This window comes from Chiloscyllium plagiosum, unplaced genomic scaffold (genome assembly GCF_037043375.1).
Source record: "Chiloscyllium plagiosum isolate Xiang-an unplaced genomic scaffold, Cpla_swu_hap1 HiC_scaffold_1, whole genome shotgun sequence".
NCBI classification, from domain to species: Eukaryota; Metazoa; Chordata; class Chondrichthyes; order Orectolobiformes; family Hemiscylliidae; genus Chiloscyllium; species Chiloscyllium plagiosum.
In genome coordinates this window covers 115,246,075-115,318,163 of record NW_028270139.1, presented here as the reverse complement: position 1 = coordinate 115,318,163, position 72,089 = coordinate 115,246,075, and the positions used below count along the sequence as shown (strand labels likewise).

General features: G+C 41.0%; 1 pseudogene; it reads right to left on the bottom strand.

Annotated features, from left to right (window-relative positions):
- Positions 1-46,630: 46,630 nt before the first annotated feature.
- Positions 46,631-53,678, bottom strand: LOC148152194 (uncharacterized; annotated as a pseudogene).
- Positions 53,679-72,089: the final 18,411 nt, after the last annotated feature.

The following is a 72,089-nucleotide window of genomic DNA, read 5'->3' as shown; positions in this document are numbered from 1 at the left end:
GCTCTGTACATCTTTGCTTTCTATGATCTGCTTGTACTGCTCTTAAACAAAGTCTTTCGCTGTACTTCGGTACACCTGACAAGAAATAAATCAATCGATCAGATCACTCACCTGGCTACCTACCCTATCTTCCTCCCACTTACCCACTCACCGAGCTCCCCAACACCACCTTCCTACCCACCCAACCACATACATCCCTACCCGCTCACATACCTACCTTCCACACTCATGTTGTCACTTCAGCCAATGACCCATGTCCCACGCTTACCCATATGCATGTCTGCCACCTCACCCACAACTTCCTGGTTGGCGTTACATGTAGCATTACTCCAAATGTCTTTCTTTTAATACTGTCGCCTTTGCACCAACTCATGGCTCTTTTCTTAAATTGGTCAAATAACTATTAGAACTAAAGATATTTTTTTAAAATGTGAAGATAGGTCAGTACTTCATCGATGTATGTTAGTGTCCATGAATTCACTGGGTCAGGCCTGACAAGCAATTTTCCGCAAATCTTCAAAGAGTAAGCCAGTCAGTGACACTCACCTGAAATTCCAGACTTATCAAGGAGTTCTATTTTTAAATAATAAAATAATCAATTGAAAGGTGAATTACCAATGAAAATGTATTTGTCCTTATAACTTGTGATGTTTACTCATTTAAGTGTAAATTTAATTAACTCTTAAATCCTTTTTCATGTGTAAAAATATAATGTCTATACATCATTGTGCAGTGATGCATTATTTTGTGAGGAAATTGCCTTCACTAATTATATTTAATTGTGTTTGCTGCCTTCATTCTTTAGACAATATAACAAAGCAACATTTATCTTTTGCAGAATAGCTGTAAAAAGTTTTCCAAAAGCTGCAGGGCCAATGAAAAATAAAAGCAAAGTAATGTGAGCTTCCACTTACAGTACTCCGTTGCCTGAATTGTAACTTGTAATTTCCTCTGGAATGTTGAAATTGCATGAAAGCAAAAGAGATAAATCCATGCGACTCATTTTAAACTGGCAGGATGACTGCACCATGTATTACCAATTCATTGAGTAGTGGAAATGAAGTTGCAGAAACAAAAGAATTTCACAGCACAAAACTCATTTAGTTTTTCACCAACTCTAGCTCTCTCAAAGAGATCTGAGCTGAAAATTGCAACTCCACAAGAAAGGAATACTGTGTGTGTTCAATCACAGTTGGTTGCTTCAAAACTAGTGAATTTAGAAAATTTGAAGATATACCTGTTTACTGAGTCTTATCTATGTCCCCCACAAATTTTCTTTAATTTCTCTCCAAACTTAATCTCGCCTAATAAAACAGTCTCTTTTGTACTCCATTCACTTGAAATAAAGGCCAAAATTTCATTTACCTTCCCTTTTACCCAATGAACTTGGATGCTACCTTTTTGTGATTCATACACAAGGACTTCCAAATCCCTCTGTTCTTTATCTTTCTGCAGTCTTCCATCATTTGATTTATATTCAAATTGTGTATTTTTCCAACTGAGAATTGCACTGATGAGATCTGAATTTGATATGATTTATTTATTATTGTCACATTTTCCAAGATACAGTGAAAAATGGTGCCATGTGTGCTCTACAGACAGGTAGTACCAGCTAAAGTGCATCAGGGCAGCAGAACAGAGTGCAGGATGCAGTGTTACAGCCACAGAGATAGAGAGATCAACATTAACATTTGTGAGGTCCATTCAAAGGTCTGACAGCAGCAGGGAAGAAGCTGTTCTTGAATCTGTTCATTCTGGTTACATCTTCTGCCTGACAGAAGAGGTTGGAAGAGAGTATAACCAGGGTGGGAGGGGTCTTTGAATATGTTGGTTGCCATGCCAAGGTAGCGGAAAGTACAGATGAAGTCAATGGATAGAAGGTTAGTTTGTATGATGGACTGGGATTGTGTTCATGACTCTCTTTAGTTTCTTGTAGTCTTGGGAACAGGAGTTGTCATTCTCCTGTTCTGAAGAAGGGTCGTTGGACCAGAAATGTTAACTTTAATTTCTCTGTGTTTTCTAAGTTTTCTCAGCCACTTCTGTTTTTGTTGCTATACTACAATGTAATGCATCCAGATAGGATACTTTCTATGGTGCACCTATAAAAATTGATGAGAGTACTTGTTGACATGTAAAATTTGTTTAGCCTCTTGAGGAAATTGAGGTGTTTTTGTGCTTTCTTGACCATAGTGTCAAAGTACGTGAACCAGGACAGATTGCTGGTGATGTTCAGGCCCAGGAACTTGATGCTCTCGACCATCTCCAGCTCAGTACCATTAATGCAGACAGTGGTGTGCCCTCCACTCCATTTCCTGAAGTCAATGACCAGCTCCTTCATTCTGAAGACATTGGTGGAGAGATGATGGTGAATTTCAGTTTGAGACAGTAGAATAAGCTGTCAATGAGAAAGCTTCAAATATGTGCAAGACTGGGCATCGCTAGTGAGATTAGTTACAGTGGAAATGTTTGGACACAGCAAGGGAAGGAGGAATGCTTAGGATATTGCAGTGATTATATGAGAGAAAAGTGAAGTAGAAGAGATTTGGATTTTCATTGATGCTGTTACAGTAAGATGGTGGAAGATAGTGCTAAAAGTATCAGAGAGATTGATTGGTACCAAACCCAGGAAGCCTGGGTCAATTCATTGAACTTTTTTTCTGCAATGCTTCCAGTTCTGAAGGACTGGTCTTCTGACATTGCCATGCTCAGTTAACTTCATTATTTGAAAGTAAAGCAGGAGACTCTTGCAATTTGATAGAACAACAAACTTTACTCCCTACATAAAAACTTGTGATATATCACTAGAGAATCCTAGTGAGATTCCAGTCTATTGGCCAATTCCAGCACTTTTTATTTGATCTCTGCAATGGACATCTGGCCTTCACATCCTTCTGAAAGTGAGCACAAAAATGTAACCACTGCAGCATAATCAATGATGCATATACTTTTGCGATATCTTATTTTTTAATAGAACTGATTCCTGTTGGGCTGTTTTGGGAATTAGAGCTTGAAATTGTACTGTGTGGCACAACCCCTTTAATTTGTTTTTTGGATTTGCACTAAAATCTTCTCGCTGTTATTTTAGTAAACACATTTACAAGTTAATTTTAAACTGATTAATGCTTCCAGTTGGAGCTCTAACAAAGAAAAGTTGATGGAAATTCATAAGATGATTTTACAAAATGCCATTTTCACATTTTTCAAAATCAAAATAAAGAATTGTGAATGCTGGAAATCTAAAACAAAAGCAAAAATTGCTGGAGAACGTCTGCAGGTCTAGCAGTATCTATAAAAAGTGGAGCTAACATTTCAGGTCCCATGACCTTTCCACAAAAAACCTGCACTCACAATATTAACTCTAGGTTTCTGTCCACAAATGCTGACAGATCTGCTGAGTCTCTCCAGCAATTTCTGTTATTGTTTCAGACTTTTCAACTTGTCCAGAATGGAAGAGACATGCAATTCAATTGCAGCATGTTACTTTATTTGTGATAACATAGTGTGAAACCTGTTGTTTCCTCATAGTTGAATGGTTCTTGCATTGTTTCTACTATTAGGTTCATTTCCTTACTAGGTTGTACATCTTGACACACAAGTAAACAATATATTGTCATTTCGAACCTGACATTTGTAGAACATTTACTTGCTGTTAACAACATGAGCAGATCTCTCAGAGTAGTGAATATCTGTCTGAAATCTGAGGGCAGCTTGCCTGTCAATGAGTGATAAATTTACACCAGCTCCAACCTCAGTCTGCCAACACGTGGGAGACCAGTGGAGGTGGGTATAATGTATTTCTGTTACAAATTGTATCAGGCTTAAAAGTTCTAATCTGAGAGGAAGAAAGCAAACATTGTCTTTGCTTTTTGGTGCATATATTCATGATTTCTGGGAAGAACAAATTGAGATCATAATTTTCCCATATTCAATCTTGCAATGATTGCCAAGTTGTATTTAGATCTGCAGGGTACTTGCCTGAAACAAATCTGGGATACTATGTCCATGACAATAAGATGCAATGGGTTGTAGATTCCCAATTGAAATAGGTGGAAAAATGGACAGCCCTTTGACCATGCCGCTGTCAGTCAATGCCATCTGTTCTTCGGTGATCATACAAGTGCTTCTTAGAGACTAAAGGAAATAACTTAAAGTGCATGACTTAAGAAAACATTTTCATAAATACATTTCTGTGGATGACAAAAGGTGCGATTACTCTTCCTGGTTCCACAAAGGCAGTGTGGATTTACTGTCTACCCAAGTTTGACCACCCTCACTTGGCCTCACAGCATCACCCTGTCTTGGATGGTCTTGGCTAAAATTAGTCATTGATTAACAAGTTGCACTGAGGTCCCTGATTGATATTCATGACCTTTTATTTCTTTTTTTTTAGATTGCTACCTTATTTTTAATTTCTCACAGCAGCCAGTTGCTGAATACTTGCAATTTATAAAGCTTAAAAGTAAATTTATGCTATTTATTATTTCAGTTTCAGCTACTTTGTTTATAATTTGGAGGCTATGTCATAGTTACAGCTTTCTGATTTGTTGTTTTAAGAATGTGACATTTCAGTCAGCCAGCTGAAACAATGAAACAGTGATCTGAATATTTGCATGTCTGATGCTTTAAAGACTGATGCCTTGGCTCTAGTGCTCCAGAAGCATTTGAAACTGCACCTCCTCCACAATGACACTCAACACTCGAGCCCCGTAAAGATGCATCCTCAGCCCCTTACAGTACTCCCTGTACACCCACAGCTGTGTTGCCAAATTCCAAATGAATGCCATTACAAGTTTGCTGACGACACCACCATAGCAAGACGAATATCTAACAGTGACGAGTCAAAATTCAAAGGGAGTTGGAGGATTTGGTGATGAGGTGCAATAAGAACAACCTCTCTCTTTCAACATCGGCAAAACTAAAGAGCTGATCATTGACTTCAGAAAGGAAGGAGGACAACATACCCCCGTCTATATCAGCGGAACTGAGCTGAGAGGGTGGAGAACATCCTGGTCATCCCTCGTAGATGCAATAGTCAAGATGGCACAACAATACCTCTTCTCCCTCAGATTGTTCAGGAAAGTTGGCATGTCCATAAGAACCCTCACTAACTTCTACAGATGCACCATTGAGAGCACACTGTCTGGATGCATAATGGCCTGGTATAGGCCAACTGCTCTGTCCAGGACTGTAAGAAACTACAGAAGGTGGTGTGCACAGACCAGGCCATCATGGAAGCCAACGTTACAACCATGTTCTTCATTTACGTGACTCGCTGCCACGGATAGGCTGCCAACATCTTCAAAGACACTTCGCGCTCTGGTAATGATCTCTGACCACCTCTTCCATCAGGCAGAAGATACAAAAGCCTGGACACACACACCAGCATGCTCAGAAACAGTTTCTCCCCTGCTGGTATTAGACTGATGAATGGATTCTCTAGCCTCAAATGATGTTGATCTTGCTAACACTGATCTCGCCAAGTGCACGCCCTATGCAATGTAACCTGTAAGACTCTGTTTAAGTCTTTTTGCTCTGTGCATCCTTGCTTACTATGATCTGCCTGTACTGCTCGTAAACAAAACTTTTCACTGTACTTGGGTACTCGTGACAATAAATCAATCAAAAGGAAGCATATAATTTCCTGACCGAATCTAAGAAGGCTCTTCAACACCATACCTAAAGGGATAAAAGAAATTAAATTTGTCAAGTTAATGGCATCAGCTCTAGATTGACAGGGGCTTGATATTCTTGGTGTTTTGGAATCATGAAAATGATGATAACTGATCGTGAGAATATTTTTGGTGGTAGCCTTGAAATTAGAAATAACTTGCATTCTACATTAGGCAGTATGGAAGTCAATGATAATAGTGGTGGGTCCTTAGATTCTGCTAACAGTGGCTGAGACAGGCATCAATAGAGTGGAGTGGTCAGCAGTTAGGAGGAGAAGGAATTAGAGGACATGATAGTAGCTCTTTGTGTGACTATAAATAGAGGGGCTATCTTTCTTGGTGCTTGGATTAACGCCAACTAGCAGGGAGTTTCCCCAATTCCCATTGACTCTCATTTTGCTGGGACTCCTAAGTGCCACTCTGAGTCAAATGTTAGGTTAAGGAGGTAAGGATGGTGGGTAGAAATAAGTACTAACTTGGCACAGGGTGATGAGAGGCATGGACAGAGGGCATTTGGATTCATCGATTGCTATGAGTTGAGGGCACGGGAAATGTCTACATGTGAGGAACAGTGAGAGAGGTTCAGAGGTCAAGGTGGAATATTTTATTTTTTTCCCTTTTTGCAGAGGTAAGGTATCCCTTTAAATCAGGTTAAAGACACCTTTGGTGAAGATAAGGTACATTTTGAAATTCTGAAAAGACATGTTTGCACATTTTATAAGTGTATAATCTACTTGGAACTCACAAAGTTATCAAGAAACTAATTCAATAAGTGGGGTTAAAAAATGCTGGCTATTTCAGAGTGCCTTTACACAAGAAGCCATGATAGGATTTGCATTGAAAACAAAAAAAAACTGCTGGACATCACAACAGGTGAGGCAGCATCCGCAGAGAGAGAGAGAGAGAGAGAGAGAGAGAAAGCAAGCGAACGTTTCAAGTCGTGATGACTTTTCATCAAAGCTGAAGTGAAGTGCTGAGGGGGCAGCATTTGGTTTATAGTGAAGGGAGGGGTTGGAGTGCTGGTGGAGAAAGCATGTTGATAGTTCAGGTTAAGTAATCAGAATGTGAGAATGGCAGAACCGTGATGTGTCTGTGCCAGACTGGGAAGAACAGGCAGTCCCACTGGAGTGGGGGTAGGGTAGAGAGGACATGGTGACAGAGAATGTAACAAGTCAAACTAAAAGAAAAGAAATGAATGGGAGTGGGTTCACAGTCTGAGGCTGTTGAACTCAATATTGAGCCCAGAAGGTTGTAAAGTGCCTAGTCTGAAAAGGAGATGTTGTTCCTCCAGTTTATGCTGTGATTCACTGGAACACTGCAACATACTGAGGGACAGACATGTGGGTGTGTGAGCAGGACACTGTGTTAAAATGACCAGCTACAGGAAGGTCAGTTTCCTGCTTGTGCACAGACCGGAGGTGTTCAGCAAAGTGGTCACCCAGTCTGTGTTTGGTTTCTCCAATGTAGAGTAGGCCACATTGGGTGCAGTGAATACAATACACAAGATTGGAAATGATACAGGTGAAATGCTGCTTCACCTGGAAAGACTGTTTAGGCCCTTAGATGGTGGGCAGGGAGGAGGTGAAGGGGGAGGCGTCTGCAGTTACATAGGAAGGTGCTGTGCGAAGCGGGGTTAGTGTTGCTAGTCAAGGAATGGACTGGGTATCCCAGAGGGAACAATCCTTGCAAAATACTGATAGGAGGAGTGAGGAGAAGATGTGTTTGGTGGTGGCATTCTGCTAAAGAATGATTAGGAGCTTGTAGGGTATAAAGGGTGATGGGAAGTGGATAGACTTTCATGGAGTGCAGAGGATATCAAGAAGTCATAGGGGTGGGTCGATGGGCACAATTTGGCACGGGTAGCTTGATGGCCTATAGGAATATGTAGAAGGGATGGGCTACGGAGCATGATTGGACTGCAGGGGTTCAAGCAAAAGGAATATTTTAATGTTTTACTCCTTATTTTACACTTTGAAAGCAATGCCAGAAACCCCAAGCTGGCTTTACAAACAGCTCAAGTCAGAAATGGACTGCCTCTCTCCTGGTTGTCCAACCCAACTCCCAATTTAGCCCACTTCCCGGCCCAAAACTCTGAAATGTGGGGCCGCTATTTTTAAACATTGCATTTGAGGAGATGGCATTGCTCTTGACTCTGCACTCAAGGTACACTTGCCATAAAGGTTCACCAAAATGAACCTGGGCTGCCATTTTTGTCAAATGAGGAAGGATTGGGTAAATCAAGCTTGTATTCGCTGGAGTGCAGTAGGATGACAGAGAATCTCACTGATGAAATTATAAAAGGGCTGAATGCAGGGATAATCTATTCCCTAGCTTGGGGTGCCCAGAACAAGGGATTAGCTTCTCAGCTATGCCAATTTGGGCTCATGTGAGGAAAAATGACTTCACTCAGAGCGTGATGAATCTGTGGAATTCTCTATCATGGAAGGCTGTGGAGACCAAGTCACTCAATATATTAAGGAAGAAATAAATAAATTTCTTGAGGCTTAAGTTGTCAAGAGTCATGGGAGAGAACAGGATTATAGCATTGAGGTAGAGAATTAGCTATGATCGTGTTGCATGGCAGATTGGGCTTGAGGAGCAGAGTGGCCATTTTCTGCTCCTATTTATACATTTCTATCATCATTACTACAAAAATGCAGTCTGATTACCACTGCTTCCACCTGGCCAGCTTAATTTTCTCAAACTCAGTCCAGAACCATACCCTCCCTTGTTGTACTTTCTATATATTGGCCAAAAATATAGAGTCATAGAGATGTACAGCATGGAAACAGACCCTTCGGTCCAACCTGTCCATGCCGATCAGATATACGAACCCAATCTAGTCCCACCTGCCAGCACCCGGCCCATATCCCTCCAAACCCTTCCTATTCATATACCCATCCAAATGCCTCTTAAATGTTGCAAATGTAACAGTCTCCACCACATCCTTTGGCAGCTCATTCCATACACGTACCACCCTCTGCGTGAAAAAGTTGCCCCTTAGGTCTCTTTAATATATTTCCCCTCTCACCCTAAACCTATGCCCTCTTGTTCTGGACTCCATGACCCCATGGAAAAGTCTTTGTTTATTTATCCTATCCATGCCCCTCATTATTTTGTAAACCTCTATAAGGTCAATACTCAGCCTCGGACGCTCCAGGGAAGACAGTCCCAGCCTGTTCAGCCTCTCCCTATAGCTCAGATCCTCCAACCTTGGCAACATCCTTGTAAAACTTTTCTGAACCCTTTCAAGTTTCACAACATCTTTCCGATAGGAAGGAGACCAGAATTGCACGCAATATTCCAACAGTGGCCTAACCAATGTCCTGTACAACTGCAACATGACCTCCCATCTCCTGTACTCAATACTCTGAACAATAAAAGAAAGCATACCAAATGCCTTCTTCACTATCCTATCTACCTGCGATTTCACTTTCAAGGAGCTATGAACCTGCACTCCAAGATCTCTTTGTTCAGCAACACTCCCTGGGACCTTACCATTAAGTGTATAAGTCCTGCTAAGATTTGCTTTCCCAAAATGCAGCACCTCGCATTTATCTGAATTAAACTCCATCTGCCACTTCTCAGCCCATTGGCCCATCTGGTCCAGATCTTGTTGTAATCTGAGGTAACCCTCTTCGCTGTCCACTACACCTCCAATTTTGGTGTCATCTGCAAACTTACTAACAGTACCTCTTATGCTCACGTCCAAATCATTTATGTAAATGGAAAAAAGTAGAGGGCCCAGCACTGATCCTTGTGGCATTCCACTGGTCACAGGCCTCCAGTCTGAAAAACATTCCTCCACCATCACCCTCTGTCTTCTACCTTTTAGCTAGTTCTGTATCCAAACTATATATTCCTGAACACATCAAAATTTCTGCTCCCTCAGTTCATTTCACACTAAATCTTTTCCAGTTCACATTTGGTAGTTAAAAGCCCCGAACATTACTATCCTATTGGTTTTGCACTTTGCAGAGAATCACTGAAGTATTTGCTCATTTATTTCCTTTCAACTACTTGAGGATCGATAGTATATTTCTATACTATAGACGTGTGACTGTCCCTTTTTTGGTTCATCAGCCCAATCCAAATGGACTCATTTACTGATCGTTCTAAGTTATCACGGCTTTAATGTTTCATTGGCCAAACTTGCCTCAATCTGTTTTTGTTTGCATTCCCCCTTTCTATCTCATGTCACATATTTGTATCAACATTGTTAAGACGTGACACCGAGATGTCTGTAATCTCCACAGCGCCCTCCTCAAAATATCCTGATGCTTTGCTGTATATACCTACCCTCAGGAAGAAACTCCTCCAAGTGCCAAACTAATGAAGTTCTCTTCATTGATGATCAGCACTTCTTAGCTAAAAGATTCCTCTTTTCATATTAGTCACACTTTTCCTCTCAAGCTCAACATGAAATTCTGAATCACTGAGCACCGCAACAATTTTGGCACAAGTGGAGGCGATGGTCTGGTGGTATTATCATTGGACTGTTAATCTGAAGACCCAGGTAGTATCCTGGGAACCTGAGTTTGAATCCTGACATGGCAGATGGTGGAAAATGAATACAATAAGAATCTGAAAATAAGAGTCTAAAGATGACCATGAATCCATTGTCAGTTGTCAAAAAAAATCCATCTGGTTTGCTAATGTCCTTTAGGGAAGGAAACTGCCTTGCTTAACGAGTCTGGTTTACATGTGACTCTAGACCACAGCAAAATGGTTAAGACTTAAATCAGCACCCCCTCCCCAATACCACCAATTAGGAATAGGCAATAAATGCTAGCCTAGCTAGTGACACTGTAGATAAAGTGTGGAGCTGGAAAAAGCACACCAGGTCAAGCAGCATCAGAGGAGCAGGAGAGTCGATGTTTCAGGTTGGAACCTTTCAGCAGGACTGGGAGAGGGGATGGAGGCTGAGAAATAAATGGGTGTCTGGAGCTAAGGGAAACGTAGGTGGGGTGGTGATAGGTGATGCTGGTGGGAGGTGGCTATGATTGGTCAGTGGAATGGTGGGACAGATAGTTGGGAAGGAAGATGGACAGATAGTGTCAGATTAAGGGGGCTGTGCCTGGAGGTGGGGGGTTTGGAAAGTTTGTGAATTCTATTTAAGCTGTATGGTTGTAAGCTCTTGAGGCAGAAGATGAGGTGTTATTCCTCCAATTTGCGTGTGGCTGTGTTGATAGTGGAGGAGGCCCAGGATGGACATGTCATGGTAGGAGTGGGAGGAGGAGTTGAAATGGCTGGCAACCAGAACGTGGAGTTGATTGGAGTGTACGGACCACAGATGTTCTCTGAACTGCACTGTGAGTTTGCACTCAGTCTCTCTGATGTCGAGGTGACCACATTGGGAGCAACGGTTGCAATGCATCAGGTTAGAGGAAATGCACCTGAGTTTTTGCTGGTCCTGGAATGATTTTTTGGGGCAGTTCTTACTATCTCTAAATAGCCAGTGACCCCACCCCCTCATCCCTTGAATTAAGAAAAAGCGACTTTAAATATATCTAACCATGATCAGCATATATTGAGTCTGCAACCCTAAGTCTTTGGCCCAAACTATTTCTTGAGACTACTATGTAATAAATATATCCTGAAATGTTTGAATACTTGTTGGCATTCTGCTCTGAGACAATATGCAAATATTGTTTTCTTGTAAATGGCTGCTACCCTATAATAAGCTGTTTGACCCTATAATAAGCAAATAAATCCTTAACCCGAAAATCCATCAATCCCATGCATGGATCAGTCTCCCAGTGAAGAAAGAAAGGACCTGGAGCTGGGAAATTGAAATTACTCTCCACCATCATCCTTGCCAACTGATTGTTAATTTTAAACCCCTGTGCTACACAGAGACAATACTGGCTTCTATTTGTGCAGGAACTTTATTCAAAAGAGATTTTTAAAAGATGTTTGCCACATACTTACTACTATTTGTTTCCAGCAACTGCTGCAGTTTTGTTTCCTTTTTCTTGTCAGTACACACCCAGACTTAACCAAACAAGAATAATTAACATCAATAGTTAACAGACTCATGGAACCATATACAGAACAATTGATCATTACAAAGAGCTTAGAAGGACAGTATCAATGAACATGAAACAGCAGTGACAAAGGAAAAGGTCAAGATGTCAAGATACTATAAAAAAGCTGTTCTGCTTGTTATAGTGTTAGCTTGGAAGGAAGAAATATTCAATGGGTGATGTTGCAATAAATGAAGTTTCTGTGCATTACCATTCTCCTCTCTCGGCTTAATTGAAATCAGAGACCGTATTACATTTATTCATCACTGTTACATGAATAAATTTGAAAAAAAAAACAACACCTTGCATTTATATTGTGCCTTCACTGCAGCAGAAGATTCTGGGTGCTTCACAATAATATTAGGAAACAAAATTTCACACTGAACTATAAGACCATAAGAAATAGAAGTGGAAGTAAGGCCATTCAGCCCATTGAGTCCACTCTGCCATTCAAATATGGCTGATGGGCATTTCAACGCCATTTATCGGCATTCTCCCTTTATCCCTTAATTCCTTGCGAGATTAAGAATTTATCAATCTCTGTCTTGAAGACATTTATCATCCCAGCTTCCACTGTGCTCCATGGCAGTGAATTCAACAGGTCCACCACTCTCTGGCTGAAGAAATGTCTCCTCATTTCTGTTCTAAATTAACCCCCTCTAATTCTAAGGCTGTGCCCAAGAGTCCTAGTATCCCCATCTGACGGAAACAATTTCTTTTATCCACCCTTTCTAAGCCATGTAAATTTCTATTAGATCTTCCCTCAACCTTCCGAACTCTAACAAATACAATCCCAGGATCCTCAGCTGTTCATCATATGTTAAGCCTACCATTCCAGGGATCATCCGTGTGAATCTCCGCTGGACATGCTCCAGTGCCTGTATGTCCTTCCTGAGTTGTGGGGCCCAAAACGGGCCACAGTATTTTAGATGGTGCCTAACCAGAGCTTTATAAACTCTTAGTAGCACATCGCTGCTTTTACATTACAACCCTCTTGAGATAAATGACATAAATAAGTACATATGAAGTGATTAGAACAGGCAACTAAAAGATGATCAAGCAATAAATTTTAAAGGGTGCCTGAAAGGATAGAATCGTAGAGGTTTGGAGAGTTAATCCCAGAGTTTAGGACATTATGGTCAACAGTTCTATTGGTGAAATGATTAATCTAGGAAACATCCGAAAGTACAGAATTGGTGCAGTATTGATTTCTTGGATGTTTTTAATTCTGGCGAAAAATACAGTGATAGGGAAGGGCTGAAGCCAAACTGGCATTTTAAAACAAGGATGAGAACTTTAATATTAATTTTCCTGACCTGAGGCAATTGCATGAACAAACGTAGGGGTGATTCGTAATGTCTATGTTAGGTTTGGGCAGTATCTAATGTATATAATGTTCATTTTGGCTGCTGAGAGCATAAACAGCATAGTGCTGAAAAAAATATTGTTAACACTTGTGAGCATGGTGATTTCCATAATCCATTAATGTATGTATGTATGTTCCTCACACTGTTAATGCACAATGCCCTGAAGCTCAGTATCATGATGGCTGCAGAAAAAAATAAAAGAATAGAGAGAAATTCCAGAAGAAGTTCCCTGAAGTGATTGTTAGGAATGAGTAAAACTGAAAGAAGAAGAATTTCCTAGAGATGCAAACAGACAACAATGCAGAGAGACTGAGTAGCCAAAGCTCAAATATTTAACTGGAAGCAAGGATGAAAAAATTGCCTCTGGGCAGAACTAAGTGGAATCCAGGAGGACTAAGAGTTAAGACAGGAGAGGGAATAAAGCTCAGAAGTTTTGGGCTAAAAGAACAATGAACCTCAAAGTCTAAAATAAGTTGAAATAATTTTAAATAAGGGAAAATACTAAGAAAGTCCATTTTAATGGAAGTCCTTGAAGAGTAAGTTACAGAAAAAAAAGGACCAAATTGATTTGTAAACAATTCAAGAAAAAGAAACTTGGGCAGGCAAATATACCAAATGAACAGTGACATAGAACAACATGAAAATGTTAGCTGGGAAGTTCTGGACCCTTGAATCATTTCAAGGTGAATATGTCATGGCATTTTTGTTTTAAAATTGAGAAATGTAAATAAAATTTCAAAGTCGATGGCGTGAGAAAGAAAGAATGACAAGATTGACTTTTTAAAATGCAGAATTTTTTGAGGAAGGCAAGTCAAAAATAAGAAACTTCAAGATAATTAGTTTCATCAAAACCTGAATATTGTCATGGAATGTGACTCACCAAAGCAAGATCGGAACAGTAATGACAACTGTGTAACCACATTCCAAAATGTATTTAATTAGTTGTAAATCGGTTTGGGATCTCTATAGTTCTATATAAGTGCAGTTGTTTTTCAGTCTGTGGGAATCTCCTGTAATACATAAACTATATTTATTGTAAATCAGTGGCCCTAATTTCGAGCAAACCACAATCCATTTATAAATTGCTTTAGTATTTTCCTGCATGATTGGACCATCATGGAATGTGATTGCCAAAACACAAGACCAAGAAGTCCAGTATTCCTTTAATAAAAATGAAATTGGTCTTACTCAGTCACTATAAACCAGTCACCCTGTTCATGGCAATGGATTCGACAAAAAAAATTAAAATGTGAAAGGAAACTGTTAAAAATATAAGAAACTTTCACAAACACATTGTACGACATTATATTTTAATGTACTAAATGAGTAAATTATAAATCTAAATTTGTTTGTTCGCTCAATTTTAGTGCTATTTTGGAAGGCAGAGCAGTCAGTGTTGAGTAAAAGGTCTCCTTTAGAGTTTAGTAAATTTAATTGAACACACTACATAATAAAGGTGAAATAATAGTGCTTTAATTTTTTTCCTCCTGTGAATGTGCTGTATGCTTGAGAAGCTATAAAACAATAAAAAAAGCCTATGAATATTCAAATCCATGCCTACTTGGCATTATATTCATAATCTGCAAAACCAGTTTTTACCAGTCCAAGATTAATTATCACATGGAATTTTAATTGCATTCTTCTAAATTACAAAAGTCATTGTGTGGGAATGCATTAGCAAGTACATACAGTAAAGGGTCTCATGGTAGATTTGCATTCAAACAGAAAATTTCCGTAGTTCCTACTCCAGTCACGTATTGAAGATTAAGATCCAAAAATAAAGTAAAATAATCCTGTGCTGGCACCATGAAATCACTTAATACTGTATTCTTCGTCTTTGTCTTTAATGCCACAGATTTTTAGTCTCTTAAACTTTCAATGAGATGCCATTACTTTCAAACTGGATATTAAAAATAAAATCACTCATGATCAAATGGAAATGAAAAGGATTGTATTAAATCCAAATTAAAAAAAAAACAGAAATTCAGGTAACATTTGCTGACAGAGAAACCAAGCTAATATATCAGAATTTCAGCTCAAACAAACATTGTCAGGCTGCATTGCACAGGCTTCATGCCTCTGCCATTCAGCAAGGCTCCCCACTGCAGCCTGCATTTGACCACTGCCTGCCCAGTGAAGGAAAGGTGGGCACTCTGGAGGCAGCACGGGATAGAGAGGGTGCCACAGTGTGTGATCCAGGATCGCCCACCTGTTAAAGAAAAGGACATCCTTCTGGGGGAACAGCCAGCAGTGGCCATTAATGGCCCCTGTCTGCCCTTTAGTTTAAATTCAAAACAATCCCCTCCGATTCCATGGATCCAGTATCAGGTCTAGCTTCTGCCCGTTGCTGGGACCCTTGCGCGGGGGAGGGTCTGCCTTAGGGGAGCTGCCCAGACGTGGTTTGCCGCAATGTTACTGGATTAGAGTGGTGCTGGAAAAGCACAGCAGTTCAGGCAGCATCCAAGGAGCAGGAAAATTGACATTTCGGGCAAAAGCCCTTCATCAGGAATTCCTGCTCCTTGGATGCTGCCTGAACTGCTGTGCTTTTCTAGCACCACTCTAATCCAGAATCTGGTTTTTAGCATCTGCAGTCATTGTTTTTACCGCAATGTTACTAACCACAACATCTCCATTGCTGGAGTCGCTAACTAATTGTCCTCCCCTCACAGATGCTGTGTGTCTCGACTGGGGCTTTCAAGCAGTTTTCTGTCTATATTTCTGAATTATGACATCTGCAGTATCCTGTCTGCGGTCTGAAATATTTAGTAAAATATTTAGTAAAATATTCACTGGCTTCTATTCTTTGAGTTTGCATAGTTTAAAATAATAGTCAAATCAAACTTGGTGGAATGGTGCATCAAGAAACTGTTGGTTTCGAGTCGAAGTCTCATGCCAGGACTTGGCAAAAAAATCTTGCTGACACTTCAGTACAATACTGATGGACTGCTGCACTGCTCTAGGTGCCATTTTGCAGGTGAAAGTTTCAGTCAAATTCCTGCCTACCCAGTCTCTTACGTGAACGTGAGGTATCCCATTGCATTGTTTTCAGGAAAATCACGGTACAAACTAGCCCCCCTTTTTTCCGGCCTCAGAGCAGCGGCTACTTTTCAGCTAGCATTTTTTATTGTTGACTGTAGACCCCTTGGGGATATTATAGTAGTGTGGAAGCTGCCATATAAATGCATGGTTCTGATAGGTATACTTTTGTTTCACAAAAGGCAGAGATAGTATTTGAGCGTATATAGAGGCGATATATCAAGGTGGTGCCAAGGTTGGGGAGATTTTGAGATTATTATTCCCTTTGGAGGAAAGGAGACAGAGAGAAGACTTGATGGAGGTATGCAGGAGTGTGATAGTTTTAAATAAAGTAGGTAAGGTGTCCACATTAACTGATGGTGCAAAAACTAGTTGATGTGTTGAAGATTTGGGGCAAAAGATGCAGGGGTGTATAAGGAAGATTTTTTTAATGCTGCAGTTGGTGCTGACTGGAACTCATTGCCTGGAGGCAGGAATGAGTTCGGAATGGAAATTGGATAGGCTTTGGAATGAAATAAACTTGCAGGGCTGAGGGCCTACAGCAGGGAAATCGAAATGACTGGATGTTCCATCAAGAGCCTGTATGCACTAGATGGGCCGATTGGTTTCTTTCTGTGCTGTAATAACTCTGTGATATAACATGCAGATCTGACATTTCATAGGTAAGTTTAAATCCTGGTGACTTTCTGCCACTTTGAAATTTGTTAAAATAATCGTTTTTAATAGTGACCACTTTTCGCAGGGTTCAATGAGAGACCTGAGAGTTCACATATACAAATGTTTAAAGATGATACAAGCTGATAAGACTGCCTAATAGTCTCATCAGGCAGAGTTCTGGTCTTTGAAACTAGATGTACGCAGCATGACTGTTTTGACAAATCATTACAAAAACAGATTCAGGACTTTGTCCAATTCAGAGCAGAGCACTTTGGGAGGGATATCAACACCTTCATTTGAGTTCAGAGGAGCTCTACAGAAAAGCACCAAACATGAAAGATTTTATTTAAATGGAGAGACTGTAGGTAAGTTGGGACTTTTTTCCTTAGGGCACAGAAAATTAAGATTAATTTTGGTATCGGAATCTAAGCAGAGTCACTCCAAAGAAATTCATTTCCCAGGCAAGAGGCTTGGAGTCACAGCAAACACAAATTTTCAAAGGAACCAAGGAAGAGATGTAGTTTTTGTTTTGCATTGCACGTAAAGCTAATGCAGAAGATTCAATAGACATTTACAAAGAGCTTTAGCTATGTTCGTCACAAGGAAGAATTTGCAAAGCAATGGAAGAGAAGAAAGAGTGTGGGATTAATGGGCTAAACTTATTAAGTGCTCACCTAGGCACACTGGGCTTAATTGGCTTGCTCTGTGTTGCATGATTCAATGAACTGGACCAGACACCTTGGTTTATATATTGTCACCATCCAATGAATGTGAGGAGTAATATTAACGATCAGAAAATGAGTGATTGGTGATCAATAGGCTTATAGGTAGAGTTATAGCTGCTATGCCCATTCCTGCAGTCCATACCGAATACTGTTGCTTTTTGTTAATTATGATGGACATGCACCAGGAATTCCTTTGTAAGGTCCCCCGATCAGCGAAGAACGTCTGAAATCATGATAATACAGATCTCCAGTGTTTCTGCGCTCTTCTGCCAAACTTCAAGTCGAAAATTCAACCACACAATTTATAGAAGAAAATAAATGTTATTAGCAGCATCAAAAGAGTAGCATTGCTCAATAACCATCCTTGGCAATAATAAAAGATAAATGTTTATTCTGATCATATGATAATTGTCCGTCTGTTGTTTTAACCGACAGGCGGAAGATTGTCATCCAAACACAAAAAGCATTTATCTACTATTAATATTAATTAGTTGATTTTAAATATTTATATAACCTCAAATATTTAGGGCAGACTTGTTCCGCTAGTGAATAAATCTCATGCACGTCTTCCCTTTCAATAATTTATTCGCTCACGCTTTCAATAATTTCTAAGTACAGCACTTCCGAAAATTATTTTGAATACTTAACTTCTATCGCAAGGTGGAAAACAAAAACCGAATGGGAAGTAGAATATATCTGCAGCTCAACTTATAACAAGCCCAATTCTTGCTGCACTTTTAATAAAACTCATTTAGGCCACAAACTCTGCCTTTTACATGATCTTTTATGTAAGAAGCCCCCGGGAAATATGGCGGTTGTTAAATTAAAGCCACCTTCTTAAAATTCACTTCAGTCTCCTGGAGATCTGTGAGGCAGTTTCTTAACAACTGTTTCCAGGCCTTGTTGTCAAACCTGCCATGAACTGGGGAGAGCATGCATTGTGCATTCCTTGCTGAGGTTTTTGTTTAAATTTCTGGACTGAGGTTGCCCTCCTTACTGAAAACAAGTAATTTCAAGGCTTTGCTTCAAGTGATTCTTTTTCCCTGATTGGAGCTGTGTGAACTTCTCAGAAAGTGAAAGGTCAGTGGTGGTACTTTTGCCTTCAAAATCTTGTCTGAGCAGTTTATAATTTCTGACAATGAGATATCGCCTTAGTTTGATATTCAGGCTAATTATAAATTCTGAGTGATCTTTCTGATTCACAATTACAATTAGAATGGATTTATCTTACAAGTCACTAATATACTGTAACCCTGTTAACGTTCATTTAGTTTTATGGCATAGACATGACAAAACTATAACATTGCACTGATTTTCTTCAATTGCAGGAAGGGTTGCCAACTCTACAGACATTTCTGGAGGTTTGATCACATTTGCTTCGGGCCATGTGATATCTGTTTATGTGACAGCTGAGTACCTGATTTCTGATTACATGACTTCTACAATTGTTAATGTATTTATGTGTCCCCTTGTATATGATTTCACAACAGTGGCCATTTGGCAAAAACAAGCTAAAAGAAAAATAAGTTATTTTTTTCTTTCATAGGATGTGGGCATCGCTGGTGGAATCAGCATTTAATTGCACGGCAATATTCCATGAACCAGTAAAGGAAGGAACTGGAGGGATGGGGAAATATTGATATCAAAGACAGAGGAGAGAGGAAGCCAAGGCCAGGGAATGAGGAGGTGTAATAGAAGGAGGAGAAAATGGGAAACTGACAGCAGAGGGGACTTCACAAAGAGAAAAACAGAAGAACTTGCAATCAGATTAGTGACTTATCGAAATTTAAGCAATACTTTGTAACCGGCTGTAATACATTATGTAGTTTATATGTAACTGGTTATAATAGTTTTTCCCTGGTAACAAATCTATTTCTAATTCATTGTATTGCATGCTAGTATTCACCTGGCAACTACCGCATGACAAATGGTAAGAGCAAGCTCCCCAGGTGCTGCAATGTTTCATGGGACTTGTCACTCCTACAATCTCTGTAGACTCTGGCTGGACCCCAGTTCTGGAAATCTGGCATACCAAACCTCCCATTCCCAAGAATCCATCTTCCATTTCTGATCTCCCATTCCCATTCTCCTATTCCCCATCCTCTTTTCCCCAATCTCCCATTCCATTGTTCTCCAATACCTTTAACATCTTATTCCCAAACCAGCACTTCTTAAGTGTCTGTCTCCCCAACTTCCCATTCCCTAACCCCCTTTCCCCCATGCCACATTTGCCTGTTTTTCTTTCTGCCTGCAACTCCCACCATTGTCCAAACCTACCTGTCTCCTGACCCTCTGTGATTGCCATGTCCATCTGACTCCTCTTCATCCCAGTGAACTCCCAAAATCTGATTGCTCCCGCAACAGCAACTAATAATGATTCTGTCTCATGATGTGGGTGGTGATACCATCAGCTAGAATTGGGGTGGGGGCAGTGCAATGAGTGAACACTGCCGTAGTGGGAAATATGAAATGTAAATATTTTCCAACAGCTAACTGCAATCTGGGCAGGGTGGCAACAATAATCACAAGATGCTCTATGAGGGTGTGAAAGGGTCATAATTAAAACTTGTGAAATCTGGCAGCTTTTATTTCAAGTAAAGGTGAAATTTAATAAAGACATATGGACAAAACAATTTATTAAGTCTCAAAGAGCTCAACCTTATGAGCACAAGATAGTCTCTTTATTTTATATTTATGGTGTTTTAATCAAAAGGGAAAGCAACCAGTTTCATCTCATTTGATAATTTAGCTTCATCTGAATAATTTGCTGCTGATGTAATGTATGATGTTTATTGGTTCCTTGGTTATAACCCAATCTATCTTCTTTTTCTGCACAAAATGCATCATTTTTTTCAATGCACATGCCTTGATGCCTGATTTTCTTTATCTATGCTATTTCTGTGTGCCTGAACAGAGAAGCAAATGTGAAATGTTACTTGCCAAGAATTTAAAGAAAATATTTAACACACTTGCTAACTCTCAAGTCAGCCACAATTATATTCCAAACAAAAGCTACTTAAGGTCAAGCTAAATGTCAAGCTTGTTGTTTGAGGATGTGTCCTGGAGTCTATAGGTGCCATGAATCAATTGGCCTTCCTGCGATGAGTTTGTTAACCCAGTGATTATAAAATGTGTATGCATAAATTAAGTTTAAGGTCATGGTTTAAAATTGTCAGAGCACAGGGCACACTGTTGTAATCTCTAAAATTGCAGTGTTAGCAACTTAATGAAAAGTCGTGCAAAAAATATTTTTGTTATTATAAAAAACAGAATTAATACTAAAGACCTCTTTAATAAGACGACCCAGTTTTCAAAAGTATGGTTTATGCAAAATAGCAGCTTAGAAATAGGTTCATATTGCACCAGTCTCAGGTATAAAATGGACATCTAAAATGTCAACAATGGTTTACTGTAAGTATTCCCTCATTTTTGTTGGAAGTGAGCTTTCTGCAAGAATGTTTTGGGTTATTCAGGGCATGCATCTGAAACTGCAGTTAGGACAGTGGAATATGGAAATTTAGGACCTAGTGGCCATGGCTGCTTGGTGAACTGGGATGTCACCAAACTGAAGAGTATACACTGCAGGCTCACAACAGGTAAACCAAAAGTCCATACTTATTTTATTGTGAAGCTAGGGGGAACATCAGTGAATACCCTTGAGTAATATTAACTGCATGAGCAGCTGCTCATATTTAACCCCTTCCCATTGTTTCCTACCCAGGATCATCCTGAGCCTCTGACTGCCAAGCTATGCACATTTTCTGCACTGCCTTAACTGTCAAGCTGCATCCTGGCCATAGCTGACATTAGTACGATCTAATAATGGCCTGAATACAAATTTGGCATTCCCTTTCCATTATGCACATGTACTGCACTAGTATCTAATTCATTTTGTGTAGATCTAATTGCCATCCCAGAGTATCTTCAACATGCTTTAGTGTTTGACTAGGTAAGCATCATCATCCAGAACATAGGATTCAATAATGTCAAAGTGATCGTCACTCAGAGTCATACAGCAGAGAATCAGCCCCTTTGATCCAACTAGTCCACACCGACCATGTTCCCAAACTAAACTAGTCCCATTTGCCTGTGTTGGCCTATATCCTTGAAAACCTTTGCTATTTCTGTACTTACCAAATGTATTTTTAATATTGTAACTATATTTGCATCCATCACTTCCTCTGACAGTTCATTCCATACACGAATCACTCCCTGTGTAAAAACATTGCCCCTCGTGACTCTTTGATCATTTTCTCCTCGTCCCAACCACCCATGCAATATTCTGAAGTCTTCTAATCTCTGAAGCAAAAGTAGTTTTGATGATTACAAATTGTGCCCAAAAGATCTTGATCTTAAACAAGTTCAGTAAAGACATTGCAAGCAAAGGGTGGAGGATATAGTAGATGGAAGAGCACATCCATAAAAGACAACCAGTCACACCCTGTGGCATGAGTTACCATAGAGCAACCAAGGGTGTAAAACAGTAAAAATAATAGTGATGTCTCCCATTCATGAGATTACCAGATTGTTCAGACACTTTGTTTTTAATAATTATTTTCCCTCCAGAGCTTTTGCAAATTTATGGTAAAATGTTCCCAAATTCTGAAAATTTGGATAGTGGGAAGGGAAGAGGGATTTTGGATGTTTTCTGTATTCCCTGTGCTACCTGACTAATGAAACGCCTGTAATGCAAAGTGTTTTTCTGTGAGCTGTGTTGATGACATTTCCAAATTAAAGAGGTCCTTTCAACAGAAATAGTGTGCTGTAAATTTATCAATATAGTTACGCAGAAATAGAAAAGTGATAGAGTTGGAGAAGACAGAACAAAAATAAAAGTATGGAGTGCAGCAGCAAATAGTGGATATGACCATATGAAATTGGAACAAAAATAGATATTTGGCCCATGCTCTGCTGTTCAGTAGGATCTTGGCTGATCTGGTCTCTTCATCTCTGTCCAAATAGGACAACCCTGAATTTTAAACCAGTATTCCTTAGATCTGTACTGACACACAAGAGAAAACATCCTTCACACATCCACCTTGTTATCCATGTTGATCATTTAGAATCTTATACATTTCAAGCAATTATGATTTAGACAGGATCTGGACCAGATGGGCCAATGGGCTGAGAAATGGCAGATGGAATTTAATTCAGATAAATGCGAGGTGCTACATTTTGGAAAAGCAAATCTTAGCAGGACTTATACACTTAATGGTAAGGTCCCAGGAAGTGTTGCTGAACAAAGAGACCTTGGAGTGCAGGTTCATAGCTCCTTGAAAGTGGAGTCGCAGGTAGACAGGATAGTGAAGAAGGCATTTGGTATGCTTTCCTTTATTGGTCAGAGAATTGAGTACAGGAGTTGGGAGGTCATGTTGTGGCTGTATAAGACTTGATTAGGCCACTGTTGGGATATTGCGTGCAATTCTGGTCTCTTTCCTATCAGAAAGATGTTGTGAAACTTGAAAGGGTACAGAAAAGATTTACAAGGATGTTGCCAGAGTTGGAGGATTTGAGCTATAGGGAGAGGCTGAACAGGCTGGGGCTGTTTTCCCTGTAGCATCGGAGGCTGAGAGGTGACCTTATAGAGGTTTACAAAGTTATGAGGGGCATAGATAGGGTAAATAGGCAAAGTCTTTTCCCTGGGGTGGGGGAGTCCAGAACTAGAGAGCATTGGTTTAGGGTGAGAGGGGAAAGATATAAAAGAGACCTAAGGGGCAACTTTTTCACATAGCGGGTGGTACGTGTATGGAATGAACTGCCAGAGGAAGTGGTGGAAGCTGATACAATTGCAACATTTAAAAGGCATTTGGATGGGTATATGAATAGGAAGGGTTTGGAAGGATATGGACCAGGTGCTGGCAGGTTGGACTAGATTGGGTTGGGATATCTGGTCGGCATGGACGGGTTGAACCAAAGTGTCTGTTTCCATGCTGTACATCTCTATGACTCTATGTGAATATGGAAAGCCTGGTCGTCAGTTCGCAAGTGACACCAAAATTATTAGTACAGTACATTGTGAGGAAGAACGTCTCAGCAGGCTACATATATGGGCTTATCAGGTAGGCAAAATGGTGAAAGTGGAATTTATTTGTGGCCATTTCAGACACATGGATAGAGCAGGGTCAGGAATGGTGTTGCCGGTTCCAGGGGGACGTGGATAAACCGCAGAATTGGAATTTAATCATTTTTCAGATTACTAAAAAGGCAAATGAGTTCACAAAGAAATACAGAGGATCAGAGGGACCTTGGTGTGCATGTCCAGAAATCGTTAAAGACACCAAGGCTGGCGAATGGAGAGAAATGTTCCTCCTGCATGATGTTTCAGGTGAGAGGCGCCATTCGTCTCCCATCCAAGTACATCTGCAGGAAGTACACCCAAGTCTTGCTTCTCCAAGACTGCGTTAGGGAACTGGAACTGGGGCTGGATGAACTTTGGATCATTCAGGCGGCAGAATTTGTGATAGATAAGAGTTAGATTTGATTAGATTAGATTAGCTTAGACTAGATTCCCTACAATGTGGAAACAGGCCCTTTGGCCCAATAAGTCCACACCAACCCTCCGAAGAGCAACCCACCCAGATCCATTCCCCTACATTCACCCCTGACTAATGCACCTAACACAATGGGCAATTTAGCACGTCCAATTCACCTGACCTACACATCTTTGGATTGTGGGAGTAAACCAGAGCAGCCAGAAGAAACCCACGCAGAGGAAACCCATGCAGACACGTGGAGAATGTACAAAGTCCACACAAACAGTTGCCCGAGGTGGGAATTGAATCCGGGTCCCTGGCGCTGTGAGGCAGCAGTGATAACCACTGAGCCAACATGTCACCCTCGTGCCTAGGAGTGCCTACTCACAGGGAAGTAGGCACTCCTAGGCACAAAGAAAGCTGACTGACTGTTAGAAGGGGGGGAAAAGACAGTGCAGGGATCCCCTGTGTTCGTTCCCTGAAAAACAAGTATACTATTTTGAATACTGTTAGGGGGATGACTTACCAGGGCATGCATTGGGGTGCAGGTCTCTGGCACAGAGTCTGTCCCTGTTGCACAGAAGGGAAGGGAGGAAAGGAGGAGAGTGTTAGTCATTCGGGACTCAGTAGTTAGAAGGTCAGTTAGAAGGTTTGTTGGGAATGAAAGAGACTCACGGTTGGTTTGTTGCCTCCCAAGTGCCAGGGTCCATGATATCTCGGGTCATGTCTTTGGGGTCCTGAAGGGAGAGGGTGACCAGCTCCAGGTCGTGGTCCACATATGTACCAACAACACAGGGAGAAAGAGGGATAGGGATGTAAGTCAGGATTTCAGGGAGCTAGGGTGGAAGCTGAAACTGAGAACAAACAGGTATGTTATGTCTGGTTTGTTACCTGTGCCACATAATAGTGAGGTGAAGAACAGGGAGAGATATCAGCTGAACACGTGGCTGCAGGGATGGTGTAGGAGGGAGGGTTTCAGGGATATGGATAATTGGGGCTCTTTCTGGGAAAGGTGGGGTCTATACAAACAGAACGGTCTTCACTTGAATCAGAGGTGTACTGATATCCTCGGTGGGAAGTTTGTTAGTGCAATTTGGGTGGGTTTAAACTAGCTCAGCAGGAGTATGGGAAACTGTGGTGTAGTTCCAGTGCACAGGAGGATGAGAGTAGGGAGGACATGGATAGGATTTCACAGTCACAAGAGTATGCTGGCAGACAGCAAGCTGGTTTGAAGTGTGTCTACTTCAATGCTAGGAGTGTCCGGAATAAGGTAGATGAGCTTACAGCATGGAGAGGTACATGGGCCTTCGATGTTGTGGCCATTTCAGACACATGGATAGAGCAGGGTCAGGAATGGATGTTGCAAGTTCCAGTGGGGCTTGGATAAACTGTAGAATTGGGCTGAGAGGTGGCAGATGGAGTTTAATGCAGATATGTGAGGTGATTCACTTTGGGAAGAATAACAGGAAAGCAAAATACTGGGTCAATGGAAAGATTCTTGGTAGTGTGGATGTGCCGAGGGATATTGCTGCCCCCACACGTAGATCCCTGAAAATTGCCACTCAGGTTGATAGTGCTGCTAAGAAGGCATACAGTGTGTTAGATTTTATTGGTAGAGGGATTGAGATCTGGAGCTATGATGTCATACTGCAACTGTACAAAACGCTAGTGTGGCCTCACTTGGAATATTGTGTACAGTTCTGGTCACCCCATTACAGGAAGGATGTGGAAGCATTGGAAAAGGTACAGAAGAGATTTACCAGGACGTTGCCTGGTCTGGATAGAAGGCCTTATGAGGAAAGGCTGAGGGACTTGGGTCTGTTCTCATTGGAGAGAAGATGCTAAGAGGGGATTTAATACAGACATACAAGATGACCAAGGGATTAGATAGGGTGGACAGTGAGAGTCTTTTTCCTAGGATGATGATGCCAGCTTGTACAAAGGGACATAGCTGCGAATTGAGGGGTGATAGATTTGAGACATGTGGGAGGCAGGTTCTTTATTCAGAGAGTGGTAAGGGCGTTGAATGCCCTACCTGTCAATGTAGTAAACTCACATTAGGAGATTGGATAAGCATATGGATGATGAAGGGATAGTGCAGGGGGATGGGCTTAGATTAGTTCACAGATCAATGCAACATCGAGGGTCGAAGGGCCTGTTCTGTGCTGTATTGTTCTATGTTCTATAAGGTATTAAGAAGGCCCATTGAGTCCTTGCCTGTATTAGGTAAGACATTGAATCCAAGTACAAGGATATTATGATGGACTTCTTCACACAGAGGGTGGTGTGTGTATGGAATGAGCTGCAGAAGAAGTGGTGGAGGCTGGTACAATTACAACATTTGAAAGGCATTCGAATAGGTCTATGAATAGGAAGGGTTTAGAGGGATATGGGCCAAGTGCTGGCAAATGGGTCTAGATTAGGTTCGGCTATCTGGTCGGCATGGATGAATTCGACTGAATGGTCTGTTTCCATGTTGTACTTTTCCATGACTCTATGACTCTATGTCCTGTATATAGTGATAGTTAGGACACAGTTGGAGTGCTGTGGATAATTCTGGTCATCATATTATGGGAGAGGTATGGTTGCCTGGATGTTGCCTGGGTTTGAGCATTTCAGCTATGACAAGGCACAAGCTAGGTTTGTTATCTTTAGAGAAGACTGAAGGGAGACCTGATTTGCGTGACCAAAATTATAAGGGCAAAGATGACTTTATTCTCCTCGGTAGATGGATCAATTACCGGGGGCATAAATTGAAGATAAACAACAGGTAGTTTAAAGGGGATTTAAGTCAGCTCTCAATCTTCTAAATTCCAACGGAAACAAGTGCAGCCTATCCAACCTGTTCTCATGTGACAATTTGCTGATTCCATAATTAGATGTAACAATGAGGCGCAGATAAGGGAACATGACAGAAAAAGAGTGGAAAAGGAGACACAAAAACAAGCAATGAGATTAGAGGAACAAAAGAACAAGGCATTATGGAAGGGTATAATAGGAGTGAAAGAATTAATGGGGCTGGAGAAGAATAAGGATGGGAGCCCCTTATATCAAAAAGAAAGATTATATGGCCAGATTTTATCTGTGAATAGAGTTCTTGTGTTATTTGTGGGAGATCTCCCTTTGGGCTTTTTTTTTGTCCTGCACAGTGTATATGGGAAAGTGTTCCCAACAGGAAATGAAATTTTGAATATCAGGTTCACCAGTCATAACTGTTCAGTCATGAAAAGGGTGGCCAATACATGTATCCAAAATAAAGGCTTTAAATTTAGGTCCTATGTCATTGTAGACCCCTAACAAGATTCTTGAAGAACAGTTAACAGGATGTGCACTCTGCCTCTGCATTCTCCCTCACTGATTTATACTCAGTTCAAGTCGATGCCTAACATAATATAGCAAGGAATTGATATCTTTTATATGTGGGGCTGTGACAAATCCCTGTTCTGGTTTGCCTGCCCAAAAGTACAAGCAGACCTGTATTATCAGTTGCTCAGCCATTGAAACCCTCCAAGTTTATTGTCCACATGCTATTAAGGCCCAAACACTAATGTTGTTTCTATTTCCCAGTGTTAAGGTGATAGCAATACCAACTGCTTCCCTGAATGTGTGAAGAAAAGTTGTCAACTTTACACATAGTTGCAGGTTTTTTTTTGTATTGGCTCACTTTATTCCATAATTATACATGACTTACTGCTTTTGATGTGTATAAAGATTCAACATTCTCATGAAGGAAAGTCATATCAGACTTGAAACATTAACTCTATTTCTCTCTCCACAGAGGCTGCCAGACCTGCCAGGTTTCGACGGCATGTTCTGCTTTCATATTGGATGCTCTTGTTCTGTAATTGTGTTACAAACCCTTGTGCTATTCTTCTTAGGAGGTGAGTGCAAAGTTGCAATATATTTATCCATTAATAGCTTTGAATTCCTGATTAGACTTTTAAATTAAGTTGGACGGACATGTTATGGTTTTAAATGCTTTATCCCTGTACCCAACCAATTAATCAAGTCAGGGTGGCTGAGCAAAATTTTATTTTATTCTTTTCTTTTCAGAATTGTTCATATACAACACCAAAATGTCCTTTTAGAAGGTTTCACTTTTCAAACCCCTTTTATAAAGCCTTTGAAAAATTATGAAAGAATTGCCTTCCATGAATAATAAAATTTCACTTGCACAGTGCTTTATCAGATAGCCTAAACTTCTCAAAATGTTTCACTTGATTAATTTTCTTTGATTGAAGCTGTTCTTATCCAAAGGATCTGGACATGAAGCTGCTTGTTCCACCTTCAGACAAGGTCAAGGGAAGGTCAAACAATACACTGAGGGCACTGATGTTCAAAAAATTGCTGGATTGTGATTCATGAAACTACAGTCCATAACCTGAATAAAAGTGCCATGACAATTATGGGCAAGAAAGCATGAAGCCACAGTCATTTTTTTGCAATACCATCAATGTAGAATAGAAAACAAATATAAAATGGGTAATAGCAGAAAAATAAATGAAAATATAAAAGTCTATTTGAAAGAAAAATCCAAATAAATGAAACGACCTTCTGTCTCTTTTAGTAAACCCATTCACTGGTAGATGATTGAAATAACTGAATGTGGAATACTGAAATACTGAATCTGAAAAGGATGCATTCTCATTTCCAAATGACCTTTGCTACTCAATATCCTTGGTGACAGAAAATGGTGGACTAAGATATGTAATTTCCACAATCAGCTTTAAATCCTTAGCAGCGTCCGAGTCATTAACTGAAAATTAGTGTTAAACTGCAAGAAATAGTGAATGGTTAATTATCATGTCCACTTGCTCAAAATGGTTTCAATTTAAATATACAAATTTGTGCTGCCTACAGTCCAGGGCTATCTTGTCATCTGGAGGAATTGAAGATTAATCTCATGGACACTGTGATGATCAACCCAGAGGAAAACCATAGGAAACGTTGAAAAAAAAGTATTTTATTCATTTTTTTAATACTTTCTAAGAAATATATTGGTAATGAGGTAAATATCTCTTTTGGCAAATATCCATTGATCATCCAATCAAGTAATGCAGATCTTGAAGTGCAGCAATAGGCAGTTGGGCAAATATTTCCAGTAGAAATTCAACTCCATCAAATATACATTTAGCTATTGGTGCATAATCAATTTAGCATTGCTTTACTTTGATCTGTCTCATCTAGTTGCAGTTATTATATGATAAAAAGCTCAAATTAAGTTTCTGTTTGCAACAAAATGTACTCTTGCCAATGTTAATATCCTACCTGCATGCTAAATGCCAAATTTGAGTGGTAACCAGAATAACCTCAGTATATGTTGATGCAGTCACTAACTGCATCTTCAGATGAGATTAGTTGTATTCACTTGGATGTTTATCAAAATGGCAGTTTTTCATGTATCTGTTTCTTGATGAAACTCACTTTTTAGGTAACACTGTAAATCTGCGTTGGTTACTCAGCAAGTAGCTATTATTCTGGATGGGCTATAAAGATTGTTTCAAGGACTCTGGTCCCCATGCTTTCTCACAACATTAGGTCAAATATGGGCAAGGAATCATTCTGCTCTTTACCATGCACCATCCCCTGAAGAAGGGCTAATGCCCGAAACGTCGATTCTCCTGTTCCCTAGATGCTGCCTGACCTGCTGCGCTTTTCCAGCAACACATTTCCATCACCATCCCCTTGACAGGGGAATCTGTGCTACTTCATGCTGAACACCATTTGGAGAAAACACTGAGGGTGGCAGGAGTGCAGAATGTATTGCGGATGGGGGATTTCAAAGTCCATCACCAATAATTACTCAACAATAACACTACAGATTGAATTGATTGAGACCTAAAGGGAGTGGGTACTAGAATGGGTCTATGGAAGGTGGTCAAGGAAAAAGCAAGAAGTAAATCATACTGACTTCATTCTCATCAATCTGCCTGTGGCAGATAGATCTATCTATGACAACATTGGTAAGAGAGACCAGAGGGAGTCCTTGTGGAAACAAGTCCCATTTTCACAATGAATGTATCCATCATATTGTGCAGCATTATCACCATGCTAATGGCATAAACATCGAACAAATCTAGCAGCTTAACACTGGGTTTCCATGCAGCACTGTGTACCATTAGCAGCAGCAGAATTATGCTCAAGTAATCTGTGATTTCATGGTTCAGTATATTCCCCCATTCTACCATTGCCACTGAACCAAGGGATCAACCCTGGCACAATAAAGAATACAAGAGAGCATGCCTGAGGCAGTATCAGGTATGCTTATAAATATGGTGCCTACTGGGTCAACCTACAACACAAGATGACTTGCATGAAAAACAGCATAAGCAGCAAGTGATGGACAGTGCTAAGTGATTTCAGAACAAATGGACCTAAATACAGATCTAAACTCTGCATGCCTTCTCCATCCAGTTGTGAATGGTGGTGGACCACTAAGGAACTCACAGGATGCTCTATAAATATTTGCATCCTCAATGATTGTGGAATTCACCATGTCAGTGCAAAACAAAAGGCTGGAGCATTTGCAAAAATCTTCAACCAGAAGTGCTCAATATTTGATTTACCAGGGGCTCCTGCGAATGCGCTATTACAGCTGCCAGTTTTCACAGTTCACACAATATCAAGAAATGAATGAAGGCACTGGCTGCTATAACGGCTATGAGAGTTGACAACACTAAAGCAATAGTACTGAAAACATGTACTTCAGAAATTGCCACACCCCTAGCCAAGTTGTGGCATCAATGTCCCTGGCAAAAATAGAGTTAATGGGAATTGAAGGAAATACCTTCCACTGTTTGGCATCTTACCAAACATAAATGAATATGGTTGTAATTGTTGGAGGGCAGTCTTCTCACCTCAAGGATATCAGCGACATTGATCCTCACAATAGTGTCCTAAGTCATCATCAACTGCTTTACCATTGACCTTTGCTCTCTCACAAAGTCAGAAGTGGGAATGTTCAGTGATAATTGAACTATGCTCAGCACCACTCTCAACTCTTCAAATGCTGAAACAACACCTAATGTAGCAAGACCTGGACAATGTACAGGTTTTGGACTGGCAAGTGGCAAGTAACACATTTGTGCCAGACCAGTGCCAAGCCATCTTTAACTTCAAAAAGAGAGAATCTAACCATTTCCTCCTAACATTCAATGGTATTACCATCATTGAAACCATCGCAATCAACATCCTGGAGTGATTATTAACCAGAAACCAAATTGAACTCCCCAAATAAATATTGTGTCTTCAAGGAAAGAAATCCTGCAGCTAGTAATTGAGCACCTAAGTCCTCAAAGTCTGTCCACCACAAGGTGCAAGTCAGGAGTGTGATGGAATCGTACACTTGAAATATCATAATATTCGAGGCTGTGGACCCAGTGCTGGAATGTGGGATTCGGGTAGACAGGTTTGCGGGGACTCGGTGGGCTATATGGCCTCTTCAATACCTATGACTCTATGACTCTTCACTTACCTGAGTGAATGCAACTCCAAGAGCATTCAAGAAGCTTGATACCGCCCATGACAAAGAAGCCTACTTGAAGGATACCTAGGGTCATAGAGTCAAAGAGATGTACAGCACAGAAACAGATCCTTCGGTCCAACATATCCATGCTGACCAGATATCCTAAATTAATCTAGTCCCATTTGCTCGCACTTGGCCCATATCTCTCTAAACAGCTCCTATTCACATACCCATCCAGATGCCTTTTAAATGTTATAATTGTACCAACTTCCACCACAGCACTTCCTCTGGCAGCTCATTCCAAACACGCACCACTCTCTGCATGAAAAAGCTGCCCTTTAGGTCCCTTTTAAATCTTTCTCCTCTCACCCTAAACCAAATCCCTCTAATTCTAGACTCCCCCACCCCCACCCCATCCTGGGGAAAAAGCCATATTTGTTTATCCTGTCCATGCCCCTTATGATTTCATAAACTCTATAAGGTGACCTCTCAGCCTCCGACACTCCATGGAAAATAGCCCCAGCCTATTCAGCCTCTCCCTCTAGCTCAAACCCTCCAAACCTGGCAACATCCTTGTCAAGTTTCACAACATCCTTCCTATAGGAGGGAGACCAGAAATGCATACAATTTTCTATAAGTGGCCTAACCAATGTTCTTTTCAGCCGCAACATGATCTCCCAACTCTGATACTCAATGCTCTGACTAATAAAGGGACTCATAATAAACACCTTCTTCGCTATGCTATCTGAGACTCCACTTCCACACGCAGCCATGAACCTGAACTCCATGGTCTCTTTATTCAGCAACATTACTGAGGACCTTACCATTAAGTGTATAAGTCCTGCCCTGATTTGCCTTTCTAAAATGCAACACCTCACATTTATTTAAATTAAACTCCATCTGCCAATCTTCGGCCCATTGGCCCATCTGATCAAGATGCTGTTGAACTCTGAGGAAACCTTCTTCATTTACACTACACTTCAAATTTTGATGTCATCTGCAAATTTACTAACTATGCCTCCGATGTTCATATCCAAATCATTTATATAAATGACAAAAAGTTATGGACCCAGCAATAATCTTTGTGGCACTCCACTGGTCCACAAGTCTTCTAGACTGAAAAACAACCCTCCACCACCACCCTCTGTCTTCTACCTTCAGCCAGTTCTGTATCCAAATGGCTAGTTCTCCCCCTATTCCACGAGATTTAACCTTGATAACCAGTCCACCATGAGGAACCTTGTTGAATGCCTTACTGAAGTCCACATAGATCATATCCACCACTCAGCCCTCATCAATCCTCTTTGCTACTTCTTGAAAAAACTCGATTAAATTCATAAGACATGATTTCCCACACACAAACCATGTTGACCATCTCTAATCTCTCCTTACCTTTCCAAGTTCACGTACATCCTGTCCGTTAGGATTCCCTCCGACAACTGGTCCACCACCGATGTCAGGCTCACCAATAAATAATTCCCAGGCTTTTCCTTACCACCGTTTGTAAATAGTGGTATCATTAGACAACCTCTAGTCTTCCGGCACTTCACCTGTGACTTCCGATAATATAAATACCTCAGCAAGGGGCTCAGCAGTCACTTCCCTAGCCCCCCACAGAGTTCTAGGGTGCACCTGATCAGGTTGTGGATTTATCCACCTTAATGGTTTTAAGACATCCAGCACCTCCTCCTGTAATATGGACATTTTCGAGATGTCACCATCTATTTCCCAACATTCTGTATCTTCCAGGTCCTTCTCCACAGTAAAAACATTGATGCAAAATACTCATTTAGCATCTTCCCCATCTTCTGAGGTTTACACATAGGCTGCTTTGCTGATCTTTGAAGGGCCCTATTCTCTCCCGTTATCCTTTTGTCTTTAATGTATTTATGAAATTCCTCTGGATTCTCCTTAACCCTATTTGCCAAAGCGATCTCATGTCTCTTTTTCGCCATCCTGATTCCCTCTTAAGTATATTCCTACTGCTTTTATACTCTTCTAAGGATTCATTTGATCTCTCCTATCTACACTTGTCAGAAGCTTCCTTTTTTTTCTTAACCGATACCTCAATTTCTCTAGGTATCCAGCATTTTCGACACCTATCAGTCTTGCTTTTCACCTTAACAGAAACATACTGTCTCGTTATCTCATTTTTGAAAGCTTCCTGTTTTCCAGCTGTCCCTTTACCTGCAAACGTCCGTCCCCAATCAACTTTTGAAAGTTCTTGCCTAATGCTGTCAAAGTTGGCCTTCCTCCAATTTAGAACTTTAACTTTTAGATTCTGTCTATCCTTTTCCATCACTATTTTCAAACTAATAGAATTATGGTCGCTGGCCCAAAGTGCTCCCCCACTGACACCTCAGTCACCTGCCCTGCCTTATCTCCCAAGAGTATGTCAAGTTTTGCACCTTCTTTAGTAGGTATATCCACATACTGAATCAGAAAATCTTCTCGTACACAGTTAACAAATTCCTCTCCATCTAAACCCTTAACACTATTGCAGTCCCAGTTTATGTTTGGAAAGTTAAAATCCCCTACCATAACCACCCTATTATTCTTACAAATAACTGAGATCTCCTTATAAATTTGTTTCTCAATTTCCTGCTGACTACTGGGGAATCTATAGTACAATCCAAACAAGGTGATCATCCCTTCTTTATTTCTCAGTTCCACCCAAATAACTTGCAGGAATATCTTCCCTCAGTTTGGCCGTAATGTAACCCCTTATTAAAAAAGCCATTCCCCCTCCTCTCTTGCCCCCCTTTCTATCCTTCCTATAGCATTTATATCCAGGAACATTAAGCTACCAGTCCTGTCTATCCTTGAGCCGTTTCTCTGTAATTGCTATGATATCCCAGTTTCATGTTCTTTACCATCCCTATTAGGCCTCTTGCATTGAAGTAAACACAGTTTAATTTAATTCATTCTCTGCTTTGTTCCTACTTGCTCTGACTGTTTGATTTGCTTCTTTTTCCAGCTGTACCAGTCTCAGACTGATTTCTTTCCTCACCATCTCCCTGAATCCCAACTCCCACCTTACTAGTTTAAATCATCCCAAGCAGCTCTAGCAAATCTCCCTGCCAGTATATTAGTCCCTTTCCAATTCAGTTGCAATCCATCCTTCTTATACAGGTCACCTCTATCCCAGAAAAGATTCCAATGATCCAAAAATGTGAACCCTTCTCCCTTGCACCAGCCACACATTTATCTGCTCCAACCTTCTATTCCTACCATCACGAGTTTATAGCACCAGGAGTAAGCCAGGTATTACTACCTTTGAGGACCTCCTTTTAAATCCCTGCCTGACTTCCATTTTCTAACTTCACAATCTCATCCTTTTTCCTTCCTATGTTGTTAGTTCCAATGTGTACAATGGCCTCCTGCTTGTCCTACTCCCCTTTGAGAACATTCTGCGCTCTCTCCGAGATATCCTTGATCCAGGCACCAGGGAGGCAACATACCATTCAGAAGGCCATTCTTGCACCTTAACAGTCTACAGAAAATAGCACAGTTTTATCTATAAATATTCACTCACCCCTCCATCAATGATACTCAGTAGCAGCAGTGTCTACCATCTACGAGATGTACTGCAGAAATTCATCAAGGCTCCATAGACAGCACCCTCCAACACATGGCCATTTCCTTTCAGAAGGACAAGACTTGCAGATACATGAAAATACTACCACCTACACGTTTCTCTCCAAGGCATTCACAAGTCTGACTTGGAAATATGTCATCCCTCCTTCAGTGTCACTGTGTTAAAACGTCCTGAAACTCTTCCCTACCAGCATCAATGGTGCATCTACAGCATGTAAACTGGAGCAGTTCAATAAGACAGTTCATCATTACCTTCCAAATGGCAGTTAAGATGGACAATAAATTCTAGCCCAGCCAGCAGCGCCCATGTCTCATGAATGATTTTTTAAAAATTGCAGCAAAATGTGTCACCTTATCAGTCATGCACTCCAACACAGAAACTTTTAGTCTTCCGTAACTCTCTTTACATTGATTGCAAAAACCGTGAGGTATATTGCAGCTATTTCCTCTGGTAATGAAATCTCAAATAGAAGGATTATTCTGAAGTGAAATAAGAAACTACTTCTGAGGTACCTGAGAGAAATTGGGTCTCTTTTCCTTGGAATGAGAAGGTTGGGTGGAGTCTTGACAGAAGTTTTCACATCATAAGGAATTTGGTCAGAATAGATATGAAGAAAGTGTTCCATTCATGAAAAGAGTGAGAACCAGAGAGCATTAATTTCAGATCAATGTCAAAAGAACTAGAGAAAACAAGAAAAAGATGATCTAGCATTCACAGCCAAATATGTGGTGGAGGCTGATTCAATTGTGGCTTTCAAAACCAACTTGATTAATTATCTGAAGAGGAAATAAAAGTGCCAGAATATGAATAGGGTCCATTTAATGGGACTGGATGAGTTGCTTATTCATCCTCTGAGACATATGTATGTTGGATTTGGTGGCCTCTGTTACTTTCAGCCTGTTTCTTACATTTTTCAAGGTCAGCTGATTGAAAGATATGGTTAAAAAAAAAATCTTGTCTTGACCAGCAGCCTAAATGATAGTGACATGTCTAGTTCATGATGGCTCCAGGCTGTTTGAAACCTGTGAACTGGGGGCTGATGGCTTCAGCATCCCACTAAATCCAATGTAAAAACAGCTAGTGTCGAGCATTAATCATGTAGAAACAATAATGACTCTGTTTAGAAAACGCAGAACTATAATTAACTGGAGCTTTTCTAATTCCCATTAAAAGTGCTATTACATTTCTCCATTTTCTACCAGTTTCCACCAACATTTTAACGCAATTTATTATATTCTATGTTTGAATGCAGTAAATAACCAAAATACCAAAATAGCTATTAATATTTATCACAAGTACAGGATGCCATAATATACAGTTCATTACACTAGGTTTATATATGCAGGATATGTCAATGTACCTTTGCAGCTGACAATTTACTGCACCATAAATTTTATACAAATTGCTTAAAATTAGTCAATTTTGGTGTGCACGTTGATGTCCACATTAAGGCTCTTGATGGAAGCATGCATTTTATTATGTGCCAGACTGTGCACACAGACACATGAAATGCATTGTTAATATGTTAATGTACCTCAATACATTTACTGATGCCTGACAATAAATATTTTTTGCTACTTTGAGAAATGGACTGAGGTAAAACGTTATAATTATTAACTGTCAGCTGTATGCCATTGGTGACATTTCCAAGAAATACTGGACCATGTTTCCTGATCTTTACTTTCAGGGATCACCCATTTCCCAATAAAAGGATTAGAAAAGAAGTGTCAGATCAATTAACAACGTTACTCTAGGTTGGCCTGAGATTGAGAAATAAGTACGCTGGGATGAAGTATTTTGTTTGTGTCCAGGAACATCCAGTCGCTGGTCTAAAAAACTGAAAGAACTGATGAAAATCTGAAACAAAAACAGAAATTTTGCTGGAAAATCTCAGCAGGTCTGGCAGCATCTGTGGAGTGAAATCAGTGAAAAAATTTCAGACCTACTGACTCTTTATCAGAACTAACCTAATTATCTGGTGATGCGCTTCCAATGCCTGTCATTTATATCAATGGGCATCAGGGAATCTCAACAGCAAAAAAGTTCCAAAGTGCAAATATTCATGATGCCAAAAGATGCCAAGATTGGTGTCAGAACTGGCCTTGTAAACTTATCACTGTGTTCTTGCCATCCTGCTTTTCAATGTCACATCTTGTCAGGGATGCTTGCTTCTGCGTCCAACTAACCATACCATAACCATAAGCTCTGCTCAATCTGGAATTTGGAATAGTGAAGTACTCTTCAGATATTTGGCACTGGTCTCACAACAGGTCCAGTCGGAGAATGGAGGAGATGGCAGACACTGTATAAAAATCCAACACACAACATAATCTTTTTCAGTTGCTGCCTTCAGAAGTATTTTAATTTCCCTCAATAATGATGAGTCTTCTCACCACATGCCTGAATACATTTTTTGATCAAAAAGGGATTTATTTCGTGAATGTAGAAGATTAAGCTGAGATACAACCCTTGAGTTGAAAAGAACAAGTACACAGAGGGTTGATATTTTGACCTGAAGGGGATGGGCAGAGATTAGATGAGGCTGATGAGTCATGCCCGTTAGTTGGAGACCCTGGGTGAGCCTGCTGTAACCCTTCCACTGAAGGTCCAAACTTCCCACATCCCCTCGAGGCAGAGAAGTGGAGTAGGAAGGAGTTCAGAGGAAGTAGGACTCCAGCCTGAGGATGGTAGGGAGTCAAGTTAGCAGGAAAGTCAGGAGAGAACCTTCCTGAGGTCCATTCCACCCACTCAATGACCAGTGCTTCAATTGGACATACATTATCAAATCCAGCAGTATTTGCTGGCATTTGTCCTTCCTGGCAATTCCTCTGCCCATATAGCAGAGTTATATAATTAATGTTAGGCCCCTGGGCAGTGTTGCCAAACAGAGAGACCTAAGGGTTCAGGTAGATACCTCTTTGAAAGTTGTGTCACAGTTAGACAGCAAGGTGAAGCAGGCATTCAGCACACTTGCTTTCCTTGCTGTGATCATTGAGGACAGGAGTTGAAATGTCATGTTGAGGTTGTGCAGAACACTGGTGAGGCCACTTTTGGAGTACAATGCATAATTCTGGTTGCCCTGCTACAGGAAGGAAATTTTTAAATTTGAGAGGGTTCAAAAAAGATTCATCAGAATGTTTCTGGGACTAAAGGTTTTGAGTTATGGGGGGGCGAGGCTGGATAGGCTGGGACATCTTTCACTGGAATGCAGGAGGTTGCAAGGTGCCTCATAGAGGTTGATAAAATCATGAGGGGCATAGATAAGGTGAATACCAAAGGCCCTATCCTGAGTAGGAGAGTTCAAAAGTAGGGGGCATACTTTTCAGTGATATGACTAAGATTTAAAAGGGCCTTGAGTGGCAACTTTATCAGGTTTAGAGATATATGGTTCATATGGAGGCAAGTGACGAGTTTAGTTTGGGAAACTTGGTCAACATGGACGAGTTCGACTGAAGAGTCTGTTTTCATGCTGTATGACTCTGTGACTACCCATAATTTAGAAGAAGACAGGTAGGTGGTGAAATACACAACACCACCATTCAACCTGCTCCAATCTCTTTCAGACATAGTTATGGAGGGCATTATATTCGACACAGCATGTCTTGGAACAAATAATCTTTTCTCTTCCTGATAAATTAAGAAGAGTTTTAATTGCAGTGAAATCATGATTTATCTGAAAAGTAAATCGTCCAATTAGGGAAGGAGTGTTGGTTGAGGAAATACAGTGCATGAAGTCAGTGAGATAAAAGGAAATTGTATGCCAAAAGACTTTGAAAAAAAAGCACAGCCCCCAGAGATGAGTGTTAGCTTTGTTAAATATGCCAAAGCCAATCTAGCTGAAGGATCAGGACTTACAATAAAGAATTCTATAAATAATATCTATAGTATTATTTTTATGATGCCATATATGAAGTATATGTTTATGTTCAAACCATCCAGGACATGTGTGTTATCAAAATGAATGGAAATGATAGAACTATGGCAAGGACTCCAGTTTTAATTTGTGGATGTACTGTCCTACTGTCTGACCAAAAATATTAATGATGTTCTTTGAGGTTATGTCCAAGCATTCTCAGGAAATCATGCTTAATTGGATATAGAATGCCTGCTGGCTTTCCCATTTAGCCTTTCTGGCAGTGGTGGATTTGAAAAGTAGATATGCTCCCACTGTGCCATCAAGCAAAGAAAATTCTTTCAAATCTTACATCTAATAATTTTGCTCATTATAAATTAATGTATCTACATTTCAAATAGAAGCTACCTATGTAAATTTGCCATGATGTTCCAGTTTTATGCCAGTCAAGAACTGAAGCTGATAGCCATAGGTCATAGCCTTGTACTACACTTGGAGTATCTGGACACCTATCTGCATAGCAAAAACATAAACCCTCAAATAGCTTTGAAGGCCAGGGTTAGCTGTCAGTAGCTGTCACATACCACTGCCATCTTTATGTATCTGCTAAATTCTGAGCTGAAACAAGAGAAGTCAGTGAAATACCTGAACCTGCAGTTCACTGTTCCACAGTCCAGTGAGTTTATAGGACTTCACATCACCCTCTCATCACCTTGTCCCTCTCTCCTGCATCAGCTTGTGCTGCTCTGCTTGCCTGTATTTCTTCCTCCTAGTCCTTTTGTAGATCAGGGGTGGCCTCAGTGAGATGTGCATGACCCTTTGTCCTGGTGACTTTGATATAATGAAATAGCACAACATTTACGTTTTAGCTGAACTGTCAGAGCATTTTCAGATAAAATGTTGTCCAACAGTCTCATGAATGTTATAGCAGTAAACAAACAAAATGTTCTTCACAACAACAACGTGCCATATCAGTGTGTTCAGTGACCTTTGATCACACTTTGACTTTGTGGCAGAGGATGGTGCATGCTTTTCATTTCCAAATCACATGGTCCATTTAACTACTGCTCCAGTGTGGGATAAAATGGCTGCTGGTTGTCAATGACTGTCTCCAAATTTGAAGGTGGTTCAATAACTTCTTATGCTGCTGACAATGATGTGATGTGTTTAGCCATCTATCCTCAGTCATGCATCTGTACAGAATTGAGCATGTAGAGATTGTTAATGCCTTGAGAGACATTCATGATGAGTCTACCCCATTTCTTTGCTGCCAAGTACTTTCTCAAAAATGTCTAGTCATCTGAGTTGGAGTGGACTGCCAGCAGCATGAATATTTTGAGCCCTGCCTTATTTTATCCTACATTCATAAATCCAAACACAACAGAATTCCTCTTGTTTGCAACCAAGCGCCTCTAAAGTCTGTGTGGAAACTGTTAGTGCTGGCATCTTAGAGATAAGCTTAGAACATCAGCCTAGGATCTCTTTTGATTTCAGCTTTTTTTTCTGAAGTGACATATGTTGTAAAAAACAACCTGTGTGAAAGTGGGTGTAAGGCCAGCTGCCACCTAATGGAAGTCTGAATATGCAGCACACAGCTACTCTGTGTCAGCAGCATTTCTGATGTTCATTACTTGACACAGGTAATGAGCCATAGGGTAAACACATTGCTTGTTGGCAACACATAAAGCCCAAGTAAGATATCAGCATACCTGTTCATTTAGGAAATAAAAATGCCAGAGTCCATGAATGAAACAGAATTTGCATGGCTATAGCACCTTTCACCAGATTCCTATATTTAATAATATACCTCCGAAGTGTAGTCATTAATATCATGTCGGAAGCACAGCAGCTGAAAATGTGTTGCTGGAAAAGCGCAGCAAGTCAGGCAGCATCCAAGGAGCAGGAGAATCGATGTTTCGGGCATGAGCCCTTCTTCAGGAATGAGGAAAGGGCTCACGCCCGAAACACTTTCCTCATTCCTGAAGAAGGGCTCATGCCCAAAACGTCGATTCTCCTGCTCTTGGATGCTGCCTGACCTGCTGCGTTTTTCCAGCAACATATTTTCAGCTCTGATCTCCAGCATCTGCAGTCCTCACTTTCTCCTCGGAAGCACAGCAGGCAGGCTATGTGCTGAAAACTCCCACAAACATTAATGTGATATCGGGAATATCAAGAAAGTAGGACCAATTTGACATGAGGAATTAAGAGGGCTAAAAGGGGTCATGAAATATCTTTAGCAAACAGGGTTAAGGAAAGTCCCAAAGCCTTTTATTCATCTATAAGGACCAAAAGGGTAATTAGAGAAAGGGTTAGCCCACACAAGGACAAAGGAGGGAAGTTATGCGTGGAGTCGGAGAAAATGGGTGAGATTCCTAATGAGTACTTTGTGTTGGTATTCACCAAAGAGAGGGACATGATGGATGTTAAGGTTAGGGATAGATGATTGATTCCAAGTTGGCGTAAGGAGGGACAAAGTGTTGGGTATTGTAAAAAGTGTTATGGTTGACAAGTCCCCAGGTCCAATGGGATCAATCCCAGGTTATTGAGGGAAATGAGAGAGGAAATGGCGGGGGCCTTCACAGATATCTTTGCAGTATCCTTGAACACATATGAGGACCCAGAGGAATGGTGAATTGCTAATGTTGTCCCCTTGTTTAAGAAGGGTAGCAGGGGTAATCTCTGTAATTATAGACTGGTGAGCCTGACATCAATGGTAGGGAAGCTGCTGGAGAAGATACTGAGGGATAGGATCTATTTATATTTGGAAGAAAATGGGCTTATCAGTGATAAACAGCATGGTTTTTGCAGGGAATGTCATGTCTTATCAACTTAATAGAATTCTTTGAGGAAGTGACACAGTTGATTGATGAGGGAAGGGCAGTGGACTTCAGTGAGGTGTTTGATAGGGTTCCCTATGGTAGGCTGATGGAGAAAGTGAAGTCGTATGGGATCCAGGGTATACTAGCAAGATGGATGGAGGATTAGCTGGGCAGCAGGAGACAGAGAGTAATAGTGAAAGGGAGTTTCTCAAAATGGAGAACTGTGATTAGTGGTGTTCCACAAGGAACCGTGTTGGAACCACCGTTGCTTGTGATATACATTAGTGATCTGAAAAAAGGTGTGATGGTGTGATTAGCAAGTTTACAGATGACAGTAAGATTGGTGGAATAGCAGCTAGTGTAGGGGACTGTCAGAGAATGCAGCAATATATAGACAGATTTGAGAGTCAGATGGAGAAATAGCAGATGGAGTTCAATCCAGGCAAGTACGAGGTGTTGCATTTTGAAAGACCCAATTCAAGAGTGAACTACATAGTAAATGGAAAAGCCCTGAGGAAAATTGATGTGCAGAGAGATCTGTGTTTTCAGGTCCATTGTACCCTGAAGGTGGCAATGCAGGCTGATAGGGTGGTTAAGAAGGCATATGGCATGCTTTCCTTCATCAGACGGGGTATTGAGTATAAGAGTTGGCAGGTCATATTAGTGGTATAGGATTTTGATTCAGCCTCATTTGGAATACTGCGTACAGTTCTGGTCACCACATTGCCAGAAGGATGTGGATGCTTTGGAGAGGGTGCAGAGGAGGTTCACCGGGATGTTGCCTGGTATGGAGGGTACTAGCTATAAAGATTGGTGGAGTAGATTAGGATTATTTTCATTAGAGAGACGGAGGTTGAGGGAGGACCTGATTGTATCCATGTACTTATCCAAATTAAACATTGTAATTGTAATTTAGAAAGATAAACAGGAAGATTTCCCTTGGAAAAAAAATTGATTGTCTGGACAGAGGATAGATGAAAGGTGGATGGTAAGAGTTAAACTTTTTGTCTGTTAAGACAAACCTTGTGGGTTTGATAGGATACTGCTGTGTTCGTAGATGTCCAACAGGGATAGCATAGGGAATTTGTGTGTGGAGTCTGAGGAGGTAGGGGAAGAACACAGCAAGCCAGGTAACATCAGGAGGTGGAGATGTTTTGGGTGTAACCCTTCTTCATGACTGGGGATGTATTTAAAGGAAGCTACAGATAAAGGGGAAGGTCGGAATAGGGTGGTGAAGTCATGATAGGTGAAGACATAAGCAAAGCAGTAGCTAATTCTCAGTCATCATCTAATTGGCACATTCTCCACAGTGATGCCTCTGTCAAACAGATTCCATTTGTCAACCAATCTGCACTTACCATATAAATGTTGCTTTCCCTTTACTTTGGCACTCTTGCAAATTGTCCTGCTGGAAAGCTCACACAAAGCATGTCTTTTTGAAGTTCTGTAGTATCAAATAACTGGTTGGACAAAAGACCAAGTCTCATGAGGGAGTGAGAGTGACTGCCCTTCAGAGCAGATCAAATCAGCATATTACTAAGTATAGTGTCAAGAAGCCCTAGCAAAACATTAATGAGTATTAGGGGAAACAAAAACTGTCTTCTGGTTCAAGTCATGCTTAACTCAAAGGAAAATGTGTTTGTTGATATTTAAACATCTCATCCACAGGACATTACTGCAGAAGGTCCTCAGAGTAGCCAACTTCGGCCTCTTCATCAATAAGTTTCCTCCATCATGAAGTTAAAGGCAAGATATTCATCTATGATTGTACCATATTCAGTGGTACTCATGATCCTACTTCATTATAAACTGCATCAAGAATTGGACAGCTCAGGTTTGGGCTGATAAGTGATAAACAACGTCCGCACCGCATAAGTGTCAGGCAATGACTATTTCCAACAAGACAGAAACTTAGCATGGCCCCTTAATGTTCAGTGGCACCACCATCAATGAATCTCCCAGTATCAACATCCTGGGGTTGCCATTGACTAGAAACTGAACAAACTCTATGGCAAACAACTCACCTCCTGACTCCCTAGTGCTGCCACCATCTGCTGAGCATAAGCCAGGAATGTGATCAAATTCTCTCCACTGGCCCAGGTGACTGCAGATATATTAATACTCAAGAAGTTTAACACAATCCAAGACAAAACAGCCTTCACAACTGGCACCCCATCTAGCACTTTTCCCATTCACTCGTCATCCACTGGTGCATTGTGGCAGCAGTGTATACCAATCACAAGATGTATTGTAGCAATTCATCAAGGTTCACTCAACAACTCTTTACACACTCATGACCTCCACCATTGAGAAGGAAAAAGGTAGCAGAAACATGGGCCACCATCAACTGCAAGTTTTCCTCTAAAACGCTCACTGTCCTGACTTGGAACTATACCACTATTTGATCACTATTATTTCATGAAGAACCTAGAGCTCCCTCCCTAACCACACTGTGATGTCTTCTCACTAGCACATTCTTAATTTGGGATGGATAAGAAATACTGGCCGGGCTAGCAAAGTCCATAACACATGAATGACTTTTTTAAAAGGTTGCCTCTTCAAACATACACCATATATAATTTAAAAACAACTACATGTACAACCTTAAACAAATATTTAAAATTCTTAATTAGATTCTATTATAAAAATAATAATTCTTGCAATGAATAAGTGCAATTAGTGAGTTTGTCAAAGATTGTAGGTTTTATGTTGGGCTGTGCTCTGTGCCCTGAGTTGGGAGAAAGACAAAAAGTAGTTGCTTTGTATTGTTAAAACCCTAAGAAAGGAAAGCATTTTCATAGATCTATACAGCAGCTCACTGTCCTTGCCCTTCTCTGTGCATGTCAAATATTAACTCCAATTCATTAGATGCAGACTAGGATCTCATTATTAAGGCTAAACCATTTTGTTTGGATTCTCTTTCAAAATATGTGAACACATTTCTCATATTATTGGACACAAAAAAGTCAGAAATTGTATATTTGTATATGGCTATAGCCAGGGAAGATAGAGTAGAGCTTGTCAAGCCCATGGGATTGCACTCGTAATGGCTGTGTCTATAATTATTTTGCAAAATAATCAGTCAGTGTCAGGTGTTATTGAATAAAAATGGCTTGGTGGAAATATGTTCTATGATTCAGGCTAACTGTAACTTGAGACAATTCACTGTGACAATAAAAGTTAACATCTTATTCATTTGGAAGTTCAAGCAAAAGATTGTTCTGTTTCTGGATTTATAAAGTCTGGATGTCAAAATTATTGAGGCCTGCAATATTGATAGATGTTAAATCCATTTTGAAAGTGTAAGAAATGGTCTTTGAATTTTGTTGAGCACTACTTGCTTCTTTATTATTGGAATTCAAGTACATGCTAAGATCATATGTTAAATTGCCTCTTTTTTCTAGAAGAGAGGTAATGACCCATTTTTGGAAAAATGCTATGTCCAGACTGAACAAGGGGGCATAGAATAACAGCAGTCTGGCTGAGGACACTAAACTGTAAATCTGTCAATTCTCACTGCACTCCTCTACAATTGTGAAATTGGGATAACATCTACAGGACAGAAACGACTGAATAGTTTCCACATTTGCTGTCTCAGATGTATTCTTGACATCACTTGGTAGGACAACACCCAAACTCAGAGGTCCTAAGATTTCTTTATTCCTCCAGCATATACCAAATGAAATTTACACAGGTTTCACCACATCTTTGGATGGATTATGGCTTGATACCCAATGACTTTCTGTACAATAATCTGGCCACTGAACATTTATATTTTCACTGCAAAGACACCTGTAAGTCAGATATAAAGATGGTTGACATTAATAATAACAAACGTGGTGAGATTTGTGACTTCTGGTGCCTGGCTATGTGAAGAGACATTGGAAAAGGGAAGCATGAACAGAAATCTCAGCTGACCAAGAAGAGGGCGTAGATTAAACAAAGTCCAGTAAATCCTTTCGTCTCACCGCCTACTATCTAACTTTGCAATATGTGTGGCAGAGTCTGTCAGGCTGGGGTAAAATGTAAAGTTACTATACTCTTACCAGATCATAGGGCTGCTCTCACATTAGAAAGAGAGAGAGATGATTGATGTTTAATCTGATGATCACCAGACCTCAGGCAGGGGGAGAGGGTGAGAAGGAGAGTCATTCACGATAACCTCACTGTTGGTGTAACTCACACCACAAATCAGCCATTCAGTCAACTAAGTTAACTGACACTTCACAGTCAGTTAGCTTGGATGCTGGATTGTATTGTACAGTGATGCTACCAGTGTGGGGTCAATTCCTGCACTGGTCCCACCTTCTCAACTTTTCTCCTCACCTGATGCATGGTAACTTGCAAGTTTAACCACCACCAATTATCTCTAAATAATGAGAGAGCAGCCATGCTGGAGTGGAGCTGAGCCATTTCTATGTTTTAAGCTTAACATAAAGTTGTCCATTGCAGCACAAACTGATACCTCAAGCAACAAAAAGCTGCAAACAAGAATTTGATGAATAACAAACCTTAAGCAGTAGACGAGAGTAATTTTGCTGCAGTCAATTTCATATAACACCATTTTCAACAGAAGGAATAGCAAGGAAACACAGTGCAAGATAACTTCTTGCACACTTATTAAAAAGCTAACAAATTGTTTAACATTTTGTTATTTAAGCAGTGATGTATTCAAAATAGTAAGGTAATGGCATAACAATAATTGAGAAAAATCCTTTGCAGATCAGGCCCTAGAGGTCCTTGTTAATTTGGTAATGTTGCTAACCTCACTAGAAAATAAATGAATAGCATGTTGAATGCCTGGTGATTATCACAAATGAACATCTGTATCTATCCTGCAATGTAAACTATTATTGAGCAGGAAATCAAAAGTATATGGCTTGAGCGCACACAGTACCTTCTGTATAAATTGGGGATTGCTCTACTGGCATATGCCTATATGCTACTGCATGATAAGGTAACAATTCCCACTGTTGCAGCTACCAAGCTCACCTTTTACAATAGCATTCAACTTACAGAAGATCCAAATCTAGACAAATAAAAAGAAACAAGAATTTTTTTAAAAAAATCAAGATTGAAAGCCCTGTGTAATTGTAATTAATCCTTTAGGGCTTGTTTGCTCTCTGTCTTATCCTCTCCCAACTTTAACTTCTGTTCCACATTGCTATTGACAATGGGAGCAGGATTTTGTAGTGGGGCTAGAACTCTGGGATCATTTCCAGGTCCCAATACTACATGGTATTGGGGGAAAATGGGCAAGATTGGAACTCAATAAAAAATCTGGAATTAAGAAGTTTGGCTAATAGTGGCCATGGAACCACTGTCAATTGTTGTGAAAAACCATCTGATTCTTAATAGACCTCAGGGAAAGAAATCTGCCATCCATACTTAGCTTGGCCGACATTTGACTCCTGACCCACTTCAATGTGCTTGACTCTTATCTGACATCTGTAATGGGTTAGTAAGCCACTCAGTTGTTTCAAGCTACTACAAATTTTTCAGCAACATACAAACTGGAACAGATCACTCCCACTTCGATAGATCTAAATATATACAAGTAAGAATTATTTCAAAATGCATAACAAAACTAATTTGCAACTTATTTCCTGACACTGCCCATTGCAGAGACTCAGGTCCACAGAAATTATCTCAAATCTCAACTCTTCAGGGTTATATGTAACTGACTGCAGACAGTTTTCTTGCTGTGAACTGTGAAGATATTTCAATGAGCTCTTTCTAAGTCTGCCAAATGTGAATTTTCAACAAATCTGGGAGCCTCAACTTTCTCAGTTCAAATTACTGACAGATTTTTAATCAAACTCTCCTTGCTTGGAAATTTCACAAACTAAACCATTCTAGTAAGCTATCCTATCCCTTGAATGACCCTGAATCCTTTATCTCAGAAAAAGAACAGAAAAACAAAACTTGCTTCAAAACTGACTTCTAATGTTTTCTGAAATGAAGAATCTTCCTTCTGAACTTAATTTTTTAAAAAAGTTACTCAGCCTAAATTCTTCTTAACTGAAAACAAAGATAATAGCCTGACATGATTATCTGTCATAAACCCAACAGTATAAGCATCTTTCCATTCACACCACAGGGTTTACAATCACTTGTTCTCTGACACACATTGATTTTAAATATATTCATATCATTTTTCAAATGGTGATCTTAAAGTAGATGTACATTTCTTCTGTGAAGTTTTCTTTTCCTTCCTTTTCTATCTTTTCTGAATACCTTATACCCAGGAATATTTAACACTCAGCACTTCCTTGAGCCAAATCTCAGTTATTGCTGCAACATCAAGATTCCACAAGTCAATCTACACCTGTAACTCACTGTACTCCGTGCAGTCACATATATGCACAGTAATCGTGACTTAGGCTTCATATTTTTCCTTACTTTAACTTCACCTACCAACTTGCTATTATCAATGTTAGTGCCAGAACTAACTCTAAATATTTTGTGAACCCTGATCTTCTCCTTTACTGTTTTCCCTTGGTTCTGACACCCTTGCCAAGTTATTTCAAAATCTTCTCAATAGTATTAATGAAACACTCTGCAAGGAACTCAGTCCCAGCTCTATTCAATTGCAACCCATCTGGCTTGGATAGATGCAACCTTCCCCAGAGCCTGGTTCATGTGTCCCAGGAATCTGAAGCACTCCCTCTTTTCAGCCATGCATTCATCTGCCTCATCCTCCTATTCCTGTATTCTCTTTCATGTGGCACTGTGAGTAATCTGTGGATTACAACATTTTAGGTCCCTCTTGCTATGTCGCTACCTTATATCTGATTGCAGGACCACATTTCCCCTTACCTAACTCATGCCTATTCTTGATCTGAAAGTCTATTGTTGGCCACAACCGGTAGCAGTTTGAGTCAGAACCACTTTATTGAAGCACAGATATCTCACGTCATTTGTTGCTATAGTTCCAATAAGAGAATTGCTCCTTGAATATCCTGGGCAGATAACACTTCCCAATGTGCAGTCTTCTCCACCCTTCCCTGTTCCAGAACTTTGTGATGCTCTCTACCACTTCTGTTCATTCCCAAAGGCATGTCGTATTTCAGGAGAAATTCCTATTGTGCCCCATGTCTTGGAAAGTTTGTTGTGCAGAAGCTATTCCTCCATACAACACAAATATCTGCAGACCTTTGCAACAATAGAAAAGGCCAAACATTTATTGATTCTAAGCAGAAACTAAAATAAATCTACCAGCAACTAACCTGTAAGCGATTGATTACATATTAATGTTAAATAACATAGGTGGTCATCCCTCTTGTTACTGAATGAATGTTCAACTGTGGGAGGTTATGAGAGAGCACTTAAGGAGGTTGAAGAGGATATTGATAGATTGAGTGAGTGGGCAAAAATCTGGCAGATGAAAGATAGTGTGTGAAAATGTGAAGTTGTTCATTTTAGAAGGAAGAATGATGAAGCTGAGTATTAATAAAATAGACAGCCATTGCAAAAATCCAAGGTGCAGAGGGATTTAGGTATTCAAATGCATGAGTCATGAAAGGTTAGAATGCAGGTACCGTACATAATTAAGAAGGCTAATGAGATGCTGTCCTTTATTATGAGATGAATTGAACATGTAAGTAGGGATGTTTTGCTTCAATTATGTAAAGCATTGGTAAGATTACATCTTGAATATTATGTGCTGTTTTAGTCTCTTTGTTTAAGGAAAGGTGATCTGCGTTGGAGATGGTTCAATTATTAGATTAATACCTGGAATGAGCGAATTGGCTTATGATGATGGGTTGGATAGACTGGGCTTGTTTCCCCACGTGTTTTGAAGAGTGAGGGACAGTTTGATTAAATTACCCCAACAAAATGAACATGGAAAGGATACTTTTTTGTAGACAAGTCCAGAACTGGGGGTAGCATTATTTTAAAGTAGTGGGTCGATTTTTAGGAAAGAAATGAGGATATTTTTACTTTCTCTGAGTGGGTTATGCAACTTTAGAACTCTCTGCCTCAGAAGACAGTGAAAGGGCAGACATTGAAGATTGTTAAGACAGAGAAGGATAGATTCTTGTTCGGCAGGGAAACTCGGGAAGAGACAAGAATGTAAAATTCAAAACACAAATAGATCAGCCACAATGTTACTCCATGACAGAGCACACACTAACGTTCTACTTTTGTGTGTTCACATGTTTGTGAAGGGAAATCTTTAGAAACAGAAATCTGTGGAAAAGGTGTTTAAAGAGTCCATGTTCAGAGCTTAGTGAACTGCGTTAGCAATTTATTTTTCATGGTTTCATGAAAAGACACCAACTGAGTGAATGCAGAAGTTTGACTGAAAGAAACCAAATCCACCACACCAACAGAAGACAGAACTGATATTACTGATATTTTAATGAGCTCTAGTTCTTCCGAGGTTTAAAATGGTTTGTATTTATTCCTTTTGTGTGCAATTATCATTGGACTGTTAACCTAGAGACCTTGGTAATACTCTGGGGACCTGGGTTCAAATCCGGCAAATGGTGGAATTTGAATTCAATAAATATCTGGAATTAAAGCCCAATGATGACCATGAATCCATTGCCAATCGTCAAAAAAAAAACACCTGGTTCATAATGTCTTGAGGGAAGGAAACCACCATTCATACCTGGTCTGGCCTACATATGACTCCAGACCCACAGCAATGCAGCTTACTCCTGACTGCCCTCTGGGATGGGCAATAAATGCTGGCCTAGCCTGTGATGCTCTCAACCTGTGAATGAATAAAAAAAGCTTCAACATGCTTTTGTTAAAAGTATATTGGCAGCTTCTTATGAATATGTTCAGTAACAGACCACCATGGTAACTACATTGTAAAAACAACAAACTAGTCTTCAGTCTGGAATCTGGATCAGTGGTGCTGGAAGAGCACAGCAATTCAGGCAGCATCCGAGGAGCTTCGAAATCGACGTTTCGGGCAAAAGCCCTTACCTTCAGTCTGGAATCTGCCTGGAGTGACACAGTGCCTAAATGGTTAGCCTTGCTGCCACTTAGCACTAGGGACCTGGGTTTGATTCCAGGCTTGTGAGACCCGCGGTGTGGAGTTTACCTGTTTTCCCCATGTTTATTTTGGTTTTCTCCAGATACCCTAGTTTCTTCTCACAGTCCAAAAATTAGGTTTGGTGGATTGGCCATGTTAAATTGCCCCATAATGTGCAGTCTAGGTGGATTAGCCATGGTAAATGTGGGGTTAAGGGGATAAGGTCGGGGAATAGGTTTGAGTGGGAGGCAGTTTGATGAGCCGATACAGACTCGAAGGGCCAATTGGATTCATTCTGCTCTCTGAGAATTCTGTGACTTGTCCAGTATTGCTATTAACTGGACAGTGCACTTAGCACATTTCTGATGGCCACTGTCAAAATTGTCATCCATTAGCCACTCGTTGGTTTGCTATGGTGTCTCAAATGCAGCTGAGTGAAGGCATCAGGATATCACATACTAACCTAAGTGATCACATGGCAGCTGGACAGTAAGGACCTGGAATCCCTTTTGCTCTGGACAGATGATAGAACTGACACACAGTGCCTGTAATGTACTATGTGTCCACTCAGTAACATTCTGCACAATGGAGAAACCTGCAATCTTAGTGAAGCCTGATTGTGCTCTATCGACCTGCTTGACAGTGACAAAAAAAATGAAATTGAATGCTGTCTTTGAAAACCAAAGGTCAGTGAACTCTCTTTGATAACTGTGGATGGAAACTGTAAGATTTTGAAATTATCCAAACATTTGTTATACATCCCTTATTCTTGCAACTGCTGAAAATCTGAAGTAAAGAAATGCTGGAAATACATGATACAGGCAGAAATGTAGTGAATAGGTTATATTTTATTATTATAGCACTTGGATGGAGAGAACGGTCACAGACTTGAGGGGGTGTTAAGTTCAAAGTTTGTGAGAAGATTTGTAGCTCGGGTGCTCGTTGTTGTGGTTCTGTTCGCCGAGCTGGGAATTTGTGTTGCAGACGTTTCATCCCCTGTCTAGGTGACATCCTTGGTGCTTGGGAGCCTGCTGTGAAGCACTTCTGTGATGTTTCCTCCGGCATTTATGGTGGTTTGTCTCTGCCGCTTCCAGTTGTCAGTTCCAGCTGTCCACTGCAGTGGCCGGTATATTGGGTCCAGGTTGATGTGTTTGTTGATAGAATCTGTGGATGAGTGCCATGCCTCTTGGAATTCCCTGGCTGTTCTCTGTATGGCTTGTCCTATAATAGTAGTGTTGTCCCAGTTGAACTCATGTTGCTTGTCATCCGCGTGTGTGGCTACTAAGGATAGCTGGTCGTGTTGTTTCGTGGCTAGTTGGTGTTCATGGATACGGATCATTAGCTGTCTTCCTGTTTGTCCTATGTAGTGTTTTGTGCAGCCCTTGCATGGGATTTTTCATACTATGTTGGTTTTGCTCATGCTGGGTATCGGGTCCTTTGTCCTGGTGAGTTGTTGTCTGTGAGTGGCTGTTGGTTTGTGTGCTGTCATGAGTCCTAGTGGTCATAGTAGACTGGCTGTCAGTTCAGAAATGTTCTTGATGTATGGTAATGTGGCTAGTCCTTTGGGTTGTGGCATTCTGTTGTCTTTCCCTTAGGCATCTGTTGATGAAATTGCGGAGGTATCCGTTTTTAGCGAATACATTGTAGAGGTGTTCTTCTTCCTCTTTTTGCAGTTCTGGTGTACTGCAGTGTCTTGATGCAACTTCTTTTGTGTGTGTTGGGGTGGTTGCTTTCGTAGTTCAGGACTTGGTCTGTGTGTGTGGCTTTCCTGTATACCTTTGTGGTGAAATCTCCATTCGGTTTTCTCTGTACCATCACGTCTAGGAATGGGAGTTGGTTGTCCTTTTCTTCCTCTCTAGTGAATCGGATTCCTAATGAGTCTGGCACTGATGATCCGGTGTGTTTTCTCTATTTCTGTGTTTTTAATTATTACAAAGGTGTCATCTACATATCTGACCCAGAGTTTGAGTTGAATTTGCAGTAAGACTGTTTATTCTAATCTTTGCATTACAGCTTCTGCTGAGTCCAGAGATGGGTCAACCCATGGGTGTGCTGTTGATTTGTTCATATATTTGGTTGTTGAATGTGAAGTGTGTTGTGAGGCACAGGTCCAGTAGTTTGAGTATGCAGTCTTTGTTGATAGGTTCACCGTCTTGTTGTCTGTTCTGTATGTTCAGCAGGCTGGCTATTGTTTCTCTGGCTAGGGCTTTGTTGATAGAGGTGAACAGTGCCGTTACGTCGAATGAGACCATTGTTTCTTCCTTGTGTATATGTATATTCCTGATAATGTCCAAGAATTGCTGTGTTGACTGTATAGTGTGTCTGGATCCGCTGATCAAGTATTTCAGTTTCTGTTGTAATACTTTAGCCAGTTTGTGTGATGGGTCTGAGTGGGATGCGATACGATGGGTCTGAGTGGGATGTCTGGTTTGTGCACTTTAAGTAGTCCATAGAATCTGGGGGTGGTGTTGCTTTCAGGTTTCATTCTCTGTCGGTCAACTCTGGTTATCTGTCCGTTATTTTGCAGGGTCCTCAGTGTGTTGTTTATCCTATTAGTGAGCTGTGGGGTGGGGTCAAACTCTCTCTTTTGGTAGGTGTTGGTATCTGCCAGTAGTTGTTGCGCTTTCTGGATGTATTCTGCTTTGTCCAGGATGACCGTCATTCTGCCTTTATCTGCTGGTAGTATAATTATGTTCTTATCATTTCTTAGTGTTTTTAGTGCTTCCCTCTCCTTGGTGTTGAGGTTGTGTGTTTGTCTTTTTCTTGTTATCAGAGGTACGATACTTTGTCTCACTGTTTGTTGTATCTCTTCTGTCAGTCCATTGTTTCTGAGTGTGCATTCTAGTGCTGTTAGGAAGTCTGTTGTCTTAGCGTCCCTGTGGTTATAGTTGAGACCCTTGGCCAGTATTGTTCCTTCCATGTCTGTGAGCTGTCTATGGGAGAGGTTTCTAACCCAGGTATGTGTTGTGGTGTCCTCTCTGTTGTGTGTTAGTTTGGCCATTTTTTCTTTTAGTGCCGTTTTTTTGCAGTGTGTGGTCCTGTTCTGTCCTATGGTGACAGACTGTTCTATGGTCCGGGTCCATTCCTGATTGGTGGTTTTTGAAATTAACGATTTTTGGCGCGCAATTTCTTGTCTGTATTTGTGTAGTCTGTTGTGTGAGTCTGTAATCATTACCTGGATCATCCTGAATCCGTTCTGTCTGGCTGTGTCTCTGGCTTGTGGGTTGTTGACCGGTGGTCTGTATCTGACACATGGTGGAAGGATTCGATTCTTTCGGCATTCGTGCAGGAACCGGAGTTGTTCGTATGTGGCGCTTAGGCGGTTGGCACAGGATTCCCATTTCCTGGCTTGTCTTAGCGTCTCTCGCCTGTAGGTGTTGAAAGTTTGTGAGAAGATTTATAGCTTGGGTGCTCTTTGTGATTCTGTTCGTTGAGCTGGGAATTTGTGTTGCAGACGTTTCGTCTTCTGACTAGGTAACATCCTCAGTGCTTGGGAGCCTCCTGTGAAGAGGGTGTTAAGTACTCCAGTCAACAGTAGGAGCCAATGATGGCAATGCACCATCTTTCCTGCTTGTGGCTCCAAGCAGACTTACTCACCAAGCTTTCCTCTACCTCTTCCAAATTGTGGGCAGACAGAAAGTGGCCCTTAAGGGACCAATAATTTGTGAGGCTCATTTGTGGTGAGGGTGGGCAGATTGTCCAAGGCTCTGCTTGCACCACCCCATCTCTCTCAGTAAAATGTCTGATAGATAAATACAGTTGGGAAGGCAGTGGAAAGGTGATGTGGTGATGTTATCAGCACCTTGCTTACAAATTCCCTGGGTGGGAACTATAACATAATGACCAAGGGATTTGGAACCAAGACAAGTAAATGGAATTAATGTACTGGCAATCATAGAACATTGAACAATACAGCGCAAACAGGCCTTCGGCCCTCGATGTTGTGCCGACCTGTGAACTAATCTCAGCTTGTCTCCCTACACTATCCCATCATCATCCATGTGCTCATCCAAGGATTGTTTAAATCTCCCTAATGTGACTGAGTTAACTACATTGGCAGGCAGGGAATTTCACACCCTTACCACTCTCTGAGTAAAGAACCTGATTCTGGCATCTGTCTTAAATTTATCACCCCTCAATTTGTAGTTATACCCCCTCATACAAGCTGACTGACATCATCATGCTAGGAAAAAGACTTTCACTGTCTACCCTATCTAGTCCTCTGATCATCTTGTATGTCTCTATCAAATCCCCTCTTAGTCTTCTTCTTTCCAATGAGAACAGACCCAAGTCTCTCATCCTTTCCTCATAAGACCTTCCCTCCAGACCAGGCAACATCCTGGTAAATGTTCTCTGCATCTTTTCCAATGTTTCCACATCCTTCCTGTAATGGGGGGACCAGAACTGTACACAATATTCCAAGTGAGGCCACACGAACATCTTGTATAGTTCCCGCATGACATTACAGCTCCGGAACGCAATCCCTCTACCAATAAAACCTAACATGCTGTATGCCTTCTTAACAGCACTATCAACCTGGGTGGCAACTTTCAGGGATCTATATACATGGACTCCAAGATCCCTCTGCACCTTTCCCTGGACCCAGTATTCTGCCTTCCTGTTATTCATCCTGAAGTGAATCACCTCACATTTAGCTGCATTGAAATCCATTTGCCCCGTCTCAGCCCAATTAGATTAGATTTTAGATTACATTACAGTGTGGAAACAGGCCCTTCGGCCCAACAAGTCCACACCGACCCACCGAAGCGCAACCCACCCATACTCCTACTTTTACCCCTTACCTAACACTACGGGCAATTTAGCAAGGCCAATTCACCTTACCTGCACATCTTTGGACTGTGGGAGGAAATCGGAGCACCCGGGGGAAACCCACGCAGACACGGGGAGAACGTGCAAACTCCACACAGTCAGTTGCCTGAGGCGGGAATTGAACCCGGGTCTCTGGCGTTGTGAGGCAGCAGTGCTAACCACTGTGCCACCGTGCCGCCCACTCGGTCAACAGTAGGAGCCAATTTTGCAGTTCATGATAGAATTATGTGAATCTGAAGGATCTACTGTTGTCCCTATGAGTGTGGCCAACGTGTTACCTTGCCAATTTAGGTCATGACATTCAATGTCTTCTGTCGGTGATCAGCTCTCTGGTCATGTCAATGCCTTGTTTCTCAGAGGTGGTACCAATCCCTTTACTAGCAAGCTGCTCTCATTGAAGCCCAACAGAACAGAATTCAATGTGTGTTTGCAGGAGTCCTTTTGAAATAACAAACTCCTCGCCTGTGTTCCTTCCTTGTTCAGCTGCACATTCTAAATTCTTTTGTCAGAGATATTCATACAAATTTTCAGAAAGGCAGTAAAGTTAGCTGAGTCAAACGAGTGAGCTAAGCCCTGCTCCTTCCTAGTTTGCTCATCTCCAGTCTATTGCTGCAGCATTCAACTGGAACTGGTTTTCATACACTGTTACTGATCACATCGACTTCGTGCAGAATTTATTCTAATTACTGTTCTAATAGATGGGCTGATGTACAAATTCCCTTCCTATCTATGTTGTCAACACCAGTTTAGATGCCCTTTCCCAGAAGAATATCCTGCAGCCATTTTGTGATATCTTTAACTCCATCACCATGGAGGCAAAACATCATTCTGGAGTCATGTTTGTCTGTTTCCATGGTTAAAGAATCCCTTGTCTGTATTATCCTACCATTCTTCTAAAGATTATCATGAAGGATTCACCTCTTGACCTCTCCCCATGTCTGTGGTGCAGTAACTCTTAAGTTAAACTATCATCAATCATCTCTCTGTCTGTCTCTCTCTCTCTCTCTTTCTCATGACAGAGCAGCTCTATAGTCTGGTAAGACTACAGCAAATTTGCCTTTACTGTTCTTTTTCCTCCTTTCCTATACAGCCATTCTACAGATGGTGCTACAAGCTTGTTTTTTGCTGTACTTCCCCTAGAGTCCATCATCTTCATCAACATGGGGAGGCAGTGGCAGAGTAGTCATGCCATGGAACCCAGTGTCATCCAGAGTTTGAGTCCAAAGTTTAGGGGAAACAGGTTCACATTCCACCACAGTAATGGTGAAATTTGAATTCAATAAAAATAAGCAATTAAAATATATTCTAATGATGACCAATGTAACCATTGCTGTAAATGCCCAACTTGTTTGCCAGTGCCCACTGGGGAAGCAACTCTGCCATCCATATCTGGTTTGGTTTATATACGACCCCAGATGCACAGTATTACAGTTGACTCTTAACTATCCTCTGAAATGGCCTGATAAAGACAATTACGATGGGCAATAAATAATAGCCTAGCCAGCAATATCCACATCACAGGAATGACACTTTAAAAATTCAGAATGAAAAACTGCGTTGTGAGCAGGACCTCTCAGGATGTGCCTTTACCTCTGTCTGCTTTCCCAATATTTAAATCTGGGGGCTAGCTGTTTTCAGCTCATATTCTCTGCTACTTCTTTACTTGCATCTTCTTTGTCTGGCTTTTCATCCTAATCTCAGTTTTGCTTTGAATTATGGTCCTTTACTTGTTGGTTTCCTGATGATTCTTTCTGAAAACCTTTGGCCATGATTTTTGGTAAAAGTCTGAAAACATCCCAGAAGTTCTTGATTTAAATATTACATACATTTGTTTGTGTGAAACCTACATATAAATGTGCCAAATAAATATAGGGATTGCTTGAAGCAGTGGTTAACTATGTTGGGTATATGTTCACAAGTGGAGACTTTTCCTGCAGTTGAGGAATGTACCTAGCAAGGACAGATCGACACTGACATTGGGGAGCCTTTATCATTAGAAATCTAGATCAAATGCTTGGCTCTGTACTGCCCATGATTTTCCAGTATGAGCTGACAGCAGGCAAGGCTCTACGCCAACAGCACAACTTGTAAAATTACCTCCTGGGCACATTCCCAAAGTAGCATATGGAAAACCAGAGGCTTTCCTTAGTGAGTGCTTTCAGGGCAGTATTGGTAATGGGAAGGGAAGCTTGAAACCTTTGGCCATCCTCTCATTTCTGAAATTGCTAACAGCAGGATGTAATGAGGTGAAACATGATAAACAAAAATAAATCTTAACGTTACAGATTTGATCCTTTTATTTTCACTTTGCTTTTGAACTGGATTCCATGGACAAATATTAAACATATGCCATAACACAACAGCTGGTTCAATAACAGGGAAAAACTAAAACATTACCAGCTCAGATGTTGAGTACAAACAACTCACTGACAAATTTGGAGAATTTTTTCCTTGGCTTTACATTCTGACAATGTTAACATAGGAATGTACAGACAGAAACGAGGCATTATTCTTTCAAGCTTTCTCTGCTATTAAATTAGAGCATGGTCGATCTGAACCTCAACTTAAGCAAATGGGACTGCTTTATTTTGGGAAATCTGATCGACATGGACGAGTTGTATAACTCTATGACTGTATTCACTTCATATCGCTTATTATCCTTAACTAACAAAAAACTGTCAACAAGGATACAGAAATTGCTGGAAAAACTCTGACAGCAACTGTGGAGAGAGAAACAGAGTTAACGTTCCAAGTCCAGTGACCTTTGTTCAGATCTCTAAGTTCTGAAGAAGGGTTACTGGACTCAAAAGGTTAACTTTGCTTTTGCTCCATAGATGCTACAAGTGCTATGTTCCACTGAGTTTTGCCAGTGATTTGTGCTTTTAATTCAGATCTTCAGCATCTGCAGTTCTTTGTTTTACTAAAAAAACTGTCAGTCTCAGTTTTGAAGCTTTCCATTAATCCAGCAGTCATAGTTTTTTGAGTGACCGAGTTCCCGCCCCTGTGTGGAAGTTTACTTCCTGATGTTACCCCTGAATGACCCATAAATTCCGAGGTGCATATGGTTTTAAAGTAATACTACAAAGCTTGTAGCTGCCTCGCCAAACCGTAGGGTTTCTAAGACTATAATTCTATGATAAGTTCAACAAAGATCCCTGAGCAAATGGAATATACAATCACAGACATTTGAAAAGAAACTCAAGCGTGCTTACTTGCAAATACATTTCTATAAACAGGCGCAGTCCTGTATTTTATAGAATCCTTGCTTCCAACATTTGATTAGATTACCAATCATTATATGGTTTGAGATTGAGTTCATCAAGCATACAAAATTGAGGATGAATCGCACAATATAGCTTTGGGGTCTCAACAGCATCCTTCAGTTTCAATCAATGTCGAGCAACTTGTTTGAAACTTCATTGAGAAAACAGCTGGAGGTTTGGAACGTTCCAAAATTACAATCAATTTTGTCTCCTGGAGCTCAAATCGTAAAACAGTTGCAGCAATGTGAAAATGCTGTGTATTTACTTGTACTAGTGTTCATTCAGGAAATAACTTAAACTTCCTTAATGAAGTACTCTGAAAGGTATAAAGTTGTAGAATGCTCTGGGCCACAACTGTGTGCATGTCATTTGATATGAGCAAGGAAATATCTGATGGAAGTACCCCGGGGCTGCCTTCTTGCAACTTTAATATCTATAAAAGCCTTTGGAGGATTGCTGTGTCTGCAGACGGTTATGCTGGAGCAGAAATGTGGCAGGTTGAATTCCACCTCGGTAAATGACTTTCAAGATTTTGAAAGGATTAACTTTTAATCATTATGAGAGTATTCTCTCTTTCTGCCTTTGTTCATGTGAATGCAATTGAATGTGAAAGGAATGTTTCCTCTTGTGGAGGAATCTAGAACTAGGGATCACTGTTTAAAAATAAAGGGTCACCCATTTAAGACAGCCGAGGGGATTTTTCTTTTCTCTCACAGAAAGTTGTGATTCTTTGGAACACTCTTTCTCAGAAGGTAATCGATGCAGAATCTTTTGATTTTTTTAAAAAGTAAAACTGGATATGATAAGAAAACATGTGAAAGGTTATTGGGGTGGATGAGCATGTGGAGTAATTAGATCAGCCATGACATTATTCAATGATGGAATAGGGATCAAGGAGCTGAGTGGTCAACTCCAGTTTCTAATTCATATCTTCATGGGATTGTAAAATTAATGTATTTCCTTTCATCTTTCACTGGTACTCACTTGTTTTCTGCTTAGTTTTTAGTACAAAATGCACAAAATTGTACAGTACAAAATGATAGGCCATATAAAGCTACTAATAAGCTGATTTCATCTCATGAACAATAAGCAAATGCAAATAATTAAAATTCCTTCCTTGTTTATAATAACAGTATTTTTACATGTATGTTCATTTCACAATACTGTTTCTTTGTCGAATGGATGCCTACTTGTATATTTGCAGTTTGTTAAATCCTGAAATACTGTTGATTTTTCATGAAAGAATTAGATCCTTTAGCAACATTCTGATGAAGGTTTACTCCTCAGATTCAGCATTCTGTAGCTGACAGACCCAAGTCACCGAAAGTAAAGAGCTTGGATGGATAATTTTCTCCTGCAACATTTTGCTCTTTTTCCCTTAATATGAGTGGGCTTAATTTGAAGAATTGTTTTGTCCTCAGAATCCATTGAGTTTTGAAAATGAGCAAAATTGAATTTGAACCTGAAATAACTCAAGTTGGGCCTCAGTTAAATTTCTGGATCATCCAAGTTGCTTCCATTAAGTTTAAGCTCCATTATGTTTCAGCAGAGAACCTAATTTAAATAGTATTGGAGCCTTGCTGAAGGTTGTATTGGCTCTCAATGTAGTCTATAAATTAGCATCAGTTTTCTTCACTGTGGAATGCAGCCCAATATGAATTAGGCTGTCACCCTGAGGGAGACTTTGTACCACCCATGCAACCTCATAAAGTCAGTTCTCTAACGTAGCATGCACTATGTCATAAATTTCCAGGAAGATTTCCTCCGTGTGCCAATAATAATAATGATAAGCATGTTTATAAAAATTGCCATTACAATTTCACAACATCTAATGCACAGGGGAAATCATCCACCTTGCTAATCTGTAGGGAGAATTGTTACCATGTCTGTGGTCATTTTGTCTGTCCGGAATAACTAAATGTGCAAAAAGGTGCATACTCTTCGTTTGTGGCTTGCTGTATGAAATGCATGCAGGTTTGCTGTTACTCTGTAATAACAAAATAGAAAATCCTATCGGAAAACAACAGGTCAGGAAGCATTTGTAAATTAAAAAAGGATGGAGTTGGTGTTCAACTTGTAAGTGGAATTCATCAGTGTTTGTCATTTACATATTAAGGTACATTTGACCAGGATAATTGTCCCCTTTTCTGCTCTTTGTATAAATGGATAGGGCAAGAGGTGAGCATAGAAATGATTGAACGGGCATTGTGCTGAATTTAATGGTAGTACATTTTGGATTGGAGGAGAGACCATGCCCAAGGTGAGCAAAGATTTTTACAGAAATCCTATCAATTTCTCTTAGTCTCGGCTAACTATCTCCACATTCACCACCCCATCGCCACAAACAGTTCCTCAATGCTGAGGTTGGCTACATTATAAATATGGAAATCATCATCTTAATTTTTGGCTTGTTGAAGTTGGATTCTTTAAGTAGGGTTACCATAATTGCTTTTTTTTCAATCAGATAGTGTTTTTTGCTTCCTGCACTCTTTTGTTTTGTTACTGAGAATTTTTTTTCTTACTTTTCTAATTGCTGTCTTTTATCCCCTTTTCTTTCTTGCAGCAGCAGATCAAAATATTCCTTGTGTCCCTGGGACATGGGACATAGTCGTCAAAATTGAACCATTTACTGATATTTTGTTCCCATGAAATGGGTGAAACAATGTCCAATTTCACTCTCCATTTGTTTAATAGACATTCTCGGTTGCTGAAATTACTAATGGCATCTTCTGAATAAATGGAAAAAAAAACTTGGAATGCTTTTGAAAACTGACTATAGTAGCTGAGTAATACAATTTTCTGTAAGTGATCATGTTTAGATTCAGAGAATGATTTAAAATTTTATATTCTATGAGTCAGTTTATGCTGTTGATTCTTTCTTTATAATATTCAGTCAGTCAATGTGGGCAATATAACTTATCCCTCATTGCCCTAGAGTCGGTGCTGGTGAGCTTCCTTCTTGAATTGTTACAGCCTGTGGAGTATAGGGACACCCACAATGCTGTTCGAAGGCAGTTCCAGGACACTGAGCAAGTGACAATGAAGGAATGGTCAAATGGTTCCAGTTCAGGGTGGTCTTTTGCTTGGAGGTGATCACACAGATAGGTGGTGTTTTCATGCATTTGCTATACTTATCCTTCTTGGTGATAACGGTCTGGGGTTTGGAAGGTGCTGCTGAAGGAACTGTAGTGAATTGTTGTAGTGAATCATGTAAATGGTGCCCACTTCTGACAATGTACATCAATAGTGGTTGAACTGAATGGTTGAGGTCTATAGGTTCAACTATTGCAGTTATTCTCTAACTACTGTACCTATTGGAGCTAAGATGTAGCATGTCAGATGCCAGTATTGTAGCTACAGTGGAATAGCTTGGCTGGGGTTGCAGCTAGTTCTGGAGTAGAAGTCTTCAGTACTATTGCTGAAATATTGTCATAGACTTAGCATTATTCGGTGTCTTCAATCATGCACAGTGCAATCAATTAGCTTAAGACTGGCTGATAATGGGGACTTAGAAGAAGGCTGAGATAGTTCATCTACTTGACATTCCCAGTTTGGGAATGTTTTTAAATCCTTCAACTTTGTATTTTGCACTGATGTGTCCTCATATATCTGTTCAACCTCAGTTTAAGCCAGATGTGACAGGTCTGTTGAACTTAGATCTGAACCATTGGTTGTGAAATCACATAGCCCTGCCTTTCATTGTGTGGTTTGACACCACATTATGAGTTAGAGTTCTTTACAGACAGTTGGTGGGAAGGAAAAGTCAAGAACTGGCTTGAGACTTATGTATTACATCTAAATATGATGATACATGGTCATGATAAATGTACCACTCTCTGAATTATAGTTACATTTGGTAAGGATTAGTCTATCAACTTTGTGCATTTATATCCATGCTTAGTCTGTTGCAGTGATAGACTGTTGAGTGTCTGAAGTTTAATTGTGTTGTAACTCAGCCCCACACCGTTCATTTATACTCATTGATGACCAGGGTTGGTCCACGTTGTTAATGGCTTCACATAACATACAGAATACTGCTTGTGTTGTATTATTTGCCAGTCTTCCTGTGTTGTAGCTTCACCAGGTTGAAATCTCATTGTTTAGGTATGCCTGGTGCTGCTCCTGGCACATCCTCTTGCATACTTCATTGAGTCAGTGGTGATTATCTCGTTTAATGTTAACGGTAAAGTGTTCTCTATTCCAGGAGAAAATGAGGACTGCAGATGCTGGAGATCAGAATGGAGAATGTGGTGCTGGAAAAGCACAACAGTTCAGGCAGCATCTGAGGAGCAGGAGAATCAATGTTTTGGGCAAGAGCCCTTCATCAGGATTCCTGATGAAGGGCTCTTGCCTGAAACTTTGATTCTCCTGCTCCTCAGATGCTGCCTGACCCGCTGTGCTTTTCCAATGCCACACTCTCGACTCTGTTCTCTATACCGGGCAATGAAGTTAACTATTGCAGTTGAATATAATTCTGTTGTTGTTAATGGTCCATATTCCCTCATGAATGCCTTCTTTTGACTTGCTCGATGGATTGGAAATCTATTCCATTTAGGTTGCCAGACTAGAGTCATAGACTCTGGATCAGTGGTGCTGGAAGAGCACAGCAATTCAGGCAGCATCCGAGGACAGGCAAAATCGACGTTTCGGGCAAAAGCCCTTCATCAGGAATAAAGCTTTATTCCTGATGAAGGGCTTTTGCCCGAAACGTCGATTTTGCCTGTCCTCGGATGCTGCCTGAATTGCTGTGCTCTTCCAGCACCACTGATCCAGAATCTGGTTTCCAGCATCTGCAGTCATTGTTTTTACCTCATAGAGTCATAGACTCACACAGCATGGAAACAAACCCTTTGATCCAACACATACATATCCATAAGACAATAAGACCGTAAGACATAGGAGTAGAAATTAGGCCATTCAGCCCATTGAGTCTGCTCCACTATTCAATCAAGCCCTTACTCAAGAATCTATCTATCTCAGTCTTAAATATACTCAATGACTTGGCCTCCAGAGCCCTTCTCTGGCAATGAATTCCATAGATTCACCACTCCCTGGCTAAAGAAGTTTCTCCTAATCTATGTTCTATAGAAACATCTTCCCATCTGCTCTGTCCACGTCATTCAGTATTCTGACTATTTAAGTTAGCCATACACACCCCCACCCTCATCTTTCTGAACTACATCGAGTATAGACCCAGAGTCCTCAAACATTCCTCATATGTTAAGCTTTACATTTGTGGGACCATTGTCATAAACCTCCTCTGAACATAGTCCAGGGCCAGTACATCCTTCCTGAGATATGGGGCCCAAACTGCACACAGTACTCCAAATGTGGCCTGACCAAAGCCTTATAGAGCCTCAGAAGTGCTTTCATATCCATGTCCTCTCAAAATAAATGCCATTATTGCATTTGCCTTCCTAACTACTAACTCAACTTGCAAGTTTACTTTGAGAGAATCCTGGATTAGAACTTACAAGTCTCTTTGCACTTCAGACTTCTAGATTTTCTCCCCATTTAGAAAATAGTGCATGCCTCTATTCCTTCCTATCAAAGTGCATGAACTCACGCTTTCCCACATTGTACTCCATTTACCACTACTTTGCCCACTCTCCTAACCTGTCCAAAACCTTCTGCATCCTCTCCACCTCCTCACAGCTATCTGTGTCTCTATCTATCTTTGTATCATCTGCAAACTTAGCCAGAATGCCCTCAGTTCCTTCAGCGAGATCGTTAATGTATAAAGTGAAAGGTTGTGGTCCTAACACTGAACCTTGCGGAACACCACTTGTCACCGGCTGCCATCCTGAGAAGGAGTCTTTTATCCCCACTCTCTGCTTTCTGCCAGACAGCCAAGCTTCTATCCATGTTCACACCTTGCCTCTAACATCATGGGCCCTTATCATACTCAGTGGACTTCTGTGCAGTTGTCAAAGACCTTCTTGAAGACCAGATAGATAACACCCATTGGCTTTCCTTGGTCTAACCTATTTGCTACTTCCTCAAAGAATTCTAGCAGATTTGTCAGGCATGATCTCTCCTTGATAAAACCATGCTTTCTTTGCCCTATTTTACCACACACTTCCAAGTATTCAGAAATCTCATCCTTCACAATGGATTCCAGGATCTTACCCATGACCAAGGTTAGGCTAATCGACCTGTAATTTTCTGTATTTTACTTTACTTCCTTTTTAAACAGAGGTATTACATTAGTGATTTTCCATTTCTGTGGGACTGTCCATGATTCCAGCGATTCCTCAAAGATCACCACTAATGCTTTCACAATCTCTTCAGCTATTTCTTTTAGAACTCGGGGGGTAGTCCATCTAGTCCAGCTGATTTATCCACCTTCAAGCCATTCAGCTTTTCTAGCGCCTTCTCCTTGGTGATGGCCACTATACGCAGCTCTGATCTCTCACTCTCTTGAATACTTGGGATATTATTCGGGTCTTGCTTCCTTGGACTAGTATTGTATTGCTTTTTGTGAAAGATCCTCCTGTTTCAGTTTCTGCTTATAAGCTGGCAGGTTTTGAAGTGCGGATGGGGGAACGGAACAGTAGGCATCTTTGATGGTTGGGCAGCAGTGGTCCTGTAGTGGGGCGGGAGACATGTTGGTGATATTTTGGCAGCACCCTCTTGAGGTTGATCTGGTTGAAGTTCACTGGCTATGATGAATAAGGCTTCAGGGAATTTTGTCAAAAGAGTGTTTGTAATGGTGTCCAGGGCATTCTTCACATCCACCTAGTGTCATATGTAGATTGCTGTCAGGATGGCAGAGGTGAACTTGTACAGCAGATAGTAGGGATGGTACTTCACTGTAAAGTATTCTAGGTCCATGGAGCAGTGGCTCACCAGGGGGTCACCCCATCTGAGCACCAGGATGTGTTGATTAGGAAACATACCCCCCCCACCCCCACCTTACCCAAGAATGCTGTGCAGTCCATGAGATGTAGATTAGATTAGATTACTTACAGTGTGGAAACAGGCCCTTCGGCCCAACAAGTCCACACCGCCCGCCGAAGCGCAACCCACCCATACCCCTACATTTACCCCTTACCTAACACTACGGGCAATTTAGCATGGCCAATTCACCTGACCTGCACATCTTTGGACTGTGGGAGGAAACCGGAGCACCCGGAGGAAACCCATGCAGACACGGGGAGAACGTGCAAACTCCACACAGTCAGTCGCCTGAGGCGGGAATTGAACCCAGGTCTCTGGCGCTGTGAGGCAGCAGTGCTAACCACTGTGCCACCATGCCGCCCAAAATGTGTGGGGAACCCCTCAGCTTGCAAGGCACAGTCAGGTATGGCAGGGGTAAACCATGTTTCTGTAAAACAGAAAAACAGAGCACATGGCAGTCTCTCATTCCTCTCTGGAAGGTAAGTCTAGACCTGAGTGCATCCATTTTGTTTCTAGTAGCCTGGACATTTGCTCGGAGTATGCGGGGGAGGGGGGACTTGAAACCGTGTTGTTTCAGTCTCACTTGCAGGCCAGCACATCTTTCTCATTTTCTTGTAGGTTTCTTGCATCTGGATGGTCCCGGGAGTCGGTGATGTGAGTCTGCTGCTGAGGAGTTAATGAGATGTGATAGTTGGTCTGGGCTCCCCCCAGAGCAGGACGCCGCAAGGTCGGAGTTTGAGCCTGGACTAGTCTGGCCACCTTGAGAATGGGTTGGTAGTATTTTCACTCCAGGACAGTCTCAGGTGTTGGTGGTTTGGGTCTTCTGCTCCAGCAGGTATGTACGTCTGTTTGGGCTGGCTCCGCCTCTCTGGGTCAAGTAATTGCAGGATTGGGGCCCGGGCCTGGGCTGGACGGGCCTCCCCCGGGGTTGCGTTGCTGAGGGTCCAGGTTAGGCTCTGGGCTGAATGGGCCTTCTCGGGGTCGAGTTGCTGTTGGGGCCAATTCTGTCCAGGCTGGGGTCGGGTTGCTGTGGGGTCAATGTCAAATCTTGGTTCTGAGTATTCTCGTGGGTCCTGTGGGAAGCCGGTAGGTGTGCTCTGGGCCTGTGAATCCAGCATCAATAGTACTTGTGTCTGGATGTCTGTAGGATCCTCAGACCTGTAAGTAGATTTTTAAAAAACATTATTAGTAAGTTTTGCAGATTTGGAATTTAGATTTAAATGTATAGAATGATTATAAGAAATGTTAGAGTAAGATCTACAGTTGGGAGCTCATGAGGAGTTGCCTGGTGTTGGCACCACCTTGATTGATTGATTGATTGATTGATTAATTGTAACATGTATTTAAGTAAAGTGAAAAGTTTTGTTTACAGGAAGTAGAGGCAATTGAATCCATTAATGGTTATGGCCTCAGTGAGGGGCTCTCCAAGGTTTGGGGCCTAGAACAATTACCCCAAAATATTCTATCCTCGGGAACAGTTCTGAGTGGAGGTGGCCTTGAGGAGCAAGAGCCTCCTCTTTGGTGGGAAAATATATGGGATTATTGAGACACCATTCCTGCGCTACCTTGTATTTTTTGTTGGCAATGTAAAGTGCCCACCTAGGACAGAACCATGGCGAGGGCACTGTGCTGGGCTCAAGGCAGAGAGTGGGGATATGTTAAACCTACTCACAATTGTGGCAGCTGGAAATCTCTTGGACGGCTGGAACTTCCTGCAGCATGTCCAGGTCACTGTGAATGTTTTATGCAGAGAAGAAAGCATACTTGCCCTTGTTCTTCACATGCTTCAGATTGACAGCCTGTGGAGTGCCAATCTGAGTGTTGCTGATCCCATTGCCCTTCCAGCATACCTAGCCTCTACTGCCAAATCCTAGTGGGTGGCTAAAACATGCTTTATTGACCCAGGGCCCAGAGCTAGGCATCATGTCAAGTTCCTAGGCCCTATTAAAAATCCAACCCCATGTCTACTTCATTTTTCACTCAAATAGCACTAAGGTGCAAGTACTTCATTTGACCAAAAGGCAGAAAGTGTCAGAAAGATCAGGGTCTTTCTGTAAAAATGAAAATATCTGGTTCCCTCTAGTGCCCACCTAGGCAAGCCTTTATATGTAATGTCATTATATATTAAGCCATAATATATTGTGTCCTGAATTCTTAGTTATTTCATTGTTAAAAAGTCCTTCCAACCAGTGAACAATGTATCTAGGCAATGAAAGGCAGGAGGTGACATTGTCCTGTACAGTGTCCAGTTATGAGGAGAATTTCTAACTTAAATGATGAAAAGAAGAGTCATAAAAGTGTGCCATAAAAGGCGTTTAAAAGTTTCTCCCTCCACAGATGCATCCAGACCTATCAAGTTTCTCCAGCATATTCTGTTTTTATTTCAGATGTGATATTTTTCTTTGAATTAAGTTAAGTGTTTGTCTAGTCTTTAATTAGGTACCCTCATTTCCACTTTCACAGTCTGGCTTGATTATAGGACGCATGATTCTTTGGCAGACAATTGGCCCATAGGATCTATGCCTGACACAATATATCTCAAAATCGATCCCCAGGAAACCTCTCTGCACTTCTTTCACATAGTATCAAGAGATGCTCAACATCCACCTGAATCTCATCCTGTGGAAGGCAATACTGCCGATGTCTCAATACTGCATTGAAATTCCACAATGGACTGTATTCGTAAACCCATACTCTGGGTTTCAACCCTAAACGTTCTGGTTCAGAAGTGAATGCTGAGTCCAGCTGAATGAATAAGGACGTCATTGCTTCTCAGATAACTTTTATTTGCTATCAGTTTCAGCAATTTGTTGTTTGGTTGGTGTGAATGTTTGTGGGTAAATTCAATTATAGGGAATCATAGCGATCTCTTATCAGTGTAATATTTTCAGATCTTTATGGTTATCTGGAATTCATCTGACAAGATTTGTAATAACAACATATTATCACTTCTGTGTAGTTGTTCGTTATCTTTTCCTGCTTTGTAAATACAAAAACAGGGAAGGTCAGAGTTCACAAGGAGAACTAAGTAACTGCAACAAAGATACAATATTAAGGATCAACTGCGAGGTAAATGAATGGTAAACAAGATCACTACACTATTGTATATATGTTCAGAAATATTGGCTACCTCATAAACTTTGATGCTGCTTTTAAATAAAGTTAACTGAGTGAGTAGAGAAACAAGGAATGCGCAAGTATTACACTCTTAAGATGAGAGACGTTTACTGTGTTGTCTGGGATGATGATATTGAACCAGCAGTTAGGAGGAAAGCCAAACTATAAAATTATCATGCTTCACAAGTCTCATTTCTCGCTTTTTAACACTAATCCAGTCTGTTCTAACTTTATTTAATATACTCTTGTAAAATTCTGAAGAAGAGTCATTTCAGACCTGAATGTTAGCTGTGTCTCGCTCTGCAGATACTGCCAGGCTTGATTGTAACAGCATTAGTATTTTGCTTTAATTAAAACGTAAGCATTGCTAGCATTTATTAAACTTTATTGTGAAAGTATTGGTGAGCCACCTTCTTGATCACTCCAGTTAGTATGGGGTAGATGAACCACAGTGTTGTTTGGCTGGGAGTTTCAGAAATATAACCCAGTGATAATGAAGGAACACATATATGGTGATGTAAGACGTGGAAGAAATCTTGCTGTTGATGATACTTCTATGCATCTGCTACCTTTAGGTCTTCTAGGTGGTAGAAAGACTTGGAAGATTTTATTGGAGGAGCAATGGTGAGTAATTGCAGACACCGTGTGCCAGCAGCAGAGAGATTAAGTGTTTAAGATGTCAGGTCAGATGTCAACTAAGTGTGATATTTTGTCTTGGATGGTTTTGGGCTTATTGAGAGTTGTTGGAAATGCATTCACCCAGGCAACCAGACAGAATTCCATCAGCCTCCCAAATCTGAATTACACGTTATGCATGATTTATATGAACATGGATTAATTATTCACCCATAAAGAAGATTTTATCTACAGACATTGTTTTACATCTTGTTGTTTTTACTAATGATAGCCTTAGTTGAAAATGCCCATAAAGTTAGTCGATACATGCTCATCTTCCAAAGGCAGCATTTTCTGAAAACTCAATGAGGCACCTGTTGCAATGAAGTATCTACACTCTTGTGATTGCCAAGCAGCAGGCTATATTGAACAGTATACAGGGGATGGTAAGAGAGATTACCTCACCTGCCACTCTACAAACAAAGAGTCCAGTTCCATGTCATCTGACATCGGTATGATTTAGATCCTTTTGCACGTGCTCAGCTCCCTATTTTGAGTAAAATTATAATTCCCTTTCCTGTGCAATGTTGGTTTTATGTGATAGTGAAAGTGAGTCAGCAGCAATGTTACATTTCTCCTGATTGTTATTTCCTTTGATGTCACTAAGAGAGGTGTGAAATGGGCTGCCATTTTGCATTCTCACACAAAGCCAACATCTACACAACAGTGCAAATGTTATTGAGTTCAATGGAAATGACAGACAGCGCATCATGAAGTTTCTGTCAAATTTTAGTTCTAATTAACTAGTAGGAACATGTGTAACATCTAACACTTCACCACCTTATTTATTTTCAGTAAAAGTTTCAGATAGTGATTTTGCCTCTACAAACTGCCTCCGCAATAATGTTGTTTCAGAAGTTACAGGGACATAGTTACGCCAGAGAACAGAGGTAGCTGGGTAACAGTTAGAGGTGGGAAGGGGAGGAAGCAGGCAGTGCAGGGATCCCCTGTAGTCATTCCCCTAAACAATAGGTATACCGCTTTGGATACTGGTGGGGGGGACAGCCTAGCAGGGGTAAGCAGCAGTGACCGGGTCTGTGGCGTGAGGTCTGGCTCTGAGACTCAGAAGGGAAAGGGGGAGAGGAGGAGAGCGCTAGTCATATGAGACTCTCTAGTTAGAGGGACGGACAGGCGATTCTGTGGGCATGGGCGAGACTCTCGGATGGTTTGTTGCCTCCCGGGTGCCAGGGTCAGTGACATCTCGGACCGTGTCTTCAGAATCCTTAAGGGGGAGGGTGTGCAGCCAGACGTCGTGGTGCACGTTGGCACCAACGACATAGGTAGGAAGAGAGGTGGGGAGGTCATTCAAGAGCTCAGGGAGTTAGGCTGGAAGCTGAAAGCTAGGACAGACAGAGTCGTCATCTCTGGGTTGTTGCCGGTGCCACGTGACAGTGAGGCAAGAAATAGGGAGAGAGTGCAGTTGAACACGTGGCTGCAAGGATGGTGTAGGAGGGAGGGCTTCAGGTATTTGGACAATTGGACTGCATTCTGGGTAAGGTGGGACCTGTACAAGCAGGACGGGTTGCACCTGAACCAGAAGGGCACAATATCCTGGGGGGTAGGTTTGCTAGCTATCTTCGGGGGGGGTTTAAACAAATTTGGCAGGGGGATGGGATCCGGACTTGTAGTCCAGCAAGTAGGCTAGCTGTTTGTCAGGATGTCCAAGTGTGTGGGGAGGCTGTGAAGAAGGTAGCACTGACAGGGAATACTTGCGGACACAGAGATGGGTTCAAGTGCGTATACTTCAACGCAAGGAGTATCAGAAATAAGGTCGGTGAACTTAAGGCGTGGATAGGTACCTGGGACTACGATGTTGTGGCCATCACGGAAACGTGGATAGAAGAGGGACAGGAATGGTTGTTGGAGGTTCCTGGTTACAGATGTTTCAGTGGGATTAGGGAGGGTGGTAAAAAAGGAGGGGGGGGTGGCGTTGCTAATTAGAAATGGTATAACAGCTGCAGAAAGTCAGTTCGAGGGGGATCTGCCCTTAGAGGTAGTATGGGCTGAAGTCAGAAATAGGAAAGGTGCAGTCACCTTGTTGGGTGTTTACTATAGGCCCCTCCAATAGCAGCAGAGATGTGGAGAAACAGATTGGGAAACAGATTTTGGAAAGGTGCAGAAGCCACAGGGTAGTCGTCATGGGCGATTTCAACTTCCCAAATATTGATTGGAAGCTCTTTAGATCAAGTAGATTGGATGGGGCGGTGTTTGTGCAGTGTGTCCAGGAAGCTTTTCTAACACAGTATGTAGATTGTCCGACCAGAGGGGAGGCCATTTTGGATTTGGTACTCGGTAATGAACCGGGACAAGTGATGGGCTTGATAGTGGGTGAACATTTTGGTGATGGTGACCACAATTCTGTGACTTTCACCTTGGTTATGGAGAGAGATAGGTGCGTGCAACAGGGTAGGTTTTACAATTGGGGGAAGAGTAATTACGATGCTGGAAGACAGGATCTGAGGAGCATAAGTTGGGAGCATAGGCTGTCGGGGAAGGATGTTGTGGAAATGTGGAATTTTTTCAAGGAACAGATACGACGTGTCCTTGATATGTATGTACCGGTCAGGCAGGAAAGAAATGTGAGGGAACCTTGGTTAACAAGGGAGGTTGAATGTCTTGTAAAGAGG